General features: G+C 38.2%; 5 protein-coding genes across 5 annotated transcripts in view; 4 read left to right on the forward strand and 1 right to left on the reverse strand.

Moving 5' to 3' along the window:
* LOC116145194 overlaps window positions 1-1004 on the forward strand; it is a 3014-nt gene extending 2010 nt beyond the window's left edge. The window contains exons 5-6 of the mRNA XM_031430623.1: window positions 1-91; window positions 723-1004. The exon at window positions 1-91 is cut by the window's left edge and continues 16 nt beyond it. Of these exons, the coding sequence (XP_031286483.1) occupies window positions 1-91; window positions 723-1004 (373 nt within the window). The remainder of the gene's footprint in view (window positions 92-722) is intronic.
* A 4200-nt stretch (window positions 1005-5204) lies between these two features.
* On the forward strand, window positions 5205-6336 carry LOC116145196. The gene is made up of 2 exons (XM_031430624.1): window positions 5205-5888; window positions 6100-6336. Exons 1-2 carry the CDS (start codon window positions 5205-5207, stop codon window positions 6334-6336), a joined length of 921 nt encoding a protein of 306 aa, XP_031286484.1.
* Window positions 6337-12962: 6626 nt separating this feature from the next.
* LOC116145204 lies at window positions 12963-14021 on the forward strand. The gene is made up of 2 exons (XM_031430631.1): window positions 12963-13595; window positions 13744-14021. The coding sequence occupies exons 1-2, from the start codon at window positions 12984-12986 to the stop codon at window positions 13846-13848; spliced, it is 717 nt and encodes a 238-aa protein (XP_031286491.1). The 5' UTR covers window positions 12963-12983; the 3' UTR covers window positions 13849-14021.
* A 3657-nt stretch (window positions 14022-17678) lies between these two features.
* On the reverse strand, window positions 17679-18203 carry LOC116145197 (secreted RxLR effector protein 161-like). Its single transcript, XM_031430625.1, has one exon. It carries the CDS (start codon window positions 18201-18203, stop codon window positions 17679-17681), a length of 525 nt encoding a protein of 174 aa, XP_031286485.1.
* A 12046-nt stretch (window positions 18204-30249) lies between these two features.
* Window positions 30250-31082, forward strand: LOC116145198. Its single transcript, XM_031430626.1, has 2 exons — window positions 30250-30900; window positions 30999-31082. The coding sequence occupies exons 1-2, from the start codon at window positions 30250-30252 to the stop codon at window positions 31080-31082; spliced, it is 735 nt and encodes a 244-aa protein (XP_031286486.1).
* The last annotated feature ends 31024 nt before the right edge of the window (window positions 31083-62106 follow it).

Consider the following 62106-nt stretch of genomic DNA (forward strand, 5'->3'; position numbering starts at 1 on the left):
AATAATGATGACGATTATCCATCAGGTGGTGTCTGAATTGTCAATTTTAATTGAGGATGGAGTGATGGATAGATTGATTGAGGACCATTTGGTGAAGATCAATTTTTGTTAGAATGTTGAAATGTTAAGTCGTTGACTTGAAAGTGGAAAACTTGAAACAACTATTATGTTATTTTTCTTCATTCATTTTGTTATTTTGATTTGTATTATTGATATAATGATATTTGATGATGTTTTGCTATGGATTTTTTATTTTGGGGTTTATGATTTGGACTTTAGAGTAAAATTTGGGAAAGAAATGTATTCTGTGAACAGTATTTTGATGACGTAATCATGCTGATATCATCAAATTACTGTTCACCAATTGAACCATCAATCGGTTAAACCGGTCGACCGGGGACCCATTCCTCTTGCCGGGTTTTGTTCCGGGTCAGTTTTTAAAATATTGGTTGTGATTAAGACCTGTAATTGAAAGGCTTTGTACATGTATTAGTTGGATGTTTAAATTTAAATTCAAATATGTAAAATATCCCTGCAAAAGTTGGTGTAACAGTGGATATTTTGGGCTGTTTGGTTGTATAAATTGAAAGCTTAATGAAACATTTTATAACCTTCTCTCAATTTATTTTCTCATTTTTCTTTTCCTTAGCATTCTCCGGCCTAAGACACCAACATTAATTATCAAGTGCTGGCCATGGAGACATGAACGACATTGTTTCAAGGTTTATAAGCTTGATGAAGAGATGTGTGAGTGGGTTGAGGTGGAGGATGGATTGGAGGATAGAGTGTTTTTTCTGGGTGATGATTGTTCCTTCTCTCTTTCGGCTAAAGAGTTCTCCGGATGTAAAGGGAAATCTATTTATTTCAAACATGGTCCCTCCAGAATTGATGGTTTTCTCCCTGGAATAGATGGTGGGATTTTTGACTTGAAGGATCGGACTGTTCGTCACCTCTTTGCTGAATGTTCTAAGATCTTTTGGCCTCCACCAAGTTGGGTGAAGTGATAGTCCAGTTAGGCTCCATGCTGGATGTAAGTGTTTATTTTCTGTGCCTTGTTGATGTGGCCTTATTTGTTTTGTATATATATTCAGGAAGTTAACATATAAAATGTGCTCTGTTTCTAATTTTCTCCACTTGCAGCTAACATAAATTCCAAAATTTGTTATAAATCCCAAGAGCTGATTAAGGCAATTCTTTTTCTAGTATTATATCTTCCTGAGCAGGTTTAGTTACTTTCTTATTGTTTTCATCTTCTCCATTTCATCATAATACCATATTGGCCATTGCTTGGTTGTATGATTGAGACTGCAATAGTGAATTGCTTGGTAATGCTGTACTCATAGAGTTTGAAATTTTTTGATAGTGCTCTTTCTTGATGTAGATTCCTAAGTTTTAAGCAGATGAATGCTTTGAATAGTTAAAATGAAGATTGAACATGCTAGAATCACATATTATTGCTATTGCTTTCAACAGGTTAATGGTAATTCTTGATATGAATGACATTGATCTTGTAAGTTGTAACAAGCATGACTAAAAGCATTCCATTTCTTATGCTTCATAACGGATCTTCTAAGTTTGCCCCAAATTCTAATTTTGGGATGGAGGGAAAATTGGCATACATGAGTTTACTTCAGCTGTCTGATATCATTTCATTCATTTCTCTCTACAAATGATTTTGCTTGACCGACAGGGTTACCTTCTTGAAGAACATTTTTGCATCTTTTTGCATCAGTAAGAAGTGGATATATCTTACTAAAGTTATATTGAGATTGGCTTCCTATATCATGTATTTCTATACAATTTTTTAATGACCATGTTCATAATTTAATGAAATCAAATAGAAGAATTCAAAGTAGTTTTAAGTTCGTTTTTCCAACTTATAAACATAAATGAAGACAACCTCTTCAAATCCTGGTACGAGTGAGATGGATTCTTATCCTACAATAATACTAGTAGCACAAACTCCAGCAACATATATGCTAGTATGTGAAAGGTTAATCTAGTTTCTTCTCAAAAGCCATAAGAGTAGATGCCAAGATTTTGAAGAAAACAAAAATTTATGTCAAATTGGAATCCTGTCAGATACTTGGTTATATAGTTTTATTTCATTTAATTTCTGGTCTGTATAAATTTGCTTGGATCTTTCAGCATAATCGTAGATGTTACAAATATTAATAACCAGCAGGGGAAAATTCAAACTTTGCCTGAAAAATCTTTTTTTCCTAATTGTCGGTTCTCTTCCCTGAGCAGAACAAGTATCAATCAAGGATACAATGACCACAAACACAGGCAAGTTTAGGTTGAAGACAATGATTGATAAACAAGCCAACAAAGTGCTGTTTGGCTCAATCTCCTTTCCTTAAATATTTTTGGAACTGTCATCAGGCTCTTACGCCGTGCAAACATGGTTGGCTGCATAGGATACCTATGGCTATACCCAAGCCTTGAAAACTTGAATGAAGCTTACTTCCAACCCAATCAAAATAAATCTAAGCTCTTGAAACCCCATGGGACAGACTCTACCTCCCTTGCGCCCCAAGCTAGTTCACAACCAAAGAAGAAAACGTGGTAATCTTGTGGTAAAAATCTCAGGTATCTGAGTGATGAATATAACACCGGTTATCCTCAGTGTTGTAATATCATGTATTATGGATGTGGTCTTTTTGAAGAACGATTCAGTTAGTAGGGTAGTATTGTGAATAAATTGTTTACTTATATGGTGACAGATGACTTGTTTGTAACACCTTGGTCAATGATATCTAGCATCGACCTGCTACAGGAGAATGTAAAGGATATCAGTGCCCTGGAGAAAAGAATTGTTGAATTTGGCTGGGAGGAAGTGAGAAATTCTTGTCTTGCTTCTTTCTATTATTTGAATTTTGATTGTATCATGAAATAATTTTTAAACTTTTCAATTAAAAAAGTGTAAGCGATGGCCTAAACTGGGCTGGAGCTAATCATTAAGATAAGTGTTGCATATGGTTACATGAAAAAAGACCATAAATGAACTTTCTTCAGCATTTTAAACCCTTTAATAATTAGGCTGTGCTGCAGTATAGATTAACTGAGGTTTCTTCGTCATCACAGTTTTATTGAATATCAGGTTCTGGAGCTGTTGAAGACTTCTTTGCAGTCAACTGGATGTTGCAGTGACTGATTCAAATGGAATAGTTTGACACAAGGCTCTAGATTATCTTATCCCTCTGTGTTTAAATAAGTAATGTATTTTACTGTTTCTGGATTGCTGCTGGTGTTACAAACAACCCGTTGGATGTGTTAATGATGGGTAATATGCTTGCCTAATCTACATATAATTTACTTCTTGTTAAGATGACAGATTGAATCCTGCACATGCAAGTTAATGATAGATACAAGTCAATTTCTGCTTGCCTCGTTCCCAGATGGAAAGATTATTAAATGTTGTTAACCAAGGTAATTGATTTCAAAACCTAAAAGACGAGTAAAGGAATGTATGGAGAATAGCAGAGAAGAATGATTCTAATCTAAATGTTGTTAACAAAGGTTTACTTGTTGGCGTGCAGCATATTCCATTTTTGATTGGCTATATATAGTTTTATCGTGTCTCCATATTGTCATCTTCCCTATTCACTCTGAAATCAGCCATGGCACACTCCATTTCCAAATCAAATTTGAAACTTATTATTGAAAAGAAGGATAACAAGGTCCTTTTTGCTGAAGCTGGCAAAGATTTCGTAGATTTTCTCTTCTACCTTCTTTCTTTGCCTGTTGGAACCATCATCAAGCTCTTAACAAAGAATAAGATGGTGGGCTTCCAACCTAATCAAAACAAACTTGAGTTATTGAAATCCCAAGAGAAAACTTCTGCCTTGCTGGTGCCCGGAGCTAGTTCACAACCAAAGCAGAAAAAGTTTCACAATTGTGGTCACTATCACCAGTATGTGGCAGATGCGTTGTGGGCAGCTTGTGGAAGATGGATTCAACAGATGACTTGAGTGACACCTGGGTCAATGATCATTAATCTGATACTGGAAAATGTTAAGAATATTGGTGCCCTGGAGAAAAGAGTTGTTGAATTTGGCAGTGATGAGGTAAGGAGTTCATCTCTGGCTTCTTTGTATTGTTTAAATTCTGTTTAGTTTTGAGGAACAACGGTTCAAAGTTCAAACTGATAGTATGTTGATTACTAATATAGTTCTGCAATCAATGAAATAGTAGGTCTGAAGTTTTTTGGTGGGAATATTATAATCCTAATCTGTTTAAACTTAGTTTGGAAATTTATCTTTAGGTTTATAATGATTTTCTTTCCATTTGAGGTCCTGCAGTTGTTGAGGCAGCTCTTAGTAGAACTCAGATGTCACTAATTAAAATTCCTTTGTGGGGAGTAGTGTTACAAGATCGGAGACTAAGTAAGCTTGAATACCCACAAACTCTCAAGGAGAAATAAGAACCCAAAGAACAAAGATGGAGAGAAAAACTCTATTGTATGACTCTCAATTGAATACCACTAGCTAACTTTATATGGGATTTATCCATTAGGATGAATGGCTAGGATTAAGTGACAAGAAATAGAATCCCAATCCTATTATGTTTCCTTTTCTGTGAAAGAATATTCTGGACGATTTTAAAGATATTCTTTGACATATTCTTCGATGCCTCTGGGTCAAGTCTGGGTCAAGCCTTCTAGAATTGAATATTGGGTCTCATATGGACCTGGGCTTAGGTCAGACGTGATAATAGGTATCATTGATGGAGTTTGATTGAAATCTGTAACTTGTCACTAATCTGCAGCATGTTTAACAGAAAATATATTGTCCTGTTTCAGCATTGCAACTATTTGATGAATAAATGATGCAAATTATGTTTGCTTAACACGCCTGTGAATTGAATTATGTGTTTCCTTTACATTTCTGAAGTTTATGGAAGCCTCACTCTGGTACAGAGAACTTAAACTTTACATAAAGGCAATTTCTTCCATAGCCTACAAGCCAAGTAAAGGATTATTCCTAGTGCCTCAAGATTTAATTCATGATAGGCTCTTTTTTAAATTCCCAGTACCAAAATTCGAAATTCCTGAGCAAGGAAAGTTTCTACCATTCACCTGCAACAAATATTTGATTCCTCCTCATCACCATCTGTTCTCATCCTACGCAATGGATCGGCTATAAATAGCTTTGCTATGACTCCATTGAGTCACCTCTTACTAATACACGCTAAAATCAGCCATGGCAACCCCAGTAAAGTCGAAGCTTTTTGTTGACACAAGGGCTGAGAAGGTTATTTTCGCAGAAGCCGGCAAATCAGCCATGGCAACCACAGTAAAGTTGAAGCTTTTTGTTGACACAAGGGCTGAGAAGGTTATTTTCGCAGAAGCCGGCAAAGACTTCATAGATTTTCTTGTCTACTTTCTTTCTTTGCCAGTGGGTACTGTGGCTAGGCTCTTAAAAGGGAAAGGCACGGTGGGTTCCCTAAGTAACCTCTATAAAAGCGTTGAAAATCTCAGTGAATCCTTCTTCAAACCGAACCAAACCAAGAATTCACTACTAAATCCTAGAGCTCCAAGATCTGCAGCCACAGGAGTCCCTCTTTTGCTTTGTGATTATGATTCGCACACTCGAATGGTATACTCTTGCCCCTCTCATTATCATAACATAACTGATGTTCCAAACTTGCTTTGTCCTTCGTGCAACAAGAAAATGACCGGTCCATTGTATTATGTTCCTCCGTCGCTTGAGAACACTGGGCTGGTTGAAGGAGGATTTGTTAAGAGTTTTGTGAGTTTCATGGTGACGGATGATTTGGAGTTTATGCCCATTTCTCCTGAAAATTTATTTTCTTTGCTTAACAAGTCCAACGTTGAGGAAATTGATGCACTTGAAAAGATGGATGTGGAACTGGGGGCGGATGAGGTAAGTCCATCTCTTTTCCCCTTTTGCAATTGTCTATAAATACATATCAATAATTTACATATGACAATTTCACTATCCAGACACCAACGGAATATACGGCGCAGGTTATGCCCTGCGCTGGGTGAGAGTTTTCTTGCGTTCGGGCTACCTTTTTCCGGCGCAGTATATACTAAAACTGGGCATGATGCTAAGTTTCTATCTCCTTTGTTAGGGTCTAAAGCTGCTGAAGTTATCATTGGAATGCGAAAAAGTCTTAACAAGTTTGTATCAGGGCACAGTACAAGAAGCACCGCACCGCAGAGAGACTTTAATGGAGCCGGAAGCATCGCGGCGTTCGTATCACAGCAGAAAGGCTTCAATGGAGCTGCCAGCACCGCAGCATTTGTATCACGGTAGAGAGCCTTTAATGCACTCGATCCCACCTTGTGCACAATTAGAACGTTATTAATGGAGCTGATCCCAGCCTGCCCAGCCTAGTATTGAGAAGCTCGAACTCGACTCGGCTGGAATAGTGTAGTTAGCAGTATTCCAGATTTTAATAAATGTACTGCAGTCGTGCTTTGGTGTGGAAGCAAATAGGTGAATCTTACCATTGTTATTTGGTAGTATTCTGCCAAAGTTATAATATTGATAAATAAAAGTATATTATTGCCTTCTTAAAACATGAATCGTTGCTTATTTGGTGGAAGTGTTTTTATCTTAATTATGTGGAAGTCTATTACTACTAAATGGAATTTATGTAAACTTAATGTGATAAATGTAAGGCAAGATCAACGCATACTTACAATCACATAATTTTTTATTTTTTATTTTTAATGTCAATTTATAATCTTTAGATTAAGCAATTACTAATCAATGTTGGAGATGTTATGACATGACAACCTAGATTTTTAAATATCATTTAATTTTGGGGATATATATATATATATATATAATGCAGACTTTCGATATTTAAAAGATTTGTTAATGGTAATTATTATTTCAAATAAATACTAAAAGATGAAATTTTGATTAACTTACTATTTTTGTATAATATGCCAAAAAAATCATCTTTTAATGTGAATTTGTGCCCGTAAACTAGGATTTTAATATATGTCATATGATGTCAAAATTCAACCTAAACTCTCACAAACAAAATTACAAGAATATGAAATTTGTCTTTTCACACTAACCAGTGTATTTTTTTTTTTAACCCCAAAAAGTTGGCTTGGTGATCAAGATTGTTTGTTCTTTTTACTGACTTACTGGGTTCAAACAATGTGACTTATTTAGAACATTAGACTTGTACGTTGTTTAATAGATCTCACGGATTAGTTGAAGTATGTACAAATTGGTCCGAACATCCAAATTATAAAAAAATAGAAAAAATTAAAAAATTTGTCTTTTCAGTGGAGTTTGACATGAAAACTATAAAATCACTACCCCTTTTGTTAAACAGAACAAGTATATATATGTTTCGTGGTTTCTGCATTGCACCTGATATCACAAACAACCCTTTGATGTATTAAGGAAGGATATTATGCTCACTTAATCTACTGTTAATTTACTTGTTGAAATGATGATAGAATCAATTGACTTCTATATATGCAAGTTCATTAATATGAGCTGGAAGTAAACGAAAGAAATTTTTGATTCCAAGATTTAACTTGGACTTTTCCTGGCGTCATTCCCAGTGTTTAAATATTCTTAAGCAAGGTAATTAATCCCATAGCCAAGCGAAGGAATGAATTATGAATGGGGGGAACAATTCATAGTACTATATATGATTCTAGATGTCCTAATTAAACAAAGAAAAAGTAGTACCAAACTTAAAGAAATTTAAAGAAAGTATGCGATTTTATATTAATAAAAAACATATGGACTATGTCACTTCATATATAAAATATTAATGGCATGCAGGAAGGGGAACCAAACTTTGTGTGTTACAAATCTTTTTTTCCCTATTTGTCCACTGTTTCTCTTCTCTGTGTGGACAATTATCAATCATGGCAACGACCACCACACCCCCAAACAAGTTAACGTTGAAGTAATGATAGACAAAGGAGCTAAGAAAGTCCTCTTTGCAGAAGCCGGAAAAGATTTCGTGGATGTTCTGTTCAATCTCCTCTCTTTGAATATAGGAACTGTCATCAAGCTTCTCCGTGATGCAAACATGGTTGGCTGCATCGGAAACCTGTACCCGAGCCTTGAAAACCTGAATAAAGATTACTTGCAACCTAATCAAAACAAACTTGAGTTATTGAAAACCCTAGAGAAAACCTCTGGCTTGCTGGTGCCCAGAGCTAGTTCACAACAGCAGAAAAAATTTTACAATTGTTTTAGCCGTTGCCAGTATGTGGCAGATGAAACTAGCAAACGTTGTCCTCAATGAGATTCTTCTATGTCTAACGAAGTGGTCAGCTTGTTGAAGATGGATTCAGTTTGTGAGGGTGGTATTGTGAATAAATTGGTTACTTATATGGTGACAGATGACTTGTTAGTGACACTTGGGTCAATGATATCTAGCATTGATCTGATACAGGAACATGTTAAGGATATTGGTGCCCTAGAGAAAAGAGTTGTTGAATTTGGCGCTGATGAGGTAAGGAGTTCATCTCTGGCTTCTTTGTATTATTTAAATTCTGTTTAGTCTTGAGAAACAATGGTTCAAATTGATGGTATGTTGATTAATAATGGTTCTGCAATCAATGAATTAGTAGGTCTGAAGTGTTTTGGTGGAAATATTACGGTCCTAATCTGTTTAAACTTCAGTCCGAAACTATATTTTTAGGATTATAGTGATTTTCTTTCCATTTCAGGTCCTGGAGCTGTTGGGGACTTCCTTGCAATCAGATGCAGCTCTTACTTCTATCTTCCTCTTGAAGAAAGAACTTAAGGACATTGATGTGTCTAATTAAAATACATTCCATGTGGGGAGTAGGAATCATTGATGGAGTTTTATAATTGAAATCTATAACCTGTCACTACTCCGCAGCATGTTTAACAGAAAATGTATTGTCCGGTTTTAGCATTGCAACTATTTGATGAATAAATGATGCAAATTATGCTTGCTTAACACACCTGTGAATTGAATTATGTGTTTTCCTTTACATTTCTGAAGTTTATGGAAAAAATAAATGGAAGTTTGGAGTAGTGTCTTTAAGTTTTAATTAATTGTTACCCTCATTCCAGTACAGAGAAAACTTTCTACATAATGGCAATTTCTTCCATAGCCTACAGGCCATATCAGGGATTATTCTTAGTGCCTCAAGATTTAATTCATGATGAGCTCTTTTGTATATTTCCAGTACCATGATTCGAAATGTCCTGAGCAAGGAAAATTTCCACCGTTGACTTGCAACAAATATTTGGTTCCTCATTACCAACTGTTCTCTTCCTACGCAATGGATCGGCTATTAATAGCTTTGCTATGTGTCCATTGAGTCACCTCTTGCTCATACACGCTAAAATCAGTCATGACAACCACAGTAAAGTTGAAGCATTTAAACAAAAACATGAATCGTTGCTTACAAATAATAAAACTTGATCCCATAGAAACCCACCATCGCAGCCCCCCAATGGAGAATCAAACCTAGGATTGCGGCCTCCCAACGGGGAATCTAACCTAGGACTAGGGCCTCCCAGCAGAGAATCGAATCTAAGATTGTGGGTTGAAGCCATACATAACCTCCTTGGTTCAACCTTACCGCTGGACTTGATATAGGGAAAATTGTGTTAAATTAGGATTTAATTTTGTTTGCATTTCTTTATTTGATTTTCTTTTTTATTCAGGGTTTCATATTTGGAATTCAAGTAGTTTTCCATTTTAATTAGGAGTTTAGTTGATTTAGGAAGTTGTAATTAAGTTAAATTTTACTTTCTTATTTTATAATTAGTCAACCGTTGGGATTTCTTTTTTTAATTAGTTTTCGTGTTTAAGTAGGATTTTATTTTCTTGTTAATTAGAGTATTAGGGTTGCCCGTAACTATCCTATATAAACATATTATTTGTTTCTTTTGAAAATATAGAATATTCAATAAATTATTCAGATTTTACTTTAAATTTTAAGGTTTAAGTTTTTGGATTGAGACTTGTGTTATCATTTCTAAAGGTGTAATTGAGTGCTAGCCTTATTTTATCACGCTAACTCGCTGCATCAGTTGGTATCAGAGCAGAAAAAATTCGAATCTAATGGCAAGTGATGAAGTTGTAGGTGGCGGCAATTCTCATGATGAAGATCAGGGAGTTGAGACCTCGCAAAGGGTGGCGTTGAGGGCTTTGGAGTAACGAATAGATCTCAGATTCTAGCGTTTGGAACGATAGTTTGAAGAAATTGCAAATTGACTTGATGTTATGAGCGTAAATGCCAACAAAAATAGGAATGATGAAAGGCAACGTACCGAGGATGATGTCGCTCACAGACAGCCTATTGGCATGGAAGAGTCAGACGAAAAAGGTGGTTATTATGAAGAACCTGAAAGGAACATGGGGTCTAGCAGAAATCAGTATGGTGACAGTGAATCCAACGAATTCTGATTAAAGGTAGATATCTCTTGCTTTAGAGGAAATTTAGATATTGTGGAATTTTTGGATTGAATAACAGAAGTAGATAGGTTTTTTTAATATATGGAGATCCCAGAGGGGAGAAGGGTGAAACTGGTCATATGTAGGTTGAAGGAAGGCACTTTTGCATGGTGGAAAAGATTACAGGCAAGAAGATTTCGTGAGGGGAAAGCACCAGTTAGAACCTGGTACAGGATGAAGCAGTTGTTACAAAGAAATTTTCTTCCTATTAATTATGAGTAGATCTTGTTCCAACAGTACTAGAGATGCCATTAGGGCTAGAGATCTGTGTAAAAATATATTGCTGAATATCGACAGTTGTTACTCCACCTTGACTATAATGAACATCCATATAAAGTAACTTTAGAATTCTTTAATGGGCTGAAGGCAAACATACGAACTCAAATTGATTTACGACATGATCATACATTGCTTGATGTTCTTCAATTAGCCTTTGATGTAGAATCACAATTAAAAATTTAAAAAAAAAAAAAAAAAAAATCTTCGTCAGAGAATGCATGCCTCACTAGTTATGGAGGAAGACAAGAAGCATCAAGCACTTTCTAAAGAAATTCTTAAAGCCAACGAAGATCGTGAGATGTTACAAATTAAGGATCACACATCAAAGGAGATTGAGCATAAAGTAGACATTGAAGCTGAACGAGTTCTCCAAGAAGAAAAGATTGAACAAGAGCAAAAGCAAACTGTCCTAGGAAGATAAATGACAAAGGATATTTATTTGCTCTAAAAGAGGACTTATTACTCTACTTCGAGTATCACTCACCAGATTGAAACTCAGAGGATGGGTTTATTTTTAAGAGGGGGAGTATGATGTAGGGAAAATAGTGTTTAATTAGGATTTAATTAGGACTTAATTTTGTTTCCTTTTCTTTATTTGATTTTCTTATTTATTTAGGGGAATTCAATTAGTTTTCTATTTTAATTAGGAATTTAGTTGATTTAGGAAGTTTTAATTTAGTTAAATTTTACTTTCTTATTTTACAATTAGTCAACCGTTGGGATTTATTGTTTCAATTAATTTTTGTGTTTAAGTATGATTTTATTCCCTTGTTAATTAAAGTCTTGTTAGGGTTGGTTGTAACCACGCTATATAAACATATTATTATTATTATTATTATTATTATTATTTTGAATATATAGAATATTCAATAAATTATTCAAATTTTACTTCAGATTTTAAAGTTTAAGTTTCTTGATTGAGACTTGTATTATCATTTCTAAAGGTATAGTCGAGTGCTAGTCTTGTTTTATTACGTTAACTCGCTACGTCAGGACTACCCATGGGTTGGTTAAATTTATAATATTGATAAACACTATAAAACAAAAACACCGATGGTTGCTTATTTGGAAGAGTTTTTTTTTTTTTTTTTTTTTTATCTTAATTCTTGAAAAAAAAAAATCTATTTTACTGGCTGTTTATTCGGCTATTGCTTCTAAATGTAATTTATGTAAACTTAATTTGATAAATGTAGGGTAAGATCAATGCATACTTACAATGAAATAATTTTTTTTTAATATCAATTTATAATATTTAGATTAAGCAATTACTAATCAATAGAGGAGATGGTTTGACATGACAACCTATGTTTGTTAAAATTATTTAATTTTGGGGATATTCATACATTTTTAAAATGCAGACTTGAATTTGTGTACAAAAAATTTGATAATGGTAATTATTATTTCAAATAAATACTTAAAGACAAAAATTTAGTTAAATTGATATTTTTGTATAATATACCAAAAAATTATCTTTTGAGGTGGATATGTGCGTAAACTAGAATTTTAAAATATGCCATATGAACTCTCGCAAAAAAAATTAGTAAAATTTTGCATGTTAGAGTTTATAGGAGTGTGAAATTTGTCTTTTAAGTGGTTAAAAAGGCAAAATTCTTCGAGCTTTTACATATAATAAGAGTTTCTTGTCTGCGGGAGTTGATAGGAGTTTGTAGAAGTGACCATGGATAGAGTTTGACATGAAAGCTATAAAATCACTATCCCTTTTGTTTAACAGAACAAGTATATATATGTTTTCCTGGTTTCTGCATTGCACTTGATATTACAAACAACTCTTTGATGTATTAAGGATGGAAATTATGCTTTGCTTAATCTACAGTTAATTTACTTGTTGAAATGATGATAGAATCAACTGACTCCTATATATGCAAGTTAATTAATATGAGCTAGAAGTAAACGAGAGAAATTTTGATGCCAAGATTTGACTTGACTTTTCCTGGCGTTCCCAGTACGAAGAGTTCAAATATTCTAAAGCAAGGTAGACAATCCCATAGCCTACATGCCAAGTAAATGGATTGAATTATGAATGGGGAACAATTCATAGTACTATGATTCTAAAAGTCCTAATTACACAAAGAAAAAGTAGTACTGTGGCCACGGGATTCCCACTTTGGCGTGCAATAAATACAAATATATATTCCTAATTACCAACTCTTCTTCTTCCTATATATATAACTTTAAGAATGTGTCCATGGTTCATGTAGCTACGCACCTTCTTTGCACATTTCAAAGAAACCATGGAAAATGCCACAGAAGCCAAAATAAGTTTGAAGCTTTTTTGGGACACAAATGCTGACAAACTTGTTTTTGCTGAAGCTGGCAAAGATTTTGTAGATTTTCTCTTCCATCTTCTTTCTCTGCCACTTGCGACTGTCACTAGGATTTTAAAAGAAGACATGGTGGGTTCACTGGGAAAACTCTATGAGACAATTGAAAATCTTAGTGAATCCTACTTGCAACCAAACCAAAACAAGAATGCACTGCTAAATCCCCGAGCCCCAATATGTGCCACTGAAATCCCTCTTATGCTTTCTGATTATGAACTGCATAATCGAAAATCATACGTATGTTCTAATTGTAACTCATTTGTGGCTGATGTTCCAAACTTGCTATGTCCTCGGTGCAAGCAAAAAATGTCCTCTGCCGTGTCTTATGTTCCTCCATCACCTGCAAACACAGGATTTCCTGTCGACAGAGGATTTATAAAAGGTTCAGTGAGTTTCATTGTGATGGATAATTTGGAGTTTATGCCCATGTCTACCAAAAATTTGCTTCCTTTGCTCCGAAAGTTTAATCTCAAGGAAAGTCATGAACTTGAAGAGATGGACCTTAAGTTGGACTCGCGTCAGGTAAGTTATCAATTGTTCCCTTCTGTAATTGAATTCATTTACATAATTAGTTCTTTGCCGTGACATATTAGTAACTTATATGATAATTTCTATACCCGGAGATACGAAGGCTAAGAAAAAGCTGCCTTGTATTTGGTGTCTTTTATAGGTTATGCGGCTGCTGAAGTTATCTTTGGAAAGCAAGACAGTTTTTACAAGTTATTACCAGCTCCTTCTTTCAGAAGCATTAAAGAATGCCTGCAACCCAATGTGAATCCTAGAAGGTCAAGTTATGTATTGAAAGTCATGCATTTGTTAGCAATCATATATTAGAAAACTATGGATTAGTATTCTGTGGTAAGCAGCTGGAGCCTGAGCTATGAATTCTTATTTCCTGAAATTGAATGAATCACATTATTGTTGCCTTGGTTACATTCTCCAAAAGTTGTAATGTTGATAAATAAATTGCATCTCATTAATGCAAACAGAACCACCTTATAATAGCATTAAATAAATATGAATTTATAATGAATTTATTATAAATTCATATTTATTATAAAAGGATGAGTTTATTATAAAAAATAAGTTGGATTTTATAGCACATTAGGTAATATTTTTTTAATTATATCAAATTAGTCATGTTTTATTATGTGGACTAACTAATTTTTTTTCATAGAAATTTAAAAATTCATTTATTTACGAATAGAGTAGAACAACTTTAATACTATTCCGATGTCATTCTTGATGCTTTATTTCTGACTTTCAGCTGCTTATAAGGATTAACATTATTATGTGATATGCAACCGCAGCCTGAGCTATGAGTTCTCATGTCCTCAAATTGTATGAATCATGTATTATCGTTGCCTCGGTTGCATTCTACTAAAGTTGTGATGTTGGTAAATAAAGTACCATATTTATACTTAGCATTTCATATATATAATATGAAAAGAGTGACTATACATGTACAGATTTTGTATATAATCTCTTTTCTTAATCATTTTAAGAGGTATAATAAGCTGAATATTTAGAGCCTATTTGACCGAACTTATGAAAATTAGCTTATAAGCAGATAGTGCTTATAAGGTAATTTGAACTTATAAGCATTTAAAATTTAAGCAGTTGTGTATACTTATAAGTGACTAATAAGTAGTTGACGCATTTAGTAAAATGTGGTTTATAAGTACATTTTATTATTAAAATGACTAAAAAGAATACTACATTATTTTATCAAATAATAAATAAGGTTATATGATGGAATTTTAAAATTAATTAGGGAAAATGTAGTAATATAGTTGGTCAAAGTAGCTTATAATTAAGCAAAGTGTTTATAAGCTAAAAAAAAATAAAAAAAAGTAGGTTCCCTTGACTTATTTTTTTCTCTTATAAGCCCCAAAAAGTTATAAACAAACAGGTCAGCTTGATTTTAGAGCCTATAAGCTAGTTTGATAGTACACTCCCTTAGTGTACTAGAGTTTTTGAAAGAGAAAAGAGAATCATATTTTAATATCTAATAGTGATTCTAAATTTATATTTTTAACTTGATTAGTTAGATCACATATGTATTGTATTTGTTGGCAACTATGTATCCACCCAGAAGTCAAAATAAATAGACGTAAGAAGAGTACTGAAAGTAGGGGTAGGCAAAATTTTAGGGTAGAACCAGAACCGACAGGTACCCGGATTTCGATTATGGTTCCTATCCGGAACCGACCGTAATAGGGTAGGTTTCGGTTCCAAAAAATTGGAATCGATCAACACTATATAGTTTTGGTTCCAAATCAAAGGAATCGAAATTGGAACCGGGAATTGGGACTTAATTGATATAACAATAAAATATGGGGGTTTTTTATATTTTGCATGTCCTATATAAGAAAATTTAGGATTTGGGAGAAAAAAATTCGACAATCTCCACTGCAAATTTTGGGGATGAAACTTGATATGTTATCATGTTGTTGCACTTGTGTTATTTAAAATGTTATGTAATTTTAATTTTGGAAGGATGAAAATTGATATGTTATTAACTTATTATGTGATGTTATTGTGTTATGTAATTTTAATTTTAGGAGGTTGAAATGGATATTGGAATAGTTGTAATTTTTGTAAAGTTTGCAGGGTGTTTTTGTCATTTTACAAAACTGATAGGGGTGTATATAATTTTATTAGGGTTTATTTGCTATTTTTTAAAAATTAAGGGAGTAATTATATTTGCCTAGGTACCCGGAATTAGAACTTGAACCTGTGTTACAGGTTTCGGTTCCAGGTTTTTAGGAACTGGAACCGTTGGTTCCGATTCTGGTTCCAAATCATAGGAATTAACCAGCTTCAGTTCCGATTCTGGTTCCTTCAAAAAAGGGTGGGGAGACACTTTAATCTCAAAACGACTTTAAATTTATTCTATTGCTTCATTTTCTAGGCAATGACAATTAGTTTACTGTGATTCATCAAATGATGCGCTGTTATTCAACTTTCGATCTTTCAATTACTGCTATCTTTAATGTTGAAAACTGTGATTGGCATGCAACAAATCTTCATTCCAATTGCCAAACTGTTTACTTTTATGGAGTAAAGATTTATCTGTTGTGCTTCCTATAAATATAGTTGTAGAATTACTTGTATTTATTTATGTAAGTGACCAAGAGAAAGTTCAACGAAAAAGTAGAGGTATGTGTACAAAACTTCTTATAAATATTTCATTTATTACAAATACTATTGTGTATGAACCTATATTATAATGTCATTATTTTACTTTTGGATTGATGTTTTATTTTTATCTTTCAATAGGATATCAGTAATGGCAGCCACCAAGATTAGGTTGAAGTTAATTGTTGGTTTTGAGATGAAGAATACTAAGGAAATGAGGAAACTAAAACATAAAGAGAGAGAGTTGTGTGAACCACTTTTTCATTAAAATAAACTGAATTNGACACTTTAATCTCAAAACGACTTTAAATTTATTCTATTGCTTCATTTTCTAGGCAATGACAATTAGTTTACTGTGATTCATCAAATGATGCGCTGTTTTTCAACTTTCAATCTTTCCATTACCGCTATCTTTAATGTTGAAAACTACGATTGGCATGCAACAAATCTTCATTCCAATTGCCAAACTGTTTATCTTTTTATGGAGTAAAGATTTATTTGTTGTGCTTCCTATAAATATAGTTGTAGAATTACTTGTATTTATTTATGTAAGTGACCAAGAGAAAGTTCAACCAAAAAGTAGAGGTATGTGTACAAAACTTCTCATAAATATTTCGTTTATTACAAATACTATTGTGTATGAACCTATATTATAATGTCATTATTTTACTTTTGGATTGATGTTTTATTTTTATCTTTCAATAGGATATCAGTAATGGCAGCCACCAAGATTAGGTTGAAGTTAATTGTTGGTTTTGAGCTGAAGAATACTAAGGAAATGAGGAAACTAAAACATAAAGAGAGAGAGTTGTGTGAACCACTTTTTCATTAAAATAAACTGAATTATACAAAGTCTTTTTGTGCACTTAGCACCTAATCTGCAGTAAAAACTTTATAAGCAAATTACACCAACCACACATCATTAACAACTACAATTATATCACATTACAAAGGGATTTAACCACAAGCTGATTTAAAGCTGAAATTACCAAAAACTATCACATTAGAATATCAAAAAAGTCCCCATCTGAACTGCTTCTAGGTTAACTTACAGCACTTTGTCGCCAAACTTGCAGCTTCTACTAGCAACCATTTATGCTTATTTCCAGCAAAATATCATCAAATTCAACACTCCTTCTTGATATTTCTGCTGGAAACTCCAAGTCTGAACCTTAATTCTTCAAACTTGGATTTGTTCAAGGCTTTTGTCATGATGTCCAACAACTTGATCTTCTCCTTTGCAATGAACCAAATTGACCTCCATGTTTTGCTCAACTTCGCTCACAGCATGGAACTTGATTTTAATATGCTTTGCTCAACCATGAAGGATTAGATCTTAGTTATTGCAACTGTTGATAGATTGTCACAATAGATTACAGTAGGATCGGTTTGGTTCACCTTCAAATCACTTAGAATTTTCCTTAACTAGATGGTTTGGTTCATAGCAGCAGCAACAAAGATGTACTATGCTTCAGCCATAGGTTGAGCTACCATCTCTTTTTTCTTGGACCACCAATTGAATGCTCCAGAATTCAAGAAGAATATATACTTTGAGGTGCTCCTCATATCATCAATCGAACCAACCCAATCATCGTCTAAGTAACCTATTAAACTAAACTTTTCAGATCTTCTAAACCAGATTCCAAGTTCTATAGTGCCTTTAACATACCTCAGCACTCTTTTTGCAGCCTTGAAATGAATTTCACTTGGTTTACTGTTGAACCTAGATAACAGGTTGGTGGTGTACATGAGATCAAGTCTGGTTGCTATTAGATACAGTAAGCAACCTATCAAGCTTCTATACACACCTTCATCTATCTTCTTTGCACCATCTTCTTTGCTTAGCTTTTGGCTTGGGACCAATGGGGTATCCACTGGTTTACAGTTGCCCATGCTGAATTTCTTCAACACTTCATTTGCATACTTCTTTTGGCATAAAAATATATCCCTTGGACCTTGGTATATTTCCATACCAAGGAAATAACTCATTTATCCTAAGTCCGTCATGTCAACCTCTATTTGCATTGCTTTTTTTAATCCCATCAGTTGGTTAGGATTGTTTCCAGTGACCAACAGGTCATCAGCTTAAAGGGAAACAATCATAATCTCACCATTTTGCTCTCTCATGTTGAGAGTATGCTTATTTGGTCTTCTAAGTTCTAACATACCCAGGTTGCATAAGTGGTCATTAATCCTGCTATGCCAGGCTCTAATTAAGAGCTTGTTTTAAGCCATACAAAGCCTTTTTCAGTAGATAAACTTTTCCTTCTTTTCCCTTGACCTCATCTCCTTCAGGCTGCTCAATGTATATCTTCTCATCTAGCCATCCATTTAGCAAGACAGATTTCACATCAAGCTAGAAAATTTTCCACTTAAACTAAGCTGCTAATGGAAGGAGTAACCTAATGGTGTCATGTCTAGCCACTGATGCAAAAGTATACGAAAAATCCACCCCATATTGTTGAGCCAAGCCTTTAACAACAAGTCTGGCTTTATGCTTTTTCATAGACCCATTAGGATTCAATTTTCTTTTGAATATCTACTTCACTTGTATCACCTTCCTATTTACATGCCTGTCAACCAACTCCCAAGTGTCATTTTTCTCAATCATGAGCAGCTCCTCCTTCATTATAGCTTTCTAGGCCTTTGATTTTGCAGCCTGAGAGTAACATGTAGGTTTTATTTCAGCCACATTACACCTTTCATAAATTTCAGACAAGGGTTTGGTAACTCTAACTGGTGTTTCATCTACTGCATTAGAATTCCTCTCATTGTTCTGATTTCCAGAAGTTCTAACTTGTTGGAAGCTTAATTCCACCTCAACCTGTTTAGTCTCCCAAATCCATACAGCCAGCTCATCAACTCTAACATCCTTGCTGATTATTATCTTATTGTTGTTTGGATTGTAAATTTTGTAGGCTTTGGATTGATTTCTATAACCAATCAAGATGTCTACTTCAGCCTTTTCATCCAACTTGCTTCCCTTGTTGGTTGGAACATAAGAATAGCATACGTTACCAAACACCTTCAAGTGAGTAAGTTTTGTGATGAGCACTGAACTACTCTGAGGCCAACTTATTGCACTTTGAACCACAACTTTGCCACCAAACTTGCAACTTCTACTAGCAACCATTTACGCTTATTTCTAGCAAAATATCATCACATTCAACATTAATAATAGATAAAAGTGCCAACAAAGTCATCTTTGCCGAAGTTGAAACAGACTTTGTGGAGGTACTTTTCAAGCTACTTGCTTTGCCGATTGGCACTGGCATAAAGGTGATGAGCACTGAAATCACATATTGCTACTTAGGAAACCTATGCAAGAGCTTTGAAAATCTTGTACAACTCAGGGTCAGCCCAAGCACTAGGCAGGTGCTTAGGGCCCCTAAAAATAGGATGAAAAAATGCCCAAATTTTTTATAATTTTTTTAATATATTATAAAAATTAAAATAGGGTATAATTTCTTATCTAGGCCGGCCCAAGGGGCCCCAAAAAAAATCCAAAAATGCCCAAATTTGTTATAAACTTTTTACATATATTTCCACCCAAAGTTTGACGAAATAGCAAGTTTGTACCTCTAGCTTTTTATATTCCATATTTACACTCCTAAATTAACACATTGAGTTTCTTTTAACAAAAAAAGGCTAAAATGGTCATTTACATGTCTCAAATTTCTCACCGCCAATTTCAATCCCAAAATTTGACATTCACATAAATCATCTCCACCCCTCTTCCTTCACCAACCATTTGAAGCTGATTCTAGTCAATTATGGTTGATCTTCTCACCAAAATCGATCGAAATCATCCCTTTATCATTTCCCACGTTTTTCCCTAACCTTGATAGCCCTCGATTTGGCCAATTTTTGACGAATCTCGCAACCTAGCTCCACCACTTGCGATAGCCATTTCCGGCCTTTTTGGGATGTACTCGGCGTCATTGGCCTTCCCCGACACCACCATCTTCCTCCCCTCAGCCCTCTCACCAAAACCCGTATCATACCTCATATGTTTACTCTACCAATCGGCGACCACTGATACCTTTTGGGCCGTGACTTCTCAAGCCTTTTCCGGTCAATCCTGGCATTGGAAATCACCCATTTCACCACCCATTGCTTCTCCAGCATCTGCTCGCCAAAATCCTTCACCAACCTGGCCCTATTACCCCTCCAATCATCGTCCACCTCTTTTTAGGGTTTCGTTTTTTTCATGAAAATTGGGTTTTAGTTGTTGATGATTTGGGTTGTGCATTTTATGGTGATCTTTTTGGTTGATTGGAGTTGTTTGTTTTTTATTTTTGGAGTTAATTGATTGATCAATTTTCAGTGTGTTTAGGTTTTGCCTATGGTGGTGGTTTGGCTAGCTGGTGTTGGGAAAAAAGAAGGGTCGCCTGTGGTGTGGTGGTTTGGAATGGGCTATGGTGGCAAGAAGGTGGTGTCGGTAGGTGGGAGGCAACCGATAGTGAAGACTAAAGAAAAAGAAGGGAGATGAAGATTGAAGAAGAAGAAGAAGGTCCAAGGGTAATTTGGTAAAAGAACTCTCTGCCCCTGTGTCACAACCCATCCATCCATTTAAGGGTGTGAATATATAATTTATGAAACCAAGGGTACCAACCTATGATTTCACTAAACCTTGGGTGGGTATATGTTGTTTACTCTATGATTTCCCATCAATCCATTCCTCTGCCTATCTCTCTCAAGACTCAATCTTTCCATTGAAACCTGAAAAACATACAAATTGTCAGCTCTGTTTTTCGTTGAAACACATTACTGGCTGAATTCTCTTAAATGTCAAATCACAGTCTCCTCTCTCTCCCAAATGACAATCTCTTATATCACCTATCCCTCATTTTACCCAAAAAATTCAGTTTTCTTAATTCGTACTCTTAACTTTCTCATCTCATTTTACTCTCAACTTTCTCATCTCTAAAGATGAAAATTTCTTCCCATTTGTTTCTGCTTTCTGGTAAGTTGTTGCTTGTGTGTGCAAGCTTTGATTTTTTATTTTTTTTATTTTTGGGTTTAGCAAGTGATATATATTTGGTCATGTGTGATTTGCATTATTATTTTTATGCAGGGTAATAATATAAGATTTTAGAGTATCAGCAATCAGCAGAAAGCAAAATCAAAAGAGCATCAATTAGGTACTAAAGTTCATTGCAGTTTTTATAATTATTTTTATTTTAGAAAAATAATGTTAAGGGCTCTAAATTATTTATTCTTTGAATAGAAATGTCTACTAGAAAGTATGAATCCATATTTGAAAAAGGTAAGAAAAAAAAAAGGATAGAAGAACTAATTGAGGTGCATTTGATAGATTTGTTATTAATACAAAACACCAAATGCTAGAAAAACCAAATGAAAATAACAATTCAAATTCATCAAATACTAGTGAAGAATATCATGAAAATTTAAAAGAAGATATTCCATTCAATAAGAATGAAAATATTGATGATAAAGATGAAACAACTATTAAAAATATTTATGATCCGGCACAGTGGAATAATTTAGACACAAGCTTATGTGATTTATTAGTTGAGAAAGGTCCAATTAGACAAGTTTTAGATTTTCCAAGAGATGAAATTCTAAATGCTTTTCTACAATTCATTACATTCGAAAATTACCAAATAGAGAAAAACATGATAGAAAATGGCTAGTATATTCAAAAGAACTAGATAAAGTATTTTTGTTTTTGTTGTAAATTTTAGTTTAAAATCAAATACAATTCAATAGCAAGTGAACGGTGTGGGGATTGGAAAAATCTTAGTGCCAAACTTAAAAGTCACAAAACAAGCAATGAACATGCTATAAATATGAACATTTGGGTTGATGTTGAGATGAGATTGCTTAAAAACAAAACAATTGATAAATATATATTTACAAGAGAAAATAAATAAAGAGAAAAGCATTGGAAGAATGTACTAGTAAGAATTAAAGCGGTCGTAAAAAAAAAAACTTTCAAAAAATAATTTGGCATTTCATGGTACAAATGAGAAGATTTATCAAGAAAATAATGGAAATTTTTTGAGTTTAATTGAAATGATTATTGAGTTTGATCCAATAATGCAAGAACGTACACCTTAGACGTATTCAAAATGGAGAAATTCATACTCATTATCTTGGTTATAATATACAAAATGAGTTGATAACTATTTTAGCATTAGAAATAAGAAATACCATTATTAAAAAAATCAAATAATCAAAATATTTTTCAGTCATATTTATTGTGCCCCAAATACAAGTCATGAAGAACAAATGTTACTTATATTAAGATGTGTAGATATTTCAATAAGTCCAATAAAACTAGAAGAGTACTTTATAAATTTTATAAAAGTGGACGATACTTATGGTCAAGGTCTTTTTAATGTACTCACAAGTATACTAAAAAATCTTGAACTTGATATAAATAATGTGAGAGGACAAGGATATGATAATGGGTCTAATATGAAAGGTAAACATCAAGGTGTGCAAAAAAAATTATTAGATATTAATTCTAGACCATTTTGTACACCATGTGGTTGTCACGGTCTTAATTTAGTTCTTTGTGATATGGCTAATTCATGTGCTAATGCTATTACATTTTTTGGAGTGACACAGAGCATATACTCATTATTTTCTTCTTCTACAAAACAATGGAAACTTTTGCAAGATCATGTTTCTAATTTGACACTTAAGCCATTATCACAAACACGTTGGGAAAGTCGTGTTGAAAGTATTAACGCAATAAAATCTCAAGCTCCACAAATAAGATATGTTTTATATCAATTAGTAGAAACTAGTGAAGATCCTAAAACAAAAAGTGAAGCTATTCCTTTAGTAACATATGAGATTGAAAAAAATGAATTTCTATTAGGCATGATTATTTGTTATGAAATGTTATTTGCTGTTAATACGGTTAATAAATATTTTGCAATCTAAAAATATGGATATTGTTGTTACAATAGATCAGTTGAAATGCCTTATTTCATTTTTTTGAAAAATTTAGAGAAAATGGGTTTACATCTTAAATGATTTCTGCTAAAGAGATTGCAGAGCAAATGAATATAAAACTAAAATTTCGTGAAAAACATACAATAAAGAGAAGAAAAAAATTTGATGAGAATGAAAACAAAGAGATGAAATTATCTGCTGAAGAATCTTTTAGAATAAATTATTTCACATATTTAGTTGATCATGCCATTTCCTCAGTTCAAATTAGGTTTGAACAATTTGAAATATATAGTGATAACTTTGGTTTCCTTTATAATATAGAAAAGGTAAAATTGCTTGATGATGATAATTCGAAGAAAATTTGTTTAAATCTTGAAAACTTTTTAAAATATGACATACTCTCTAATATTGATGGTTTAAATTTATATTCAAAATCAAAAGTTTTAAAAGAAATTATAAACGTGGAAATTAAAATACCACTTGAGATACTAGATTTTATAAAAAAAAAAAGGTGAATGTTTTTCCAAATGCATGGATGGCTTATAGAATAGTATTAACTATTATTGTTACTGTATCTTTAACATAAAGAAGTTTTTCAAAATTAAAGTCAATAAAATCTTATTTTCATTCAACAATATCATAAAAAAGATTAGGTAGCTTGACTATATTATCAATTGAAAAACATCTGGTTTTCAAACTTGAATACAAAAATTTAATTAGTGATTTTGTATATCAAAAAGCAAGAAAAATAAATTTGAAATAGTTTTTTTAATATATGCAGGCCTCTAAAGTAACTCTTGCCTAAAGTCACAAATGTTCTTGAGACGGACATACAACCTTACTTGAAGAACAACACAATAGAGAGCATGCCCTTGAAATCCGATCTAATAGCCCCTTTACTCTTTGATCTGCTGTTGATGACCGATGATGATACACAACTCATGAAGTTTTACTCTTGTGATAACAGATATCACTATTATGTCACAGTGAAGGAGAACACTAATTGTCCTAGTTGCTTCATGAGTATGACGAGGGACTTGCAGTTTGTTGGATTAAGCAAAGTTGTTACGGGTTCAGAAATATTGCAAGGAATTTTGGGGAAATCAGCGACGTATATGGTAACGGATGATTTGTGTGTGACACCAGTGTCAATGATATCTGGTGCTAAATTTCTGCAGAAAAATGTTAAAGACATAAATGTTTTAGAGGAAACGGTTGTTGATATTGAAAATGATGAGGTGGGGAAATTGTTCATCTTAGCCGCAGATTTATTTTGTTTTTATAAATTTTGGTTTTTGCTATTGTGTTTCTGAATGTTGGTACCTTTATTTCAGGTTCTGCAGCTATTAGAGGCTCCCTTTCAGTCGAATGCAACTCTCACTAATGTCTTTATCGTAAACAAAGAGAGAGAGAAAGAGAACGCGAAAGCGAAAGAGAGAGTTGGAATATGATGTGATCTAATATGTTATGTTGGAGAAAGGCAAAATGTGAACGAAATAGAGACAACAACAGGAACAAAATAATAATAGTAAAACAAAACAAACAGTAAACAAAGAAAATAATACGCGCGATTTACCCTGGTTCACCCAATGTGGACTACGTCCAGCTGAGTCAATATTATTGCAATATGTCTCACCTCTCTCGTTTACAATGAATGAATTGCTCTCACACTCATAACAAGAGAAAAGTATGTTTATATATTAGGTTTAAGAGATAAAACCTAGTTTTACAAGGATTCTTATTCCTAAGCCTAACCCAAAAAGGAATTAATAACTTAAAAGAAATTCTACAGCGGTTATACATAGAAAAGCCCAAAACCGCCTAAGGGCTCGGGGGCGCTGCCCCCGCGACCCCCGTCCACTCACCGGGGAGCGGGGCACCCGCCCGCTGACCAGGCAGTGGGACCCCCGAGTGCGTCTCCGTTACCCATTACTGCTGAAGTAGTCGACAACTCCAACAAAATGAAGGTCAAAATTAGACTACCTTATTATGCTTTATATGTCTGTGGTATCTCGAGTTCACTAAATGATAATATTAATCTGATTCAGTTTTGCTTGTACTATTGCCAATGATCTTGAATGTTTTAAATAAATACAGTTACTAGTTTCTGCTACTACTTATTGTCGATCTAAAAGCTGATATAAATCTTTAATCCTACTGTATATTACAATGTTTATGATGCCAATAAATTTGTTTAATAACCCTAAATATATTAAATGCCCCGGCAGCCCACAAATTATTGAAATAGTCAAAAGATACCCTTAATATAGTTTTCTATGATTTGATTAGTTTCCACCTAAAGCCACAATTGGGATATATTATAATACAAAGTTAGAAAGGAATTGTACCATAACTCAAAAAGGATCATCCTTTAAGATCAAGGTTTTTAAATAAAATTAAACTGTTCTGCTTTATGTTCTGTACCCCTGTAGTCTAATTCTTGATTGGAAAGTCTACGGTAGGCTGTTTCCAAATTTCACTGCCCATTTCCCCACAGGATCATAAAGGTCTTTTTGCAGAAGCTAGCAAAGATTTTGTTGGTTTTATATTTTATTAATTTCTTTCTCTGCCTTTTGGCACTGTCCTCAGGCTTTTAAAAAGTAAAAACTAGAAAATCATGGTGGATTATAACAGGATTCAAAATCTTAGTGAACTACATACACAACCATAGTAAAACAAGAACTCACTGCTAAACCCCAGAGTTCCAATTTGGGCCAAAGAAAGCAGTTTTGCTTTCTGATTCTAAACTGAAGACTTCAAAGTTTTACACATGTCGTTACAGTCAAATGTGGCAGAGTTTCCACACTCAATTTTTTCTCAGCCGATAGAAAAGATACCTTTTGTTGATCCAATAGCTGAAAACACTGGAGATAGATTGAGAGAGGATTTGTTAAGGTGCATGCATGATATGGATGAAGCTTCATACCGATGTTTATCATGCATTTGGCAAATGGAAATAGAGAGTTGAATTAATCAAAAAGCCCTTTTAAACTACAGTACTTAAGGACAATATTTATTAGATTAGTACCTCATTTGCAGTAGATGTTATTCTTTTTAAGATCATGCCCAGTTTTATTGTAGATTTGTATCCAACCTGATATTCCCATTTTGCTGCCTTAATAAGCATGTTATATGCAGACTGCCTACCTATATATGCAGAAAATGCCTTTTTTGGGGGGGGGTGTAAAGGTTATTTATAAAGAATAAAAGAATGAATCAGAAAAAGAGGATTCTTACAAAATCAAGGTCCTTGGACAGGCCCAAGCAACCAATCTAAACAAAAACAAAAGGAAAGCACGGATAAACTATCCAAAACAGCCACCTAACTAGCCTCAAAGAGGTCTATACAAAAAAGCCCAGCAGCACAAAAAGCATTGCAGGACTTCAGGAGAATAAAAAAACTGCACATACTGTACAAAAAAAAAAAAAAAAAAACAGCCACAAAAAAGGTGCGTAAACCCAGCAGCCCAAAAGCAAAAAACCAGCAAGACAGGAGGAAACCCATAACCACATCTGCAAAATTCCAGGTTCAACTCTGTACATAAAGGTCCCACCGGCGTACCATCCAGTCCTGCCAACAAAAAAAATTGCACACCCCTGCATATTTTCACCACTTACAGCACAATGGCCTGCACATCCAACAAAATAAATTCTACCCTCCCCCGCAAAATTACTCAAATGACGCAGCATAATAGCCTGCAAATAAACACCACTGACAGCGTAATAGTCTGCACAACCAACAAAATAAAATCTGCCCACCCCTATACAATTGCTCAAATGACAACACAACGGCATCCAACTAGTGACAAGAATTCCTCCTTGAAGATACATAGCTATTCCATGCAGCACACTCTCCCCAAGATACCCCATATCCCTCAAATCACTCCTGGAAAATGTAGCTTTGGGGCAAACCATCAAGACAAACACCAGAGAAGGACCAAACATCATAGATTTTTCCCCACACCAAAGACTTCCCAACTCAAATTTCAAAAACCAGAGAAGAACTAAACAGCTGTAGTAATAGAACAGAAGACAAAAATGGTTTAAAAAAAGCTCCATCCGCCAGCAATATATCAGAGAACTAGGATCCAACGTATCCCCATCAAAGCTTTGATAATCTGCAAACACAAAAAGAACTCCTACACAATAAAAAAATGTTAGCATTCGGATATATCTTCCTCTACTTTTCATGAAGGCTTGTTGATGATCAATTAGGTCTATGAGCTTCATCAATTAAGCACTCTTTGGGTAGATTCCAATCCACCATTACTCTACTAGTTCTTCCTGTATTTTTAAAATGAAGGTTGCTCAGTCTAAGTCCAACAATCTCTCTGACTTACCGCTTCACATACTCTAGGCTCTTGAGTTTTCTTTGAAAAATACGCTGATTTCTCTCTTGCCACACGCATAGACAGATGCCCCAAGGAGAAGCCTACCTATTACAGCTTTAACTTTCTTTCCTTTGAAGATTCTCGAAGACCAAGCTACAATATTTTCCCAGCCATTCATAGGAGACATGAGTTTGCCTTTGACTTGCGCAGTCCTCCAAATGGCTTGTGAAAATGGGCAATCGAAAAAAAGATGGTCATACGTCTCATTACTATTGCCACATAAAACACACGAGGGATCGTCAGAGCTACTCCACGCCTGCATCCGGTCTTTGGTTAGAAGTTTCTTTCAATTGGCAGGCCATAATATAAAGGCATGCCGTGGGATACCAGTGCTATTCCAAACAATAGTAGCCCAAGGAACCTTAGTATTCTCCATTGACAAATCCTTCCCTGTTTGAGATGAGGAGAAATTAATTCGTCGTCCATTAGCCGTCTTCCAGAAAGTTTCATCCTTCCATAAGGACCCCGAAGTAGAAGGAACTTGATCCACAACATGAGGAAACCTGTCCCTAATGATATCTGGCCAACTCCACTGCCCATTAACCAAAACCAAAACAAGAGCTTTCTTCTGAATCCCAAATCTCCAGTCTATTCTACTGATATACCCCTCTTGTTGTCTGATCATGAATTGAAAACTCGAAGTGTTTACATGTGTCCATCCCACAGTTCTAATGTGGCTGAAATTCCAAACGTTGCTTGTCCGCAGTGCAGGCAGAAAATGACCGTTGAGGTTTTTTGTGTAAACGTTAGTAGTAATCCAGTGGGCACAAGCCCCACCGCCGCGGCTGAGGGAGGGTTCGTTAAAGGGGTGGTGACATACATGGTAATGGATAACTTGGAGTTGAAGCCAATGTCTACTAGTTCTAGCATCACCATGCTAAACAGGTTTGATGTTAAGAATGTGGGTTCACTTGAAGAGAAGGTTGCTCATTTTGGCGTTGAACAGGTATGTCAAACACATAATTTTTCTGCAATTGATTATTGAATGTATATATGGTATTTATAAATAATATTACTATGAGCAAAGTTGAGCTGAGATGGGATTTATTCTATATTTTTGTTAGGTTCTGAAGCTGCTGAAGGCATCATTGGAATGCAAGAATGTATTCACAAGTATTTTCCTTGGAAATAATGGGGCACAAAGAAGAAGCTGTACCTGAATTTGATTATCAGCTGGGACTCGTTTTGTCTTTCCAAGCGTTTCGGATATTAATTAATAAAATTAGCATGAAGTTTTTTCTTTAATATAATTAAATTTGGAAATGCATTTATATTATCTTTTGTTTTTTTTGTAACAAAAGCGTCTAGATCAATTAATTGACCATCGAATCTACATTTATAAAAATTCTTAATATTTTTTTTCTCATCAAATTAATTTAAAAAAAAAATGTGATAATAATGTACTAGTTGGTGGTATAACAATAGAATATATTTAATAAAATCAAATTCTTGATTTATTCTAATTTTTTTTATGAATTTAACTAAGACTAACCCTAGTTAAGCTTTCTTAACAGAAAGCTACTACTGATATTAAACAAGTATTTACCAGTTTGAGCTTGAGATGAATTATCCACAAGCCTTTTAGGCCTGCCGCCAGAGACCCTATTTGATTACCCTACTATAATCTTTGAGACCATGTCCAACTCTCAGGTGTCCCACCTGATGATGCCCATTTTGATTTCTTAATTAAGATATTTTTTTCAGATTTTTTGAATAATGTTTACAGATTAAGCAAGTCTACTGTAAATGTAGCAGTTACATGTAAACTGTTGTTTATGATACTTAAGTTAAGGTCTACTTTTTTAGAAGAAACTATATGAAAGTTCTTTAATTCAAGAGAAATAGGCCTAGCCTTTTATAAGTAAATCATCCAGAAAAAATAAACAGCACATATATACATTGCTTTTCTGAGTGAACCTGTTTGATTACTCTTTTTCTTGTGCTTTAGAAAATAAACAAAAAGAAAATAAAGAGAACAGAGTTGGGGCATGAGAATTAAATTAATCAAAGAGGATCATATCTGAATAGGTATGCTGTTCGGACCCCACTAGCTAGGGCTGAATATAGGGGCATCATTCGTGAATATTTCAACAAAACGCAATTGCTACTTACACAAACTAAACATTTGTTTTTCACTTTTTTTGTTTTTTTCATAATTTGAGTGTTCAGACCAATTTGTACTTACCTCAATTAATCTTTAAAATTTATTGAAAACTCTATAAATCTAATGAATCAAGTAAGTCATAAACGTATTATTCATTTGCAACTAAAACTCTACATTAATGAGAGAAATTAATTAATACATATCACATTCCCAGAATTTATTAAAACGTGTATTTATATTTAATTTATTATTGATGTTCCAAATGTTGGAGGATTATAGTTTGTAACTCGGATTCTTACATTGATTGCTAAGTTCAGTTTTCTAGCCTCTCGTATCCAAAGATTGAATTAACAATGAGCTGTTTTTCGATTTTGCAGATACCCACTTCAGCACTAACTCGTCGTGATCTTAAAATGCTGTAAATAGCGATAAATACTGCCACGAGCATTGGGAAACAAACGGACTGGCGTTAAATAAATCTTCAATCATTCGCCAACAGTTCCTCTTCCTATGGAGTGGATCCGAATCAGCTTTAATTATTAACTATATATGTGTAGCTTTGCAATAGACCAATCATGGTCACCTTGTTCCATACAAAATAAAAATATCCATGGCAGATTCCAAGGTGACGTTGAAGCTTCTTGTTGACACACAGGCTGGCAAAGTCCTTTTTGCTGAAGCAGGCAAAGACTTCGTAGATTTTCTTTTCTACGTTCTTTCTTTGCCTGTTGGCACAGTGGTTAAGCTCTTAAGTTCGAAAAGCATGGTGGGTTGCTTAGGTGATCTTTATGATAGTATCAACAGTCTTAGTGAAACCTACATGCAACCAAACCAGAACAAGAACTTGGTGCTGAATCCAAAATGTCCAACATGTGCCACTGGATTACCTCTTTTGATGTCTCATCAGGAATCGAAAACTCAAAAGTTTTACACATGTAATAACGATAACGGTAACGGATATTCTCACAGCTTCGGGTATTCATACAAAGTTCATTATAATGTGAGTGATGTACCAAATGTTCTTTGTCCTCAATGCCAAAAATATATGAACCGTGAGATGTCTTATATTTCACCGGCACGTGAAAACACTGGAGCTGTAGCTGTTGGAGGGTTTATCAAAGGGGTGGTGACTTACATGGTGATGGATAATTTAGAGGTGATGCCAGTGTCAACTATATCTAGTATTACTTTGATTAACAAGTTTGATGTTAAGGATGTCGGTGCACTTGAAGAAAGGGTTGTCGATTTCTGCATAGATGAGGTAATGTTAATAATCTTAAGCTTTGTGTTTGCCTATTTATCATTGAGATTTTCATCTGTAAACTGAAGAATGTTACTTTCTGTATTATCTGTTTTCAGGGTGTGAAGCTGTTGAAGGCATCTCTGGAATGCAAGAATGTTTTAACAAGTATTTTCATTGGGAAGAATAAGGGCAGGAAGTAATTAAAGATATTCAAGGCATTAGTTCTGTTATGCCCGGGAAAATAAAGGGCTAACGTGGGAAAGTCACGTTAAGGGTGACCTGCTCCCGTCAGGGCAACACGCACATTTCAGACCTGCAAAATAGTATGGAGCTCACATGCGTCCATTCCTCTGCAGCAAGTCGTGCGAAGTCAGCTTGGAAAAAGGAAAATGGGACGTAAAGCCGGATTATATCCTGACAATCACACCAACCCATGGATTTAATGATGATTACACGCTTCAATTTGATATAAAATGAAGAAGACCCCTCCATTAAGGGGATTCGGCCATTCTTTACAGAAAACAACTCTCTCTCTCTTGTAAAAGAAAACACTTACTTTTCATAACTCTTATGTACGTCAGTCCGCTTCGCGACCTGACCCACACTAATATCAATACAAATCAGTGGACGTAGGACTTGCTACCTTAGCATCCGAACCACTTTAAAAGTCTTCTTTGCATTTATTTCACTTCATATATCCATTATCACGTGTATTAATTCATCAAATAGTGATGCCCACGTGACAATTGGTTGGTGCCGAAAACGAGCATCAACAGTTTGGCGCTAGAAGGAGGGGCCTTGATTTAGCGTCTACCCTTCATCAGGAGAATCTTTGACCTACTGGTCTTACAGCTACAATGGCCCGCCAATCTGAACCTGAGCAGGGGAACCAACATGCCGAAGGAGTCCCCCCAGCCCAGAGGGACACCCCTTCCAACATACCTCCAGTTTCGCAAAATGCTGTTGGGAATACCCCAGCAGCTCCGCAACTGGACCCTGCCATCAGAAGCTACCTAGAAAGGTTCGACAATACTCTCCAGACGGTCAACCAGAGGTTGGACCGTCTGGACCAAGGCATGTCATCTACGACAGCCGGAGCGGTACAACCGCCAAAAACGCCTGCAGGTCACGCGAAAGCGGGGCAAAGGGTGATAGCCCGTGCCGCGAGCACTGCAGCGCGTAAACGCAAGGGTAAGCAAGTGGCAAAAAGTAAGCCTATGGGCTCCCAAGGGCCAGCGAATACAAAAGGCGCCCCGAGCAGGGTGTCGGCAAAGCTGAGACTCGGTGAAAAAGTGGATCCCGAGCTGTCCCATGCCACGTCGCAAGCAAACCCGATCGAAAATGCTGGGTGCGATGATTCCAATCACCACCAGCAGAACGATCCCGATCGTTCTCATGCGGGTCGCCTCCATACCTCGCGGGGCGGTTCCTACCACCGCGAGGGTCGTGAAAATGCCCTGCACAATACATCGCCTTCACACGCCTCTAGTCAGCGTGTGTCGAGCGCAGCGGGGAATACCAGCCGAGGCGAGGAGGGATCCGACCTCCGAACTCTCCTGAACCGCAACTGGGAAGGCCGGGCTCGCATGGGTGAAAACAACCCAGGTATGGCTCCGTTACCACAAATTGAGGACCTGCAGCGAGCTCTGGACAGGTTAAGGGAGCAGCGAAACGAACAGGCGCAGGTCACCTCTACATCCCCATTTTCTCCTGAAGTGCTAGCTGCTCCACTTCCACCAGGGTTCAGAATGCCGGATATGCGGCCGTTTGATGGAAACTATGATCCGCAGGATCATTTATATGAGTTCAACGACCTGATGGAGCTCCACCAGGTTTCGGACCTTGCGAAATGCCGTTGTTTGGCCGTGACACTGACTTTTCATGCCAAACGGTGGTTAAGGTCGCTCCCAGCGGGATCGATCAGTTCGTGGCCTCAGATGAGCACGACGTTCCTGCGGCATTTCCAAGCCAACCGGAAATTTTCAATGCCGTTGAGCTACCTTAGCAATGTAAGGCAAGAAAGAGATGAATCCCTGCATTCTTACATTGATCGCTTCCACAGGGAGCTCAACAAAGTGGCTCACGCACCAGAAGAGTCCATCCGAACTCTTATAATAGCTGGAGTTCGCCCGCAAACCAAACTGTGGAAAGAACTGTAGGCTGAGGACGATATTTCCCTCACCAGATTCTATAACCTGGCAGAAAAGTATCTTCAAATAGAGAATTCGCTGGCGGCGCTCCGCCGTCGCGATCACGGCACTCCCAGTGGTATGTCAGGTCGGGGAGACAATAGGCGAGCTGATCGCAAGGGAGACATTGATGGTCAGCGAAAAGGGAAGAAACCCCGCTACGAGCAGAAAAAGTCCTATGCTCCTGTCCCCCGTCGCGACCGCGATGGGACCCAATACACTCCGTTGAATGTGTCCATATCTGTGATCCTCGACAAATCCGAGGAAGCTAGCCTGCTCGGTGAGCCTGAGCCAATGAAAACCCCCGCTACAGCTAGAAACAACAAAAAGTACTGCCGTTATCATCGGGAAAATGGGCATCTCACCGATGAGTGCCGAGCTCTAAAGCAGGCTATCGAAGAGCTCATCAAGAAGGGGCACTTCAAGGAGTACATTGATGACTCCCCAAAAGAAAACCAAGGGGAGCGAAAGAAAAAGCGCCGTGATCGCAGCGGGTACGACATTGTTACTATAATCTTCGGAGGTCTGCACCTCGCGGAAACACGCGAGGAGCGCAGGAAAGATATGCTCGCGAAGCTCGCCACGACCCATTAGGGTAATAAACACTTCGCACGACCTCAAAAAGCCCGAAAAGAGGAACCGATCACCTTCTGTAGAAAGAGGCAGCTCGCTTGCACCATCCTCACGAGGATGCTATGGTATCACCCCCCTGATAGGGTGTCTAATGTCTGCAGAATGTGTGGACAACGGAAGCGCTGTGAACATTCTGTTCAAGTCCGCTTTCGATAGAAGAACCTGGTCGAGGCCGACCTGAAGCCAGCCTCGATGCCTCTGTACGGTTTTACAGGGATCACCTGATCCCAGCGGAACAATCCAGCTCCCAGTCACGCTCTTGACTACGACGGTGACTAGGGTTACAGAATCTTGGTCGTGGACTGCTATCGGCCTTCAATGGAATCCTGGGCGACCTCTACTGAGAACTTTCAGGGCAGTCACTTCCATTTATCATCTCAAGATGAAGTTCCCCACTCCAACGGGATAGGGGAATAAGCGGATCACAAAGCGCATCTCGCGAATGCATGTAAAATCAGTCCAGATGGCCGACAAAGGAAAGGCATTTCGCGGTGTGCACCCCGCCATGCTATGGCGATCAGCCGGACCGAGCCACAGCCTGGTCCAGCGGAGGATAACATAGATCCGCGAGTTCAAAATCCCCCCGCCGGCCGGTTGAGGATCTGTCCAAAGTTTCGGTTTGATCCAAAAGAGCCGAGCCGAATGCTAAATCGGAAGCTGTCTCAACCCTCAGCTCGCTTCCGAGCTGGTAAGCTTCTTGAAGGAGAACATTGATGTGTTCGCCTGGTCACATAAGATATGGCCGGGATCAGCCCGAACGTTTTTGCCATTCACTGAACGTCAGCAGTGAAGCTAAGCCAGTTCGCCAAAAGAGAGGGCAATGGATCCGGAGCGGTACGCCGCATTAAAATCAAAGTGGAGAACCTTCTCCGCAATGGATCTATTCGCGAGGCTCTCTACCCGACCTAGGTTGCTAACCCGTTCCTGGTAAAAAAGCCATGGCGTGGCGGACCTGCGTAGACTTCAGCGACCTGAATAAACTTGCCGCGACAGCATTCCCCCTGCCAGAATCGACCAGCTCGTTACGCCACCTCGGGGCACGAGCTGTTAAGCTTCATGATGCATACTGATACAACCAAATCCTGATGTATAAGCCAGATGAGGACACTACGACCATCATTACGGACCGGCTGTACTGTTACAAAGTCATGCCCTTCGGCCTCAAGAATGCCGGTGCGACTATCAGAGGTTAGTCACCCGAATGTTCTCCGACCAGATCGGGAGGACAATGGAGGTCTGTGGACGACATGCTGGTCAAATCCCAGGTCGCCACAGAGCATATTTCGCATCTCGCGAGATGTTTGACATACTCCGACTCTACAGAATGAACTGAACCCTCCAAATATTCGTTCGGAGTATCGTCAGGAAAGTTCCTGGGATATATGGTCAATCAGCGGGGCATAGAGGTAAACCCCGAAAAGATTCAAGCTCTGCTCGACATGGAAAGCCCGACCAGCAAAAGCAGTCATGAGTCTGAACGGGCAATACGGCACTTAGTCGCTTTATATCAAGGCTAACAGACCGCTGTTTACCATTCTTCAATGTTCTGAAACCAATAAGAATTCGAGTGGACTTCCGAATGCGAGCGCATTCCGAATATAAAGAGCATCTTGGAAGCCACCTCTCCTCTCTAAGCCTCTTCCACAAGAAATCCTGCTCATCTACCTGTCCGTGTCTCAGTTCGCGGTCAGTGCAGCTTTAATACGGAAGAGGAAAAAGTTCAATGGCCGGTATATTACCAAGTAAGCGTCTATCGATGCCGAGATGCGGTACCCGAAAATGGAGCGACTGGCTTTTGCCCTGCTGGTCGCGTCCAGAAAGCTGCGACCTTACTCCACGCCCATCCAATCAATGTAATGACGAGCTACCCTCTCAGGCAGGTCCTCCAGAAACCGGAGGCCTCAGGTAAACTGCTCAAATGGGCCATAGAGCTGAGCCAGTTCGACTTAAGGTATACACCCAGGTCCTTCAAAGGGTAGGCTGTTGCAGACTTCATCTCGGAATTTTCCTATCTCCCAAGCGCAACAGTCTAGCGAAGTCGGGCAAGAAACTATTCAGAACCTGTCGACCTGGAACCTCTACGTCGACGGTCTTCTCCTGGTGAGCCCCGAGGGGTTCGGATTCATGGTATCCTCCGGTTCGGGTTTAAGGCAACAACAATGAGTCCGTACGAAGCTCTGCTCGCCGGGTTGCGGCTCGCCAAAGAATGGGTGCAACCACGATCAGTGTTTACAGCGACTCATGCTGGTCGTCAACCAAATTCTAGGGGAATACCAAGCTAAGGAAGAGAACATGGTCCGCTACCTGAAAAAGACCAAGGTCTCTTTGGGGTCGTTTAAGCACTTCGAGATCGCTCAGATCCCCAGGGAGAGCAACTCAATAGCGGACGCCTTGGCAAAGATAGCCTCGTCACTAGATTCAGAGGCTCCTGATAGCATTCCTGTTCATTTTGTCAATGCTCCAACTATCAGCTCGACCGAACGGGCCGGAACGAGGTTCAGCCAGATTCCTGGATGACTCCCATCGTCCAGTACCTCAAGGATGGGATCTTGCCTAGCGACAAGTCGAGGCAAGGGCCTACGAGTAAGGTCTGCTCGTTTTAACACTCATCGGGATCAGCTGTACAGGAGAGATTCAGTGCCCCACTCCTCCGATGTGTGACCAGTGAAGAAGCAGACTACATCATGAGGAAATTCATGAGGGGATCTGCGGTAACCCACGCAGCAGCTCGGTCTCTTGTGAACAAGGTTGTTCGCCAGGGATACTATTGGGCCCCGAATCCAACAAGATGCGCACAACTTTGTCAAGAAATGCGACAAATGCCAACGTTTCGCGCAATTCCGCGAGCCCCTTCTCACGAGCTGATCACTAGTCTAGCCCCTGGCCATTTTCCATGTGGGGGATCGACCTTATCGCCCCATGCCAGTTGAAAGGGAGGGGTCAAGTATGCCGTGGTCACGGTAGATTATTTCACAAAATGGTTCGAAGCCAACCACTACCGCTATCACGACCAGAAAGCTGAAAGACTTCGTTTTCAAGAACATAGTGCCGCTACGGAATTCCACACACCCTCATCTCAGATAATGGAAACAATTCGATAATAGAGAGTGCAGTTCTGCATGAGCTGGGCATCCATAAAAATTTTGCCTCAGTCGCCACCGCAGGCAAATGGCCAAGTTGAAGCAGTCAACAAGACCATCAAGCACACTCTGAAAGCCAAGCTCGGACAGCCAAAGGAAATTGGGCTGACACCTCCCCGAAGTCTTGTGGGCGTACAGACAACTCCAAGGACCTCCACCTTGGAAACTCCTTTTTCGCTAGCTTATGCTGTGAAGCAATGATCCCTGTAGAGGTCAACTGGGTCTCTTCGGAGGACTTGTACAATGAGGACGAAAACGAAGCACTAATGAGAGCAAGTTTGGATCTGGTCGAAAGCACCGCAACAAGGCTTCGCTAAGGATAGCAGCCTACCAGCAGCGAGCAAAAGATTCTTCGCTCAAAGGTCAAGCGAAGAGACTTCCAGGTCGGAGACCTTGTGCTAAAGGAAGTTCTCCTCGGAACCAGAGAGCCGAGTGCCGGTACTAGGACCTACTGGGAAGGTCCATACGGTCGACAAAGTGATCAGACCGGGACCTACCATCTCAAAAGGTTAACGGTTCCAAAGTACCCCGAGCTTGGAATGCCGAGCACCTCCGGCCATACTACGTAACTCAAACTCAACTCAGTTTTTGTTAATTTCTTTCAAGTATTACTTTGTTCGCTCGAAACAGTTCGTCTGTGTTCCGTTCGCATGTAAAAATTTGTAGACAATTGCCTATGTAAATCGCAAATTGTAAATTGTACACACAATATATGAAAGAGCGAACTGCAAATTGAAAAGATGATTTCATTCATTTACAACAAGAGTCCAAAAACCCGATTACAACAAGGACAACTCATTACGCCTAAGGCTGGTCGGGAAGATCCTTCGAGCCAGAGCCACCTGCCTGGTCAGGTCCCTGGGCGGCCGCGGCCAGCCTGGTCGTCCTCCTCGGCCATGATCCGCAAGGTCCCTACCAACCCTCCGGGAGGTCGGACATGTCCAAATCCGGTTCCTCGCTTGTAGGGAGTAAATAGACCTGATTGCCCAGTCTGCGGCCTTTTCTTCCAGCTCCTCTAACTGATTCTGTATTTCATCAGTCAGAGAAGCGACTCTCGCCCGCCTCTCCTGGAGCTCGGCCTCAAGAGCTAGCCTTTCCTGCTCGGAGGCCTGCCTATCTTCTTCACCTCGCTGAGCCCGTGCAAGGTCGCCTGGAGCTCCTGGTCCTTTTCTCCGACCTCCCAGAGGCATGGCGTTTGTCCTTTGAAGTTCTCTGACTCCTCCGCACGCCATCGAGCTCCGCCCTCTGGAAGTCCACTGTTCGCTGAGCAGCGTCCTTTTGGTTCAGATCCCTATTCGCTGCATCGAACGCTTGGGTTCTTTCGCCTCAACGACTCCAAACTTTGCTTCAGCTTTGCGACCTCCTCCTGCAGGTCGCTCGTCCCCTTTGCGGCCCCCAGCCGCGTCTCCTCCATGGCATCCTCATCGCAAGCAACCCCTGCGAGCAGGATACGAGTTAGAAATAAATCAAAATGAAATTTCAAGTACAGCTGGTTTACCTTGCTCAGATGCTGAACGACGTGGCCATCAGGTCGTCGCCCGTGTCTGCAAATTCGCCGTATGACTCCGATAGCTCGCACTCGAGCAGCCATAGACAATTGGCTGCAGTACTCGGGCAGACTCCCCAACGATTCCAGAACAGGCGCGTCCTTCTCCTTGTCGCCAGTCACCGCCTCGCTCGCGGGTTCCTTGCCCGACCTCCTGGATCCCACGCGTTCTCAAAGGCTCCTCCTCTTCGTCTGTCTCATACTCTTTGACCTGGACCTGTTTCCTCTTCTTGGACCTTTGGGCCGAGCCTTCCGTCTGGGCGAGCAGGTGCTCTAGCGACCTGTTCTGTCCTGGTCGCTTCTTGCGCAGGACGGGCCTGCGAAGGCGCAAGTTCATAGCGGTTGTGCGGGAATAGCCCGGGCAGCCTCGGCCGCCCTCTCCCTCTCCCTCTCCCTCTCCCTCCTTGATTAGGGAAACAAATGTGCTTGGCGGACTGCCCGGACTCCTTTGGGGGCATGGTCTCTGTATTTAAGCTCGTTAGTAAGGGAATTTATTCTACGACCAGAAAGGGATCAGCATAACTTACCTTCTAGGGGTTCTAACGACGCCTTTCGTGAAAAAACCGTACTTCTGCAGGTTCGCGTGTGTCACAAGCTTCCTCGCTCCCGTTGTTCCTCGTCCAATACCCCGAAAGATACGAGCCTGTTTGGGTCGCGAGCAAGTCTTGCTGGTCGTTCTATTAACTGCAAAAGAAACAGGTCGTACTAATGATCGTGAAGCAGATAACGAACCCAGCGAAAGAAAACCTACTTGGATCCTGAAATGGCAGTGACCGTTATAAAAGAAAAGAAAAACTTTGTCTCGTAGGCCCCCATTGCTGGGATAGCTGTGTATCCCCATGGTAATGGTAGGTCACCGAGACAAATAGTACGAATCTTGTCCCTACTCTTCTTCAGTATAGGCGACGCCGAGCTCCATTGCTGATGGCTCTCCCAAGCCGTTTTCGCAGCACGCGATGTACATCGCGACAGCGATGACATACGCGTTTGGCGTCAACGCATTGGTGCGATCCCGAAATGATCCGGACCGACCTGATGAAAGGATGGAAGGGAATCCTCCCTCCACCCTTAAAGATCTCTTCGGAGATCGCGGCAAGCCATCAACCGGGCGCCTGACGGCCTAGTGTGGTCGAGGAACACCTCCGAGCGGATGTCGAACTGCCTCTTTATTCTGCATATTCCTCGGAGTGAGAACCGAGTAGACATCGAGCGCTGCGTCCTCGGGAGCTCCCCGCAAACGACTGGCTCCTCCTCGGGCTTGGATGTTGACGGTTCCATCCAGTCTGCAACATTGACAGACAAGTCATTTAGGCCTTCGTGTTTGTCCCGTGCGGCGGCAAGGGACAAATACTTAAAACCTAGCGGTGATTCAAGCCGCCATCCACGCTCAATCCAATAACGGCGTCGGCACTCCGGTAAAACACCGGAAGACCCAACGCCGGGTTCTACCAAACCAACGCAAAATGAAAAAAGGAAAACCTACTCTGTGGTATATGGAGCTGGGGCCGAAACTCCGTTCTGGTTGCCTGAAAAGCGTCGATCGGAGAGAATGATTCTTGTCTGCAAAAGTTTATCACTCGAGACGAAAGAAATCTCGGTGACCTCATCTGAAAAATACAAAGTTTTTATATGGATTGCGAATCGACGGTTACCACCCTCGGAAACCGAAACGGCAGTTCTCTCTCTCTCCGCATTAAATGCCCCCACGTCGCATAAATGCCGCGAAAAGGGGTGTCGTTTTGAACCCACGTCGCATTAAATGCAGTAATAAGGGTTGTCGTTTCAAATGTGTTACACAGTCAATGCTGTCAAAACGGCGTCGGGTCATCATACCACGCATTTAATGTGTTGACAAGCGCTGTAACGCATGCAGAGCGCCTGACACGCGCAGAGCCAGGTTCATTGAACCTCTAAGGTACAGAAAGGAGCGTCTATCAAGTCCAGGTCGCTAGGATGAAGATTGTCAGGTCGCTTAGGCAAGGGATCGCGCGAGATCATGTTCGCTGCGAGTCTTGAGCCAGCTCACCCCATCCAGGTCGGAGCGACCAAGGCCTCCAGTGTGACTTAGTTTCCAAGGCTCGTTCCTCAAACCTTAAAAACTAGGGGGCTTCTGTTATGCTCGGAAAATAAAGGGCTGACGTGGGAAAGTCATGTTAAGGGTGACCTGCTCACCTCAGGGCAACACGCACACGTCAGACCTGCAAAATAATATGGAGCTCACACGCGTCCATTCCTCTGCAGCAAGTCGTGCGAAGTCAGCTTGGAAAAAGGAAAATGGGACGTAAAGCCGGATTATATCCTGACAATCATACCAACCCATGGATTTAATGATGATTACACGCTTCAATTTGATATAAAATGAAGAAGACCCCTCCATTAAGGGGATTCGGCCATTCTTTACAGGAAACAACTCTCTCTCTCTTGTAAAAGAAAAAGCACTTACTTTTCATAACTCTTATGTACGTCAGTCCGCTTCGCGACCTGACCCACACTAATATCAATACAAATCAGTGGATGTAGGACTTGCTACCTTAGCATCCGAACCACTTTAAAAGTCTTCTTTGCATTTATTTCACTTCATATATCCATTATCACGTGTATTAATTCATCAAATAGTGATGCCCACGTGACAATTGGTTAGTGCCGAAAACGAGCATCAACAAGTTCTTTTATGTATTTTTATATTAATTATAAATACTAGTGTCCGCAGTTATCATAAACTACAGTGTTGTGGTCTGATCTGTTGCATCGTTAAAAGATTGGGATATGTATTCAAATTTGATGTTTATGTTATATTTTCAAGGATGGGAACATTACAAAATCTTATGGAACATCACAAAAATCTCTTAGCAGGACGAAACATACCAGCAGATTGGTTTCTTTTTGTTAATTTTTTTTATGCTCAATTCTGCAACAAATATTTTTAACTGTTTGGACTCGATTAAGGCTAAAATTGTAGGGCTTAACAAGTTCTGTTTTGAAGTGACATAAGCCTGAACTGCATGTGTTTTGGCATAAATATAGCTGTTGTTGAGGTTGATCTATTGTAGGAGATGTTAATTGTTTCGGAGGATGAATATCGGCAAAGTTATATGCAGACTGCTTGCCACTGCTGAAAGAATTATTTCCCTATTTCCAATCAAATTCTGCATAAGAAACAATTAATTTATATCATATGTCTATGTTATATTAATGGATGGTTCGAATTCAGTTTTTCATTTTGTTGAAATTAGTTATTAAAGCCTAAAAGTTTATACAGTTAGGAATGAATAACAACATTTATTATACAACATTTATTATAGATAGCCCAAATATTCTGAGGATTTACCTTAGAAAACTTGTGTGAACCAAAAAAATTAGGGTGGGATTGGATCTAAATGTTGGCTAGGTTAAGTGTCCGGTAAAAAAAGTAGTTATGAACCTCGTAAACCACTTCATGGGGTGGTGACGTGAGGGCTCCAATCTGTACCAATGTTCCAAAAATCGGACCAGACTATGACCCATTCAAGGGTCCAGTTTCCAATTTGACCGGTTGGATCGGTCAGTTGGATTGTATCCTATAAAATGTTTTTGGTCCTTAAATGTTTGAAATCATCAAAAACACCCCTATAATACTCTCTTAAGGTTTGAAATATATCCAAAACACCCCTGTCACTCGAAGAGACTGGTGAGTGGTGGTGGCAGCAACGATCGATGGCCAATCGAAGTTTGGAATCATGGGACTTTTGATGTATAGGTGTCGGCGAATCTTATGGTGGTGTTAGGGAGTTCTACCGACGTCGAAATTTGCCAGAATCAAGAAGGAAGTCAGACAGTCACGTGAACTATAGGTGGACAACGAGCGACGAAAGGCTGGACGACGGCCACTAAAAATGGATGGGTTTTGTCGTGGAGATGCCGTCAAGTCTAATGGTAGTGTTTTCTCCCTCGAACAATGTCGGAATCCGACGGGATTGAATTACGATTGGACTGCGATTCGGTACTGTTATAACCACATGCACACATGAATCAACCAAACAAAGATCACAATCAAGAATCACAACCAACACGCACAAGAGCAACCAAAATTTTACCATGGTTCACTTGCTCTATTTCGAGCAAGCTACGTCCACGTTGAGCTCGGGAAACACACAAGCTCGCTACACTAAATCACTGTCAAGATTACAGATTACACACAATACCACAAAACCCTTAAACCCCTTCTTCAACCTATAACTAACACTAGAGATTATACCCTTTCAATCCCTACTGACTGCGTATACAAATACACCTTGAATGACCTGACCCAGTCACTCAATCACCAAGTTACAAGATTCACACAACCCAAATTGAAACCCTAACAGACTCAATATTGTGTCAACGAAGAAGAGAGAGTTTCGCACAAAAGTACTGTGTACAAAATGCCAAAACAGATCTGCTTTTATATGGTTGACTGTAGGGTTTAATTCCAGCTGTTAGATCTTCTCTTCATCAACGCTCAGGATTGTTTTCTCAGTTCAGATCAAAACGATGTCGTCCCATTTAAGTTCTAATACAACAGTGTTTCAAGCCATCATCCAACAATCTCCACCTTGATGGGTTGAAACAACCCCTTGTGCCAATGCAGCTTGCCTTCAGTGAGTCATTCATGGCTCTTTTGTTACCCTTGCTTACTGAATGGACAGCAGGTTCAAGCAATGCTTGAACTTAGCAAGTGTAACAATCTTCATACCCATGTCTACTGGATTGTGCTCAATAGGAACCTTATTGAGAGCTATCTCCTCCCTGGTGACCAGATCTCCCACAAAGTGGTAGCGAACATCTATATGTTTAGTTCGCTCATGGTACACCGTATTTTTACTCAAATGTATTGCACTTTGATTGTCTGAAAAAATGGTTGGCTTCAGTTCAGACAGGTTTGCTTCACTCAAGATTCCTTTTAGCCAAATTGCCTCCTTAAATACATTAGCTACAGCCACATATTCAGCTTTAGTTGATGACAGTGCAACTATAGGCTGTAATTGTGACTTCCAGCTGATGCAATTACCCCCCAAGGTAAAGTAATATGTTGTAGTTGACTTCCTAGTGTCTCTGCCACTTGCAAAATCAGAGTCTACAAAACCAGCCAACTCAAGTGAGGCAGATCTTTTACAATATCATTCAATGAGCCATTAACATATTTGAGTACCCATTTCAGGGCTGTCCAGTGTTTCATACCAGGATTAAACATAAATCTACTCAGCAATGATATCATAAATGATAAATCAGGCCTAGTACTAATCATAGCATACATTAAGGACCCAATTACATTTGCATAGGGTATAGCATCTGTATTAGAGCATTGGGCCTTGCTTAATGTGAAATGGTTAGCTAAAGGCATTGAGGTAGTTTTAGTCCCTAACATTCCAAATTTTTCTACTAACTTATGCAGGTATGAGCACTGGTGAATTTTCAATTTGCTCCGGTTTCTATCAATTTGCATGCCTAAGATCTTCCTAGCATCCCTTAGGTCTTTCATTTCAAATTCATCCTAGAGTTTATTCTTTAACACACTGATTAAAGGCTTTGATTTGCTTATCAATAACATGTCATCAATATACAATAGTAAGTAAATAGGTATATCATCCACAACAGCAAAGTAGAAACAATTGTCATACCTACTCCTAGTGAATCCTATTCCTACAATAAAGGTGTCAAATCTCTTATACCATTGCCTAGGGTATTGCTTTAGACCATATAAGGATTTCAGCAGTAAACAGACATGGTTGGGGGCCTTTTTATCTCTGAAACCTAAGGGTCGGCTCATGTAGATCTCTTCCTCAAGATCTTCATGTAGGGATGCAGTTGTAACATCTAATTGTTCAAGCTCTAAATCCTGGTGGGCTACTATGGACAACATGAGCCTTATGGTTTTGTACTTAACTACTGGGGAAAAGACTTCATTGAAGTCTATTCCCTCTCTTTGGGTGAAACCCTTGGCTACTAATCTAGTCTTATACCTAAGGGGATCCTTTTCAGTGATACCTTCCTTTAGTTTGAACAGCCACTTGCATTGTACTAGTTTCTAATCCTTAGGCTTCGGTACAAGCCTCCAGGTTCTGTTCACCTCCAAATACCTCATTTTTGCTTCCATAGCAGCGTTCCATTGATCCTTTTCCTTTGACTGCATGGCCTACTCATAGGTTTCAGGTTCTAATCTTTGTATTCAGTACCTGCAGGTAGAGCAGTATATATTAGATCAACATATGAATACCTTGTGGGTGCCTTTACCTGACTTTTGGTTCTGTCTCTTGCAAGTTGGTAGTCTTACAAGTTTTCAGGCTGGATTTTAGTGTCATCTGCTGTTTCTGTCTCATCCTCATGTTCTGGATCAGTTTGTCCAGTTTCTCCTCCAAGTTCAGTAATAGCTTCAGTTTCTTGAATGGTTTGTGTTTGAGCAAGAAGCTCCACCTCAATTGGTGTAACTTCAGGATGGCTAAAGGAGTCCTCTAAGCTTGAAGTGGGGTTAGTTCTTGTTCTAGTTTCCTTACAGGGAAAGACTCCCTCATTGAATACCATATCTCTGCTCATAATGATTTTAACCCTTGGAGATTCTCTATCCCAAAGTCTATATCCCTTGGTCCCTTCTTGATACCCTAAAAATATGCACTTAGTTGATCTTGGTTCCAATTTACCTCTTGTGGTGTGTGCATAGGCTACATAACCAAAGACTCTTAGGTGGTTAACGGCTGGGATTCTACCAGTCCACATTTCTTCAACACTCTTTAGGTTTATTGCAGTAGATAGGCTCCTATTGATCATGTATGCTGTTGTGGTAAGGGCTTCTCCCCAAAAAGAGGTGGGGAGGTTTGAGGTTACTAATAGGCACCTAACTTTATCAAGGAGGGTTATATTCATTCTTCTGCCACTCCATTCTGTTGTGGGGTGTAGGTTACTATCCTATGTCTTAAAACCCCTTGATCACTACAAAACTTGTCAAATTCTTGGTTACAGAATTCCAGCCCATTGTCTGTTCTAAGAACCTTTACCCTTTTGCCCATTTGGTTTTCTACTAGGGTTTTCCAGTCCCTAAACCTAGCTAGAGCCTGATCTTTGGATTTCAGTAGGTACACCCATACCTTGCGGCTGTAGTCATCCACCAGAGACATAAAGTAATATTCCCTCCATAAGATTTCACTTTTCTAGGTCCCTAAAGGTCAGAGTGTATGTATTCTAGTTGGCTAGTGGCTAGGTGTGTCCCCTTAGTGAAACTGTTTCTATGATGTTTCCCTAAAATATAATTCTCACAAAATTCAAGGGATGTAGTCTTATCCTTACCAAACTGCCCTTTATGCTTCAGAATGTCCATGCCTCTTTGACTCATGTGGCCTAATCTAAGGTGCCACTTTTCTGTATTGGACAGGTTAGTAGAAATAAACACAGAGTTAAAGCAGTTTTGGGAATGGTTCCCACAGAGTATGTAAAGCCCATTTCTTTTTTCTCTTTTCAGTATCAGGTTGTTATCTCTTGACAGGCTCTTCGCAAGTGTACGAAATCGTGCAAGTAATAAAGCTCTAGTAAACGAGTGTCGAATCCCAAGAGAACTACATACCAAGTACCAAACTAATCTATTTTATTGCTATTTGATTAAACTGAATTTTAAGAATGAATTTCATGAAAAAGTAAACAAACTAAAAACCAAATAAATGCAGAATTTTATAAACACTTTGATATAAAGATCAATATGACTAAATCTAGGGCATAGATTTCACACCAATTTAATCCTATGCATTGACAATTATTGCTAACCTAATTAAGCTTATTCTAAAGGCCAAATCCCCTATTATTCCACTAACTCTCTCTCGAGCAATTAGCAAATTAACCCTTAAGCAACAACCCAAAATATCTCTAAGTTGAATTTAGAAGCTAAGAGATCATTAAGTTCTATGGAATTTACCAGAGCCTCACAGATCGCGGTAACCTATCTCTAGCGTTCGCTCAATCTATGGTTTTATTACCTTAGACAAATTAGGTTTCATCTCTCGATCTCAACCCAACCCATGATATCATTCAACTCTCGGATCCTTAAGAATTGAAAGCATTACACACAATAATAAAACTTAGAATTAATGCTCAATAAGAATTAACAACAATAAAGTCAACACATATTCATAAATTGGGCTACATCTTTAGCCCTAGAAAGAGAATTAGTTCATAAATACAGTAATGAAAACAACCATTATATTGAATAACATGAGTTCAAGAACGGAAAATAGAAACACTTCTCTAATTTGTGAACGAGAATCTCAAGAATTCCGATCTCCAAAGTAGTGGCCGTCCTTTCTCCTTCTTCAATCCCCTTTTAACTTCTTAAAGACTCTCTTTTATATCCCTAGGGTTCTGGTCGTGCTTAGGAAAAAGATTAGAAAACTTAGCCCATTCAGATTTGGATTAGGGTAATGAATTAACACAAACCCGTGACCCATCGCCGCAGCGGTAAGAATGATCACCGCGGCGATCGTTCCTTCTGTCCAAAGCATCCGTGAACTTCAGAATTAGATGAAGTCATCAACATGAACATTGTAGCTCTTTGAATAAGCTTTCCAACGCCACCAGAATCATCAAATTCTGACTTCTACAGCTCAAGTTATGATAGAAACATTGAGGCATACTCATGATGAAGAATTTCCAGATTTTCCGTAACATCTTCGACGTACCACAACTCCCTCATTTCAACCCTGACTCTTGTGTCGTTTGTTCCTACGCGTCGTAAATCCTATCGACATCATTCTTTTCCCTTCAACAACCTGTTTGAGCCTGAAAACACTTAACATGCACCCGTGATCCCATAAATGGTATTTATGAAAGAAATAATCCAAATTCCACACTTTAAACACATTTTTCCATAAATAAACCAATTAAATCACTAAAAAAATATCAACATTCAAGCTCTTATCATCTCTATATATGTTCATGCATCCATTTTCTGCTTTATAATAGCATCCTGATTCATCTAAGGTGCCAAGGGATATCAAATTTCTTTTAAGTTCAGGTATATACCTAACCCTAGTTAGTTTTATCATTTTTCCAGTGTTAACCCTTAGAGTCATTGTGCCTATCCCTCTTACTCTACATGCATTATTGTTTCCCATGTAAACAGTTTCATTGTCAACATTTTCAAATTCCTGGAACCAGTCTCTCCTAGGACTCATGTGAAATGAACAGCCTGAGTCCAGCAACCACTCTTCACCAGTGTCATTCATTGACATAGTGAGGACTTCGGGTTCCTCTACCAGGTTTCCGGTGGTGGCTAGGTTATTTTCTATAGTCCCTTGTTTTTGTTTTTTAATCCACGAAAAACAGTTCTTTTTAATATGCCCAGTTTTATTACAAAAAAAGCATTTTCTAGACTCTAATCTATGCTTGTTACTGCCCTTCCATTTTTTCTTATTTCTAGCCCCCTGATTATTCTGATTTCCCTTACCAGTTTGACTAGGTTCTGGTCTGCTCTTAACAAACAGATTTATGCCACTTTGTTTCTGGATTTTTAATTCTAGTTTTCTAGCCCTAAGTCTTGTTGTTATTAGGTCAAGATTTGGTATAGTACCCAAGTATTGTAGGGCATTCTTGACTACCTAGTAGTCATCAGTCAAGGAGTTCAATAGGATCATGGCTAGACTGGTTTCTCCTAATGCTTGGTCTGTCCCTTTCAGGATCAAAGACATTTTCATAAATTCATCTAGGTTTTCATCTATACTCTAGCACTATCCATTTTATACGAAAATAAAGCCCCATTTAGAAAGGCTAAGTTGGGGGCAGTGAAAGATAGATGCATGGAGAATCAAGCATATCATACTATAACAAGTATAGTCATAGTTTTTTTTTTTTTAAAATTTCAATCAAATTGAAATAAGTAAGGTAGAACATGTTACCTTAAGTCCTTAGCAACCTTGGAGACTCTTAATTTCAAGAGAAATCAAGCAAAAGAGTATCCACACCAAGGGAACAAGAGATTTGACCAAGAGGGAGATTTAGGGTTCTTAGAGATTTTTCTCTACACAAAAATTGATATATCATTTTCTTTATATAGGCATCCTTGTAAACAATTCAATAATTGTTTTGGACTTCCTTAAACAATTCCATAATTGTTATGAAGTTGTTAAACTTCTTTAAATGATAACATTGGATTAACATTTAATCACAATTAACAATTTAACTCTTAAATTGTTTACATAACAATTTAACNTCCAGTAAACCCAGTTTTCAATTTCCATTAGGCAGCAACCAACTACAAACAACCATCAACTGCAATTACCAAATTTACACAGAACACACAATCACCAGCAAATTTACACAGAACACACAATCTCCCAAATTTACACAAACACACAATCACCAGCAAATTTATACAGAACACACAATCAACTGTAACTCCCAAATTTACACAGAAACACAATCACTAGCAAATTTATACAGAACACACAATCACCAGTAAATTTATACAGAACATACAATCACTAGTATTTCAGAGAACATTTCAGTAAACCCAGTGTTTTTCAATTTTAAACAGCATTCAAAGAGTGTCATCCAGAACAGTCAGTAGGTGAACTTAAGCATTCTTAGTTTCTTCTTGATTCAACTTCCTCTTGACTAATAACATTCAGTTTACTTCTTAATTCAGTAAACTAAGTAATAGATAATGCCTTTGTCAGTAAGTCATCAATCTGCAGTTTGGAGGGCACATATTGGATAGTTAACTTCTTTGCAAGAACCTGCTCTCTAACATAATGTGCATCTATCTATATATGCTTAGTTCTAGCATGAAACACTGGATTGGCTGCCAAAGCTACAACACTTATATTATCGCACCAAATGACAGGTGTGACTGAAACAGATAATCTTAACTCTACAAACATACTTTGCAGCCATGCAATTTCTGTGGCTGTTTGAGCTAGAGCTCTATATTCAGCCTCGGTTGATGAAAGAGTAACAACCTTTTGTTTTCTAGAGCTCCACAGAATTAAATTTGGTCTATATACACACAACATCCACTAGTGTCTACTCTTTCTTATACTCTCTATTGTTTTTCATGGAAGTTTCACATGGTATAAGAGCCTTGATTAACGTCAATGGCTGATAGTTTTGATCCTTTTATGTTCTTCAACCTGAAAAAATGTTGAACAGCTCCAGCTCAACTAATTCTGTTCCATCAGCTTTTTCATCTGGTTTACAAGTGGTGAACCCTAAACTTACGCATGACAACTATCGATTCTGGAGGTCGCAGATTCTTTTCGCTGTTGGAGCTCACGAATTAGAGGACTACTTAATTGGTAATATACCTTGTCCTTCTCCAGTAATTGTTACTAAACAGACTGTTACTGAGTCAATTCATGGTCCTAAAGATAAAGAAAGTGAAATTAAAGAAGAAATAAATCCAGCCTATGTGAGTTGGAAACGTATAGACAAGTTCTTAGTTACCTGGTTATTAGTGTCAATTTCTGAGAGCATGTTCGATTATGTGTCAAAATGTTGCTATTCACATGAAATTTGGTCTACTCTTGAGCATGAATTTGAGATTGACTCTAAGGCTAGAGCACTTCACTTAAAAAATTTGTTGCAAATAACTTAGAAGAAAGACCTTAGTATTGACAGTTATGTTAAGAAAATGAAAGAAATAGCCTCAAGTCTGTCTGCAAGTGGTCAGATTGTATCAGATGAAGATATTTTTCAGTATGTTCTTGATGGCCTTGGTCCAGAATATGATGCGACAGTTGTTAATCTCACTTCAAGAATTGAGTCTAAATCAGACTTTGTGAGTTTACAAGAAGCAAAGTTTCTGTTGCAAAAGTATGAGGTTAGGTTAGAAAAGTTCAACACGTTTAGGTAGGGACCAAGCCAAAGAGAATGAGAGTGAGCCACTTATAGAGTCAAGTGTTCAGAGACCGGGTACCATCCCCTGCTTCGTACATACCGAGAGCACCCTTTCCTCAGTGCTTAGAGCCCTCGAATGTTCCCACTACTAGGAAAAATGCTAGGATGGAGGAAACGATTGAGTTGTTTAAGCAGGTACAGATTAACATTCCACTCTTAGATGTCATTAAGCAAATACCTGCTTATGCCAAATTCCTCAAAGACTTGTGCACGCAAAAGAGGCGAATGAAATCTCACACACCTAAGACTGTACATTTACCGAAAAATGTAAGCGTAGTTGTCTCAAACCGCATTCCCCCGAAGTTAAAGCATCTTGGAGCTCCTATTATTTCTTGTGTGATAGGTAATGTCACGATTGATAGAGCACTCTTAGACTTAGGGGCGAGAGTGAACTTATTACCCACTTCCGTGTATGAACAGTTTAACTTAGGTAAGCTCAAGTCTACTAAAGTCATCCTACAGTTAGTTGACTAATCGGTCAAAATGCCTAGGGGCCTAATTGAGGACGTGTTAGTTAAGGTTGAGGAACTATATTTTCCAGTGGATTTTCTTGTCTTAGACATGGAGTATACGAGCAGTGGAAGTATGCCACTGATTATTTTAGGGAGACCTTTTCTAGCAACGGCAAATGCTTGCATTAACTGTAGATCAGGAGAGATAGAAGTGTCTTTTCGAAATAGGAAACTGAGACTTAATGTGTTTAATGCTGGTTTAGGACCGATGCGTGAGGACGATAATGAGTGTTTCATGGTTGATGCTATTGACAGTCTAGTGGAGCCTCACGCCCAACAGATGTTATGTGATGATGCAATTTACACTCTTATGAATCCATTTGTTGAGGAGATATCTAGCTTGAGTGTCGTGTTTGAGATTCAGGAGGTTAGTGCGTATATAGCTAGGTCGCCCCCTCTAGAGCGTTACCGTGGAACATCAAGTATGAACCCTTACCACCTTTGTCTAAGACGCACACACTGAGGTCAGTTGAGTCTCCACCAGTCTTAGAGTGAAGGCCTTGCCTGATACTCTAAAGTATGTTTTTTTAGGACCAACAAGACCTTACCTGTGATCATTGCCGCCATCTTAGATAGTGAGCAAAATGAGAGATTAGTGGCAGTCTTGACAGCACATAGGAAGCAATCGTTGGTCGGTAGCCGATTTGTGAGAGATTAGCCCTTCTTTGTGCATGCATCGCATATTTTGTGAGGAGAATGCTAAACTGGTGCATGAAGCTCAAAGAAGGTTAAACCTGAACTGAAGGAAGTGGTGATCAATGGCTTGATGCGGGTATCATCTACCCTATATCTGATAGCCAATGGGTGAGTCTAACCCATGTTGTACCTAAGAAGTTGGCCTCACCGTTGTTGAAAAAAAGGTGAGCGAATTCCTACTCGTCCTCCACATGATAGAGTTTGCATTGACTATAGGAAGCTCAACCTAGCCACTAGGAAAGATCATTTCCCGCTCCTATTTATTGACCAATCCTAGAAAAACTTGCAGGGCAAGCTTCTATTATTTTTTGGATAGTTATTCGATATAACCAAGTACCACTGCACCCTGAAGACTAGGAAAAGACCACGTTCACATATCCTTTTGGTCATTTGCCTTTCGTTGCATGCCCTTTGGGTTATGCAATGCACTAGCACGTTTCAAAGGTGCATGTTATCGATATTTTCTGACATGGTGGGTTAATTCCTTGAAGTCTTCATGGATGATTTTTCTATGTTTGGTGCATCTTTTGATGATTGTCTCGAAAAACTTGAGTTGGTGTTGAAACGTTGTAAAGAGACAAATCTTGTTCTTAGTTGGGAAAAAATCATTTCATGGTTCAAGAGGGAATTGTCTTAGGTCATGTAGTTTTCAAGAGAGGATAGCAGTGGATAAGGCAAAGGTAGAGTTGATTTCTCAACTACCACCGCCTTCGTCAGTCAACAAATTAGATCTTTCCTAGCCATGCAGGATTTTATAGGCGTTTCATCCAGAATTTTAGCAAGATCTCCAAGCCTTTGTGTGATTTTCTGCTAAAGATGTGTTATTTGTTTTTTGACTCTTGTATGATTTTCCTTTACCATTTTGAAGGAAGCGTTGACCACAACACCCATCATGCACCTCCTAATTGACCTACCTTTTGAAGTGATGTGACGTGTCGGACTATGCCATTGGTGCAATCCTTGGCCAACGGGGAATAAAAGCCCGTTGTGATCTACTATGCAAGCGAGACCCTCTCCGATGCTCAATGTAATTACACCACTACGGAGAAAGAGTTGCTTGCAGTAGTGTTTTCCCTTGATAGTTTTCGGTCTTATCTTCTTGGGTCTAGGATAGTTGTCTTTAAGACCATGTTGCAGTTAGGTATTTGTTAGCCAAGAAAGACACTAAGCCTAGACTAATTTGATGGATTTTTTGTTGCAAGAGTTTGATTTAGAAATCAAGAGATAAAAGGGTAGTGATAATGTGTCGCCGACCACTTGTCTAGACTCTTTACAGAGTATTTCCCTGGTCAATGTTTGAATGAATCTTTCCCGGATGAGCAACTATTTGCAATATCCTAATCCAAGCACCTTGGTATGCCCATATAGTCATTTACTTGGCCGTAGGACAATTACCATTAGGGTGGACCAAAACTCAGAAGATCATTTCTTTGTAACTATCAAGCATTATTTTTGGGAAGACCCGGACCTTTTCAGGTGTGTGCACACAATATGTTAGGAGATGTGTTCCCAACCACAAGTGTAGTATGCACTTGCATTTTGTCATTCTTATGCTTGTGGTGGTCATTTAGTGGCAAGAAGACCGTTTTTTAAAGGTCTCTAGTGTGGTTTCTATTGGCCCTCTCTTTTTTTGATGCATTCTCTTATTGTCGTGCTTGTACTTCATGTCAAAAATAGGAATATTGGTAGATGAGATATGATGCCCCTGAATCCTATTTTGATTGTGGAAGTGTTTGATGTGTGGGGTATTGATTTTATGGGTCCATTTCCCTCATCTTTTGCTTTGAATAGCTTTGCTTGAGTGGATTATGTGTCTGACTGGTAGAAGCCATTGCCACTAGGACCAATGATCATAGGGTGGTCGTCACTTGTTCAATCGCACATCTTTAGCCATTTTGATCATTCGTGCGCCATCATCAGTGATGGTGTCTCACATTGCATAATAGACACTTTGGCTCACTATTGAAAAATACTCAATCACCCATCGATTGCCATAACCTTATCACCCTCAAACTCGTGGACAAGTGGAACGTGCTAACATGGAAATTAAGACTATCTTAAGAAAATGGTACGGCCCGATCGTAAGGATTGGTCAATGCTCTGATGATGCACTTTGGGCCTATCGACCTCATATCGTACCCTTATTGGCATGTCCCCTTATCGGTTAGTTTTTGGGAAGCATGCCATTTACCTATAGAACTTTGAACATAGAGCATATTGGGCCACAAGGAAATTCAATTTTGATATGACCACGTCGTGACTATAGGAAACTCCAACTTTCGGAGTTAGATAGCTAAGACACGAAGCTTATGAGAACTCTCGCATCTCTAAAGAGAAGACTAAAGCTTTTCACGATAACCACTTGTTAGAAGTCATTCTCTCCTAATCAAAAAGTGTGGCTCTTAACTCTACTTCACCTCTTTCTGGGAAGCTTTGGTCATGATGGGATGGCCCTTTTATTGTTCTTAATGTTTTTCCTCACGAGCTGTTGAAATCGAAACCCAAAAGGGGTTTTTAAGGTGAATGGCCAAAGACTTAACCTTAGTCGATGGCATTAATGATGAGAGGTGATTGAGGAGTGTTCTTTCTTAGAACTACATTAGCCATTTTAGTGCACTAAGTCGGCTGAAGACTTTAAACTTAGCACTTGTGGAGGCAACCCACCTTTGTAAATATGTTTTTATTGCTTTTATGTTTTTTGTTGTTTTTGTCTTTGCAGGAATTGCCATGTTTGGAAACTCATTAACTAGTCCAAAGCCTGCGCTTATGCATGCTCCACAAACTCTGTTGATGATAGCCCCCACCATTGTTTCTCATGTTGTATCTCTCCACCTTATATGCTATTATTGTTAGATTTCTTGTTTCTCAATATTTTGGACGATTTTAATGTTATTGATCATATTTCCATTTGAGATCATTTGATGCTAAGTTGGGACGATATTTGTAGTTGTGGGTCATTGAGGACAATGACATTTTTAAGTTGGGAGTGTTGATTTGATTTTATATTTTTTTTGAAGTGTTTTATGATGCTTTTGTAGAAATTGTGATAGCTTTGTGAAGTGTTTTTGATGATGCTTTTGTGGAGATTGTGTGTTGAATGGATTGTGCTTAATTTTTGTGGCAGTGATGATGTTTTTTGTTGAAAATATGTTGAATCTTACTCTTGTAAGTCCAAAGTGGTTAAAGTGAACTAAAGTGAGTTATTTTTAAAAATTTTCATGAATTCATGCATAATCACCATTTTTGAAGCAATTGAGATGCTAGTTGAAAGGTTTTGTGAGGTTTTTGAAAATTGTTTGTTGCAACATGGTTTTAAACATTGCACTATGTTCTGTTTTGTGCTAGGTTTGTCCATAATTGTGGTTAGGCACCGTTTTGTGTAAATGTCATAGGTTTAGTGTTTTATGCAAGTCTCCGCATACTTTACATGCCCATGGAGCAAAGTTTCATTTATTATCTTGCGTGTGTTAAAGTTCTTAAATGTTGCTTGATGATTGGTTTTGATTTTAGCCTAGTTGACTCGAGTGAGTACGCCCGAGGGGTGTTCTACACCTAATCCCCTAAAGCTATCAGCTTGGGAGCGGTTGGCCTAAAACTCATTACATGGGTCTTCTAGAAGCTTAAGAAGTCATTACATAGATCATAAGCTTTATACAAAAGAAAAAAGAATAAAGTCTTGACCGGTAGCCTATTTGGTTCGGGTGAGTAAGTTTGAGGATTGGTTCTCTACCTTAGTGCCCTATAGCCATCTAGTTTGGGAGTCATTGACTTAAAGCCCATTACACAGACCTTCTAGAAAGCTTAGAAGTTAAAGACAAGAAAAAAAAAAAAAACACACAAACAAACAGTGATGAATGAAAGAAATAATTGTCAAATCTGTGTGGAAAATGAGCATTATGTTGCATGTACATAAGTTGGGGAGTTTAACATGACATTTTAACATTGTCATATGAATATGAAATGTGTGTTTGAGAGCTTGACTGTGAGATAGGCAAATCTTGACAAAAACTTTAGTTCTTTATTTAGGATTGTGTTGTTTGCATGTTAGGTTCAATTCTTCACTTTACCTTTTGATGAATGTCTTGGTTGTTAATGAATATGGTTGTATGGTTTTGTGAAATGTTGAAAGAGTTCTTTTATTTACTCGAGGACGAGCAAAGAGTAAGTTGGAGTGTGTTAGAGTCATAAAAGTGACTCTATTTTGGTGATAAAATCCCCAAGTGTGATTAATTGAAGTATTTGAGACAATTAAAATTTAAATTTATTCACGAAAATCGTTTTCTAATATTTTTCTTATGAATTTAACATGTTTGGAATGATTTTGGAAAGGATATGAGTTGATATTAGGTTGTGGTTTATGGATTAGGGTGATTTTTGTCTCATTTATGCTGTTTAGGGGTAAACTGTCCATTTTACAAGGTTGATTTTGTCATTTTTAATCATGTAGGAGCAAGTGATATTTTTGAGGTTGTCTATAAATAAAACGAAAGGTTGCGTACAGGGAGGCACTGCTCATCATTTTTGGCGACCCTTCGTCTTCCTTTCGGCGCGCCTTCAGCGACGATTCATCTTCCCCAACCATCTATCATCTTCATCAGTCGTCAACGCCACCGTGGAAGTGATTTGTTGCCCGCGACTTTCATCTTCCCGCCGCCACCACTTTTCGCATTCCAGCCCGATTTTGCCATTTTTTCGGGACAATTGGGCTCCCTGAAGGTTAATCTCCCTTCCCCATGACCGGATCTACACATCCCAAGCTTCAGCTGCCGCGAAAAACTGCTAAAATCCGCCATCTACCACCACGACTCTTCATCTTCCAGCCCAATCTTACTCATTTCCAGAGAATTTTCACCTCCCCAACTGATCTAAACTCCCTATCATCAGAGCTTTCCATCGGTACCTTCGGATCCCATTTCCACCGCCATTTTCCGGAAGACCCGTCGAAAATTATTGTTTTCTGGCGAGTGCGGCTGTTCGTATTTCGAGCTATCCGTGGTCGTTTTTGCCCCTTCTTCCGCATCATATCGCTATCAGCTACCTCCTCTCGCCATGATCACTTTGTTTCCACCGTTTCAGCCTCCGTCATCACACACCATGGGTAGCTAAGTTCCCGGTTGTCTGTTATGGCATAGGCGAGATTGAGATTGACTCCAGACTCTCTTATCAGCTCTCGACTAGTTAGATGAGCCCGATTGTAGGACATTTGTAGTATTGTGTTTCAAATTATATTTGTTTTCGTTTCATGTTTGTTTTGATACTTTAATATGATTGAGCATAATTTGTGATGAATATTGTTGTCCATTGTGATTTAATGTTTTCATAGAACTTGCTAAATGATAACATTGGTTTGAAATAATTGAATGACAATATTGCTTTTCATTACTTCGCATCGATTGTAATTAAGTTGTGTTCGGATTTAATTTCATTTCTACTGTTGTTGCATTTATTGTGAAGTTGGTTGATTGGAGATACAAGTTGATAGGTTGTACTTGTTAACATTGTACCAACTAGTGGTATTGTCGTGTAGCGTTATCGGCTTCAATGATAGTCTTTAACCAATCGAACTTGAGTGATTGGGTGAGACAAGATAGATTATACCTAGAGTGCCGGGAGGCCATTTCATTGATTTACCTTGCCTTGTAGGTTTAGGGGATCATAGAGGTGGAGAAGAATTGTGTGAGTCGTCTCGTGTCGAACCAAAACCGTAACGCAACATTTTATTATAAAGTCTTTATTAGTTTTAATTTCACTCTTTTATATTTGCATCTAGTTTGTTTAGTTTCATTAATCAATTGCCAATTTCATTTCCGCCTCCAAAATACATTAGTTTGTTAGTTTTTGCTCCCTGTGGATTTGACCTGCTTACCGCTAACTATGGTATTTTGGTTTAATTTTGTGATTGTGACGACTGTCCAATGTTGATGTATGGATTCGGAACCTTGGCCGTGTGAGTGATACAGTCCCCATCTACATGCACTCTTGCTGACCGTACAAATTCTTCTTTCTTCTTAGCCACTCATTAAGGTGACGTGCATGTAGGAATTTTCTTGGTACAACCCTCATCCACATACACTCTTATGGTTGTACAATTCTTCTTCTTCTTATGCCACTCAATTAGGTGACGTGTATGTGGGAATTTCTTCTTAACACTTACGGTTCTCCATCACACCACCTATTCTTTTCTCTTCTTAACACTTTCTCTTTCTTAATTCTTAAATGCTTATTCTTTCTTTCTCTTTATTCTTAGAATGTTTTATTCTTTCTTTCTTTCTTTATTCTTTATTCTTTCTTAAGTTTCTACACATACCCAATTATATGCATATGGATGGCTCATGCTTAAATTTTCTTACTTAAATGCACTTATGAAATGCACATATAATGTTGCATAAATTAATTTCTACTCAACTCATACTTCTCTTAGGCATTTCATCAAACAATACTTTGCATAAATAAACCCTAATGTAATTATCATTCTATTTGTTTCTTAAACCATCAAATTGAGAGAAAAACTCTCTTGTAACATTAACATACCTACACGGCAAAAACACTCCCAAAAGTTTCTCCAATTCTTTCAATTTCAACCCATCATCAAACCATCACATACACTCCTCTATGCCAGTATATCTAACACAAGCATAACCAATCATCCATCTCATCTCAATTTCTCAATAATCATAACATATGCATATTAAAAGAAACTCTACTCACTTGATTTTCTTAAACTTTAACTTGAGTTGGATTTTGAGTGAAATTTACTTACCTTATGTTTAAGTAGTATCTACTAAGTTCTCTACTCTTGTGGATTCAAATCTTCTCTTCACCCTAAGCATAAACTTCATAAGAACTCAACTTTTACACAAATAAAACATAGTAAAAAGCAAGAATCCTTACCTCTTGAAGCCTAAAATCAAAACCCTATGAAAACCACTCAAAAGCCCTCAAATCCTTTGAAGGATTGAATGAAATTTTGAGAGAAAATGGGGGAGGAGTGTGGTGGTGGAATGAAGAAAATAAGGGTTTCAAACCCTTAACACTTTAGTTTATAAACACACTTTTCCATTTTGCCCTTACTCTTTCTTGGAAATTCCATCTATATCCCTTTGTCAATTACCATAATGCCTTCATTTTAATGCATTCTCTATAAATTCTATCTCTTTTCACTCCCCATTTTTCAACTAATTTGAGTGAAAAACCATTTTACCCTTAATGCAAGTTTAAGGCATTTTCTTCATATTCTCTTAAAATCACTTAACAAAAATTAACTAGGGCTATAAAAACATAATTAAATCATGTACCTCCATGCTGGGCAGTTACAAATATAATAGCCACAGATAGATGTAAGTATGTTACTACAAAAGAGTTGGAGAACATCTCGAGTCTTCAGTTTTAGTATATCAGTAAATTGGTGTGGTTGATTCTACATTATGCTCTTCATAGAAGGAATGCATGTGTAGCATTGTGATTGGACCTTTTGAGAGGTATGTTATAATGTATTGACCCAATAAACTCATCCTTGGTTTTTTGTAGTGTGGGACAAGAAGATGGGTCACACACAGTTCAACTGGCGCTGGTATCTATTCCAGGTATGCCAATCAAAATCTATATAAAATATCGCGTGATAGCTTCCTGGTGGGCTGTCAGATTACTCTAAACTCCCATTTGAAAAAATTCAAAGATCATGAGTTGGAGAAGACTAAAAGGCATTCTGATGGTCAGGGCTGTTTGTTATCCCTCTTGCATCTGAAGTACTTGAAAAATTGTTGTCTAAAATTAGTCATAAGGTGTTTTAGCTCATTATAGATAGTAAAACAAAACACAATGTTGTGTTTGGAAACAATTAGACCAGACCTTATCTGTCAGCTAACAAATTTAACAGTTGAGCACATGGGATTGCTTGGAGATTTATTAGTTAGAAATTGATGCTGTTTATTTTCACCAATGGAGCTTGCCGATTATCGAAGCTATGAAAGTAGAAGATCTTTGTTTTAGATCCAAGTCTCTGTGTTGACCAAGATACAAAACCAAATCCATCTTGTTCATGGCAATAAGGATGTGCTTGGCAGGTTTTGTTTGTTTGTTTGCAGTGTGTAGGCATCAAAGGGTTGGGATATGACAGGATTTCCATCATGTACAAATGAGATTGACTTCAAGAGCTAGACTTTCAATGTGTTCTTGGTTTTTATATTCAAGATGTATATTGTTGATACGTGATTTTGACACCAACAAAATGCACATGTGAAATTCTGAGCTGGCCCAGAAGACACATGTAAATGTAAGAAAATGAGAGTAAACACAATGGGAACAACTTTTAAAGTGGTTCGGATGCTAAGGAAGCAAGTCTTACATCCACTGATGTTTGTATTAATGATAGAGGTCAGGTCGCGTCAGCGGACTGACTTACAAATGATAATACAAGAGAGTGAATGCTATATCTTCTTGAGAGAGAGAGTAGCTAATCAAGGGTAGAATAATCGAATCCCCCAAATGAGAGAGGAGCACTCAATTTATAGTGGGATGGATTAAGGTTATCATTATTGAATCTATGAGTTGGTGGGATTATCCGTACAAATCTTCCTTTACGTCAAATTACCCACCTTCCAGAGTGATTTACGCGATTTGGTGCAGGAATTGGGACATGTGGAAGCTTTCCAGCTCCTGGCTGGTCTAACGCACACCCACTGTGCTGACAGGAGCATGCTGCTCCTTTCCTCATGTGACTTGGCTGCGGGTATACCCAGGCTCTAACTTTTGCATGCTGATTGGGCCATACATCAACCCTGCATTCTTTAGGCATAACAGAAGTCCCCTAGTTTTTAAGGTTTAAGGTTGAACCTTGGAAACTATAATTCATGTCGCGACTGGATGCTTTCCGGAAATTCTGGTGGTTCCGACCTGTTTTAAAGGAAGTCGGGGTAGTGCTTTTTGCGAACACAACCTCGCATGGTCATTGCTTGTTAAGGATGAGCGACCTGACCTTGTCAAGCGTTATCTATTGTACTTTCGATATGGATGCATTTAATGAAGCAGCTTCTGCCCTAACAGACCAGTCCTATGCATGATAAGTGCTAACCAAGCGTATTAAATGCGTGGTATGCTTGACACGATACCCTTTATCAGAACATTAAATGCATGACATGCTAAAACAACACCTCTTATCAGAGCATTAAATGCATATTGGGGTGCAATTAATGCTGAGGGAGAGATAGAGTGCCATCGCTTGAGTTTTTCAACGAAAAAGGATGAAGGTTTGGTTTTCTTTAATCGTGACGGTCACTCTTCCTCACTGATCTGCAACACGTGGTTGTGATCAATGGTGAGATATTTTTTGCCCAAACATTGTTTTGATTTCGAGAAAACCGAGCGTCGTTTCCTTTGCTATAAAAACTCAGATCCATCTCAGGCAATGTCACCACATTGCGTCTTTTCCAGAGAGAGCAAGAGACTTTCGCAGGCTTGGAATCTTTGCCTTCCAAATCAGCGTGTTTCTGATATTTGAAGTAGAAGGAGTCATTGTCGTATTCCGAGAAGTAAGAATCGNCACACACAGTTCAACTGGCGCTGGTATCTATTCCAGGTATGCCAATCAAAATCTATATAAAATATCGCGTGATAGCTTCCTGGTGGGCTGTCAGATTACTCTAAACTCCCATTTGAAAAAATTCAAAGATCATGAGTTGGAGAAGACTAAAAGGCATTCTGATGGTCAGGGCTGTTTGTTATCCCTCTTGCATCTGAAGCACTTGAAAAATTGTTGTCTAAAATTAGTCATAAGGTGTTTTAGCTCATTATAGATAGTAAAACAAAACACAATGTTGTGTTTGGAAACAATTAGATCAGACCTTATCTGTCAGCTAACAAATTTAACAGTTGAGCACATGGGATTGCTTGGAGATTTATTAGTTAGAAATTGATGCTGTTTATTTTCACCAATGGAGCTTGCCGATTATCGAAGCTATGAAAGTAGAAGATCTTTGTTTTAGATCCAAGTCTCTGTGTTGACCAAGATGCAAAACCAAATCCATCTTGTTCATGGCAATAAGGATGTGCTTGGCAGGTTTTGTTTGTTTGTTTGTTTGCAGTGTGTAGGCATCAAAGGGTTGGGATATGACAGGATTTCCATCATGTACAAATGAGATTGACTTCAAAAGCTAGACTTTCAATGTGTTCTTGGTTTTTATATTCAAGATGTATATTGTTGATACGTGATTTTGACACCAACAAAATGCACATGTGAAATTCTGAGCTGGCCTAGAAGACACATGTAAATGTAAGAAAATGAGAGTAAACACAATGGGAACAACTTTTAAAGTGGTTCGGATGCTAAGGAAGCAAGTCTTACATCCACTAATGTTTGTATTAATGATAGAGGTTAGGTCGCGTCATCGGACTGACTTACAAATGATAATACAAGAGAGTGAATGCTATATCTTCTTGAGAGAGAGAGTAGCTAATCAAGGGTAGAATAATCGAATCCCCCAAATGAGAGAGGAGCACTCAATTTATAGTGGGATGGATTAAGGTTATCATTATTGAATTTATGAGTTGGTGGGATTATCCGTATAAATCTTCCTTTACGTCAAATTACCCACCTTCCAGAGTGATTTACGCGATTTGGTGCA

This window comes from Pistacia vera, unplaced genomic scaffold (genome assembly GCF_008641045.1).
Source record: "Pistacia vera cultivar Batoury unplaced genomic scaffold, PisVer_v2 Contig460, whole genome shotgun sequence".
NCBI lineage: Eukaryota > Viridiplantae > Streptophyta > Magnoliopsida > Sapindales > Anacardiaceae > Pistacia > Pistacia vera.

Excerpts from the sequence above, each read along its gene's own strand:
- LOC116145196 (XM_031430624.1), top strand. The coding sequence starts at position 5,205 with ATGGCAACCCCAGTAAAGTCGAAGCTTTTTGTTGACACAAGGGCTGAG. Across the intron at positions 5,889-6,099 it reads TGGAACTGGGGGCGGATGAG|GGTCTAAAGCTGCTGAAGTT; the intron begins GTAAGTCCATCT and ends CTCCTTTGTTAG.
- LOC116145198 (XM_031430626.1), top strand. The coding sequence starts at position 30,250 with ATGGCAGATTCCAAGGTGACGTTGAAGCTTCTTGTTGACACACAGGCT. Across the intron at positions 30,901-30,998 it reads TCGATTTCTGCATAGATGAG|GGTGTGAAGCTGTTGAAGGC; the intron begins GTAATGTTAATA and ends ATCTGTTTTCAG.
- LOC116145197 (XM_031430625.1), bottom strand. The coding sequence starts at position 18,203 with ATGAGTTATTTCCTTGGTATGGAAATATACCAAGGTCCAAGGGATATA.
- LOC116145204 (XM_031430631.1), top strand. The coding sequence starts at position 12,984 with ATGGAAAATGCCACAGAAGCCAAAATAAGTTTGAAGCTTTTTTGGGAC. Across the intron at positions 13,596-13,743 it reads TTAAGTTGGACTCGCGTCAG|GTTATGCGGCTGCTGAAGTT; the intron begins GTAAGTTATCAA and ends TGTCTTTTATAG.